We start from the raw sequence: 70,924 nt of genomic DNA on the forward strand, positions 1-70,924 counted from the left end.
GTCGTAAGTCGAGAGCACCTGCCGCAACTCGAGAAAATCCAGGAGGTTTTGCCCTCCAGGAGAGATGAGGCCCATTTCTGCTGAGGCTTCTCGAGGCCAATCACATCTAACCACTGGAACTTCCAAAGGGTCCTTCACACCCTTGCTGCAACTCAAGAAGTTCCCCGACATACCCGTCTCCACTCGAGAGGAAGCACGTGGTGTCCCGCACACATCCAGGGGAGCCCCGTTTCCGCCTCCTAGCTCGAGATGAGGGATCCTTTCCCTGTTTCGTAGGGAAAGAATTCCCGGCGTTCCCGTCGCATCTCAAGAGGAGGCGCTCTCCACAGGAAAGGCGAGAGGAACTCCAGGGTCGTGCCACCATTCCAAGAGTCCACCAGATGTGTCAGTCCATTCCAGAGGAACCTGTTTTCCCTGCACTGCCTTGACGTTCAAGCCGAGGATCGACTCCCACCACGTGTGCACGTGGGAGAGCCCTGTGGGAAAGCCTCGTGGGAAAGCCTCGTGGGAAAGACTCGAGGGAAAACCATAGATCCTTTGATCCACGCGGCGGACTGCGTGACACTGCTGCTACCGCTCTGGAGGAAAGCGCAAGTGCATGCCCGCATTCGAGACGAGGACTGACTCCCCTGGGGAGACTCCAGAAGTACCCCAAGATCCATGTCAGCACTGGAGAGGAATACTCAGGTTCCGGCCCCAACTCCACACAAGGTCGTAGGCCCCGGCATCGACGGGAGAGGAATCCCGAGAGGCCCCCGAGGAACTCGCATGGGGACTGGCCTTTCCTGAGGCCACCAGAGCGGGTCCCTGAGGTCCCCGTCGTAAGTCGAGAGCACCTACCGCAACTCGAGAAAATCCAGGAGGTTTTGCCCTCCAGGCGAAATGAGGCCCATTTCCGCTGAGGCTTCTCGAGGCCAATCACGTCTAACCACTGGAACTTCCAAAGGGTCCTTCACACCCTTGCTGCAACTCAAGAAGTTCCCCGACATACCAGTCTCCACTCGAGAGGAAGCACGTGGGGTCCCGCACACATCCAGGGGAGCCCCGTTTCCGCCTCCTAGCTCGAGATGAGGGATCCTTTCCCTGTTTCGTAGGGAAAGAATTCCCGGCCTTCCCGTCGCATCTCAAGAGGAGGCGCTCTCCACAGGAAAGGCGAGAGGAACTCCAGGGTCATGCCACCATTCCAAGAGTCCCCCAGATGTGTCAGTCCATTCCAGAGGAAACAGTTTTCCCTGCACTGCCTTGACGTTCAAGCCGAGGATCGACTCCCACCACGTGTGCACGTGGGACAGCCCTGTGGGAAAGCCTCGTGGGAAAGCCTCGTGGGAAAGACTCGAGGGAAAACCATAGATCCTTTGATCCACGCGGCGGACTGCGTGACACTGCTGTTACCGCTATGAAGGAAAGCGCAAGTGCATGCCCGCATTCGAGACGAGGACTGACTCCCCTGGGGAGACTCCAGAAGTACCCCAAGATCCATGTCAGCACTGGAGAGGAATCCTCAGGTTCCGGCCCCGACTCCACACAAGGTCTTAGGCCCCTCCATCGACGGGAGAGGAATCCCGAGAGGCCCCCGAGGAACTCGCATGGGGACTGGCCTTTCCTGAGGCCAGCAGAGCGGGTCCCTGAGGTCCCCGTCGTAAGTCGAGAGCACCTGCCGCAACTCGAGAAAATCCAGGAGGTTTTGCCCTCCAGGAGAGATGAGGCCCATTTCTGCTGAGGCTTCTCGAGGCCAATCACATCTAACCACTGGAACTTCCAAAGGGTCCTTCACACCCTTGCTGCAACTCAAGAAGTTCCCCGACATACCCGTCTCCACTCGAGAGGAAGCACGTGGTGTCCCGCACACATCCAGGGGAGCCCCGTTTCCGCCTCCTAGCTCGAGATGAGGGATCCTTTCCCTGTTTCGTAGGGAAAGAATTCCCGGCGTTCCCGTCGCATCTCAAGAGGAGGCGCTCTCCACAGGAAAGGCGAGAGGAACTCCAGGGTCGTGCCACCATTCCAAGAGTCCACCAGATGTGTCAGTCCATTCCAGAGGAACCTGTTTTCCCTGCACTGCCTTGACGTTCAAGCCGAGGATCGACTCCCACCACGTGTGCACGTGGGAGAGCCCTGTGGGAAAGCCTCGTGGGAAAGCCTCGTGGGAAAGACTCGAGGGAAAACCATAGATCCTTTGATCCACGCGGCGGACTGCGTGACACTGCTGCTACCGCTCTGGAGGAAAGCGCAAGTGCATGCCCGCATTCGAGACGAGGACTGACTCCCCTGGGGAGACTCCAGAAGTACCCCAAGATCCATGTCAGCACTGGAGAGGAATACTCATGTTCCGGCCCCAACTCCACACAAGGTCGTAGGCCCCGGCATCGACGGGAGAGGAATGCCGAGAGGCCCCCGAGGAACTCGCATGGGGACTGGCCTTTCCTGAGGCCACCAGAGCGGGTCCCTGAGGTCCCCGTCGTAAGTCGAGAGCACCTACCGCAACTCGAGAAAATCCAGGAGGTTTTGCCCTCCAGGCGAAATGAGGCCCATTTCCGCTGAGGCTTCTCGAGGCCAATCACGTCTAACCACTGGAACTTCCAAAGGGTCCTTCACACCCTTGCTGCAACTCAAGAAGTTCCCCGACATACCAGTCTCCACTCGAGAGGAAGCACGTGGGGTCCCGCACACATCCAGGGGAGCCCCGTTTCCGCCTCCTAGCTCGAGATGAGGGATCCTTTCCCTGTTTCGTAGGGAAAGAATTCCCGGCCTTCCCGTCGCATCTCAAGAGGAGGCGCTCTCCACAGGAAAGGCGAGAGGAACTCCAGGGTCATGCCACCATTCCAAGAGTCCCCCAGATGTGTCAGTCCATTCCAGAGGAAACAGTTTTCCCTGCACTGCCTTGACGTTCAAGCCGAGGATCGACTCCCACCACGTGTGCACGTGGGACAGCCCTGTGGGAAAGCCTCGTGGGAAAGCCTCGTGGGAAAGACTCGAGGGAAAACCATAGATCCTTTGGTCCACGCGGCGGACTGCGTGACACTGCTGCTACCGCTCTGGAGGAAAGCGCAAGTGCATGCCCTCATTCGAGACGAGGACTGACTCCCCTGGGGAGACTCCAGAAGTACCCCAAGATCCATGTCTGCACTGGAGAGGAATCCTCAGGTTCCAGCCCCGACTCCACACAAGGTCTTAGGCCCCGGCATCGACGGGAGAGGAATCCCCAGAGGCCCCCGAGGAACTCGCATGGGGACTGGCCTTTCCTGAGGCCACCAGAGCGGGTCCCTGAGGTCCCCGTCGTTAGTCGAGAGCACCTGCCGCAACTCGAGAAAATCCAGGAGGTTTTGCCCTCCAGGCGAGATGAGGCCCATTTCCGCTGAGGCTTCTCGAGGCCAATCACATCTAACCACTGGAACTTCCAAAGGGTCCTTCACACCCTTGCTGCAACTCAAGAAGTTCCCCGACATACCCGTCTCCACTCGAGAGGAAGCACGTGGGGTCCCGCATACATCCAGGGGAGCCCCGTTTCCGCCTCCTAGCTCGAGATGAGGGATCCTTTCCCTGTTTCGTAGGGAAAGAATTCCCGGCGTTCCCGTCACATCTCAAGACGAGGCGCTCTCCACAGGAAAGGCGAGAGGAACTCCAGGGTCGTGCCACCATTCCAAGAGTCCCCCAGATGTGTCAGTCCATTCCAGAGGAACCTGTTTTCCCTGCACTGCCTTGACGTTCAAGCCGAGGATCGACTCCCACCACGTGTGCACGTGGGACAGCCCTGTGGGAAAGCCTAGTGGGAAAGCCTCGTGTGAAAGACTCGAGGCAAAACCATAGATCCTTTTATCCACGCGGCGGACTGCGTGACACTGCTGCTACCGCTCTGGAGGAAAGCGCAAGTGGATGCCCGCATTCGAGACGAGGACTAACCCCCCTGGGGAGACTCCAGAAGTACCCCAAGATCCATGTCAGAACTGGAGAGGAATCCTCAGGTTCCGGCCCCGACTCCACACAAGGTCTTAGGCCCCGGCATCGACGGGAGAGGAATCCCGAGAGGCCCCCGAGGAACTCGCATGGGGACTGGCCTTTCCTGAGGCCACCAGAGCGTGTCCCTGAGGTCCCCGTCGTAAGTCGAGAGCACCGGCCGCAACTCGATAAAATCCAGGAGGTTTTGCCCTCCAGGCGAGATGAGGCCCATTTCCGCTGAGGCTTCTCGAGGCCAATCACGTCTAACCACTGGAACTTCCAAAGGGTCCTTCACACCCTTGCTGCAACTCAAGAAGTTCCCCGACATACCCGTCTGCACTCGAGAGGAAGTACGTGGTGTCCCGCACACATCCAGGGGAGCCCCGTTTCCCCCTCCAAGCTCGAGATGAGGGATCCTTTCCCTGTTTCGTAGGGAAAGAATTCCCGGCGTTCCCGTCGCATCTCAAGAGGAGGCGCTCTCCACAGGAAAGGCGAGAGGAACTCCAGGGTCATGCCACCATTCCAAGAGTCACCCAGATGTGTCAGTCCATTCCAGAGGAACCTGTTTTCCCTGCACTGCCTTGACGTTCAAGCCGAGGATCGACTCCCACCACGTGTGCACGTGGGACAGCCCTGTGGGAAAGCCTCGTGGGAAAGACTCGAGGGAAAACCATAGATTCTTTGATCCACGCGGCGGACTGCGTGACACTGCTGCTACCGCTCTGGAGGAAAGCGCAAGTGCATGCCCGCATTCGAGACGAGGACTGACTCCCCTGGGGAGACTCCAGAAGTACCCCAAGATCCATGTCAGCACTGGAGAGGATACCTCAGGTTCCGGCCCGACTCCACACAAGGACTTAGGCCCCGGCATCGACGGGAGAAGAATCCCGAGAGGCCCCCGAGGAACTAGCATGGGGACTGGCCTTTCCTGAGGCCACCAGAGCGGTTCCCTGAGGTCCCCGTCGTAAGTCGAGAGCACCTGCCGCAACTCGAGAAAATCCAGGAGGTTTTGCCCTCCAGGCGAGATGAGGCCCATTTCCGCTGAGGCTTCTCGAGGCCAATCACATCTAACCACTGGAACTTCCAAAGGGTCCTTCACACCCTTGCTGCAACTCAAGAAGTTCCCCGACATACCCGTCTCCACTCGAGAGGAAGCACGTGGGGTCCCGCACACACCCAGGGGAGCCCCGTTTCCGCCTCCTAGCTCGAGATGAGGGATCCTTTCCCTGTTTCGTAGGGAAAGAATTCCCGGCGTTCCCGTCACATCTCAAGACGAGGCGCTCTCCACAGGAAAGGCGAGAGGAACTCCAGGGTCGTGCCACCATTCCTAGAGTCCCCCAGATGTGTCAATCCATTCCAGAGGAACCTGTTTTCCCTGCACTGCCTTGACGTTCAAGCCGAGGATCGACTCCCACCACGTGTGCACGTGGGACAGCCCTGTGGGAAAGCCTCGTGGGAAAGCCTCGTGGGAAAGACTCGAGGGAAAACCATAGATCCTTTGATCCACGCGGCGGACTGCGTGACAATGCTGCTACCGCTCTGGAGGAAAGCGCAAGTGCATGCCCGCATTCGAGACGAGGACTGACTCCCCTGGGGAGACTCCAGAAGTACCCCAAGATCCATGTCTGCACTGGAGAGGAATCCTCAGGTTCAGGCCCCGACTCCACACAAGGTCTTAGGCCCCGGCATCGACGGGAGAGGAATCCCCAGAGGCCCCCGAGGAACTCGCATGGGGACTGGCCTTTCCTGAGGCCAGCAGAGCGGGTCCCTGAGGTCCCCGTCGTTAGTCGAGAGCACCTGCCGCAACTCGAAAAAATCCAGGAGGTTTTGCCCTCCAGGCGAGATGAGGCCCATTTCCGCTGAGGCTTCTCAAGGCCAATCACATCTAACCACTGGAACTTCCAAAGGGTCCTTCACACCCTTGCTGCAACTCAAGAAGTTCCCCGACATACCCGTCTCCACTCGAGAGGAAGCACGTGGGGTCCCGAACACATCCAGGGGAGCCCCGTTTCCGCCTCCTAGCTCGAGATGAGGGATCCTTTCCCTGTTTCGTAGGGAAAGAATTCCCGGCGTTCCCGTCGCATCTCAAGAGGAGGCGCTCTCCACAGGAAAGGCGAGAGGAACTCCAGGGTCGTGCCACCATTCCAAGAGTCCCCCAGATGTGTCAGTCCATTCCAGAGGAAACTGATTTCCCTGCACTGCCTTGATGTTCAAGCCGAGGATCGACTCCCACCACGTGTGCACGTGGGACAGCCCTGTGGGAAAGCCTCGTGGGAAAGCCTCGTGGGAAAGACTCGAGGGAAAACCATAGATCCTTTGATCCACGCGGCGGACTGCGTGACACTGCTGTTACCGCTATGAAGGAAAGCGCAAGTGCATGCCCGCATTCGAGACGAGGACTGACTCCCCTGGGGAGACTCCAGAAGTACCCCAAGATCCATGTCAGCACTGGAGAGGAATCCTCAGGTTCCGGCCCCGACTCCACACAAGGTCTTAGGCCCCTCCATCGACGGGAGAGGAATGCCGAGAGGCCCCCGAGGAACTCGCATGGGGACTGGCCTTTCCTGAGGCCACCAGAGCGGGTCCCTGAGGTCCCCGTCGTAAGTCGAGAGCACCTGCCGCAACTCGAGAAAATCCAGGAGGTTTTGCCCTCCAGGCGAAATGAGGCCCATTTCCGCTGAGGCTTCTCGAGGCCAATCACGTCTAACCACTGGAACTTCCAAAGGGTCCTTCACACCCTTGCTGCAACTCAAGAAGTTCCCCGACATACCAGTCTCCACTCGAGAGGAAGCACGTGGGGTCCCGCACACATCCAGGGGAGCCCCGTTTCCGCCTCCTAGCTCGAGATGAGGGATCCTTTCCCTGTTTCGTAGGGAAAGAATTCCCGGCCTTCCCGTCGCATCTCAAGAGGAGGCGCTATCCACAGGAAAGGCGAGAGGAACTCCAGGGTCATGCCACCATTCCAAGAGTCCCCCAGATGTGTCAGTCCATTCCAGAGGAAACAGTTTTCCCTGCACTGCCTTGACGTTCAAGCCGAGGATCGACTCCCACCACGTGTGCACGTGGGACAGCCCTGTGGGAAAGCCTCGTGGGAAAGCCTCGTGGGAAAGACTCGAGGGAAAACCATAGATCCTTTGATCCTCGCGGCGGACTGCGTGACACTGCTGCTACCGCTCTGGAGGAAAGCGCAAGTGCATGCCTGCATTCGAGACGAGGACTGACTCCCCTGGGGAGACTCCAGAAGTACCCCAAGATCCATGTCAGCACTGGAGAGGAATCCTCAGGTTCCGGCCCCGACTCCACACAAGGTCTTAGGCCCCTCCATCGACGGGAGAGGAATCCCGAGAGGCCCCCGAGGAACTCGCATGGGGACTGGCCTTTCCTGAGGCCAGCAGAGCGGGTCCCTGAGGTCCCCGTCGTAAGTCGAGAGCACCTGCCGCAACTCGAGAAAATCCAGGAGGTTTTGCCCTCCAGGCGAGATGAGGCCCATTTCTGCTGAGGCTTCTCGAGGCCAATCACATCTAACCACTGGAACTTCCAAAGGGTCCTTCACAACCTTGCTGCAACTCAAGAAGTTCCCCGACATACCCGTCTCCACTCGAGAGGAAGCACGTGGTGTCCCGCACACATCCAGGGGAGCCCCGTTTCCGCCTCCTAGCTCGAGATGAGGGATCCTTTCCCTGTTTCGTAGGGAAAGAATTCCCGGCGTTCCCGTCGCATCTCAAGAGGAGGCGCTCTCCACAGGAAAGGCGAGAGGAACTCCAGGGTCGTGCCACCATTCCAAGAGTCCACCAGATGTGTCAGTCCATTCCAGAGGAACCTGTTTTCCCTGCACTGCCGTGACGTTCAAGCCGAGGATCGACTCCCACCACGTGTGCACGTGGGACAGCCCTGTGGGAAAGCCTCGTGGGAAAGCCTCGTGGGAAAGACTCGAGGGAAAACCATAGATCCTTTGATCCACGCGGCGGACTGCGTGACACTGCTGCTACCGCTCTGGAGGAAAGCGCAAGTGCATGCCCGCATTCGAGACGAGGACTGACTCCCCTGGGGAGACTCCAGAAGTACCCCAAGATCCATGTCAGCACTGGAGAGGAATCCTCAGGTTCCGGCCCCGACTCCACACAAGGTCGTAGGCCCCGGCATCGACGGGAGAGGAATCCCGAGAGGCCCCCGAGGACCTCGCATGGGGACTGGCCTTTCCTGAGGCCACCAGAGCGGGTCCCTGAGGTCCCCGTCGTAAGTCGAGAGCACCTGCCGCAACTCGAGAAAATCCAGGAGGTTTTGCCCTCCAGGCGAAATGAGGCCCATTTCCGCTGAGGCTTCTCGAGGCCAATCACGTCTAACCACTGGAACTTCCAAAGGGTCCTTCACACCCTTGCTGCAACTCAAGAAGTTCCCCGACATACCAGTCTCCACTCGAGAGGAAGCACGTGGGGTCCCGCACACATCCAGGGGAGCCCCGTTTCCGCCTCCTAGCTCGAGATGAGGGATCCTTTCCCTGTTTCGTAGGGAAAGAATTCCCGGCCTTCCCGTCGCATCTCAAGAGGAGGCGCTCTCCACAGGAAAGGCGAGAGGAACTCCAGGGTCATGCCACCATTCCAAGAGTCCCCCAGATGTGTCAGTCCATTCCAGAGGAAACAGTTTTCCCTGCACTGCCTTGACGTTCAAGCCGAGGATCGACTCCCACCACGTGTGCACGTGGGACAGCCCTGTGGGAAAGCCTCGTGGGAAAGCCTCGTGGGAAAGACTCGAGGGAAAACCATAGATTCTTTGATCCACGCGGCGGACTGCGTGACACTGCTGCTACCGCTCTGGAGGAAAGCGCAAGTGCATGCCCGCATTTGAGACGAGGACTGACTCCCCTGGGGAGACTCCAGAAGTACCCCAAGATCCATGTCAGCACTGGAGAGGAATCCTCAGGTTCCGGCCCGACTCCACACAAGGTCTTAGGCCCCGGCATCGACGGGAGAAGAATCCCGAGAGGCCCCCGAGGAACTCGCATGGGGACTGGCCTTTCCTGAGGCCACCAGAGCGGTTCCCTGAGGTCCCCGTCGTAAGTCGAGAGCACCTGCCGCAACTCGAGAAAATCCAGGAGGTTTTGCCCTCCAGGCGAGATGAGGCCCATTTCCGCTGAGGCTTCTCGAGGCCAATCACATCTAACCACTGGAACTTCCAAAGGGTCCTTCACACCCTTGCTGCAACTCAAGAAGTTCCCCGACATACCCGTCTCCACTCGAGAGGAAGCACGTGGGGTCCCGCATACATCCAGGGGAGCCCCGTTTCCGCCTCCTAGCTCGAGATGAGGGATCCTTTCCCTGTTTCGTAGGGAAAGAATTCCCGGCGTTCCCGTCACATCTCAAGACGAGGCGCTCTCCACAGGAAAGGCGAGAGGAACTCCAGGGTCGTGCCACCATTCCAAGAGTCCCCCAGATGTGTCAGTCCATTCCAGAGGAACCTGTTTTCCCTGCACTGCCTTGACGTTCAAGCCGAGGATCGACTCCCACCACGTGTGCACGTGGGACAGCCCTGTGGGAAAGCCTAGTGGGAAAGCCTCGTGTGAAAGACTCGAGGCAAAACCATAGATCCTTTTATCCACGCGGCGGACTGCGTGACACTGCTGCTACCGCTCTGGAGGAAAGCGCAAGTGGATGCCCGCATTCGAGACGAGGACTAACCCCCCTGGGGAGACTCCAGAAGTACCCCAAGATCCATGTCAGCACTGGAGAGGAATCCTCAGGTTCCGGCCCCGACTCCACACAAGGTCTTAGGCCCCGGCATCGACGGGAGAGGAATCCCGAGAGGCCCCCGAGGAACTCGCATGGGGACTGGCCTTTCCTGAGGCCACCAGAGCGTGTCCCTGAGGTCCCCGTCGTAAGTCGAGAGCACCGGCCGCAACTCGATAAAATCCAGGAGGTTTTGCCCTCCAGGCGAGATGAGGCCCATTTCCGCTGAGGCTTCTCGAGGCCAATCACGTCTAACCACTGGAACTTCCAAAGGGTCCTTCACACCCTTGCTGCAACTCAAGAAGTTCCCCGACATACCCGTCTGCACTCGAGAGGAAGTACGTGGTGTCCCGCACACATCCAGGGGAGCCCCGTTTCCCCCTCCAAGCTCGAGATGAGGGATCCTTTCCCTGTTTCGTAGGGAAAGAATTCCCGGCGTTCCCGTCGCATCTCAAGAGGAGGCGCTCTCCACAGGAAAGGCGAGAGGAACTCCAGGGTCATGCCACCATTCCAAGAGTCACCCAGATGTGTCAGTCCATTCCAGAGGAACCTGTTTTCCCTGCACTGCCTTGACGTTCAAGCCGAGGATCGACTCCCACCACGTGTGCACGTGGGACAGCCCTGTGGGAAAGCCTCGTGGGAAAGACTCGAGGGAAAACCATAGATTCTTTGATCCACGCGGCGGACTGCGTGACACTGCTGCTACCGCTCTGGAGGAAAGCGCAAGTGCATGCCCGCATTCGAGACGAGGACTGACTCCCCTGGGGAGACTCCAGAAGTACCCCAAGATCCATGTCAGCACTGGAGAGGATACCTCAGGTTCCGGCCCGACTCCACACAAGGACTTAGGCCCCGGCATCGACGGGAGAAGAATCCCGAGAGGCCCCCGAGGAACTAGCATGGGGACTGGCCTTTCCTGAGGCCACCAGAGCGGTTCCCTGAGGTCCCCGTCGTAAGTCGAGAGCACCTGCCGCAACTCGAGAAAATCCAGGAGGTTTTGCCCTCCAGGCGAGATGAGGCCCATTTCCGCTGAGGCTTCTCGAGGCCAATCACATCTAACCACTGGAACTTCCAAAGGGTCCTTCACACCCTTGCTGCAACTCAAGAAGTTCCCCGACATACCCGTCTCCACTCGAGAGGAAGCACGTGGGGTCCCGCACACACCCAGGGGAGCCCCGTTTCCGCCTCCTAGCTCGAGATGAGGGATCCTTTCCCTGTTTCGTAGGGAAAGAATTCCCGGCGTTCCCGTCACATCTCAAGACGAGGCGCTCTCCACAGGAAAGGCGAGAGGAACTCCAGGGTCGTGCCACCATTCCTAGAGTCCCCCAGATGTGTCAATCCATTCCAGAGGAACCTGTTTTCCCTGCACTGCCTTGACGTTCAAGCCGAGGATCGACTCCCACCACGTGTGCACGTGGGACAGCCCTGTGGGAAAGCCTCGTGGGAAAGCCTCGTGGGAAAGACTCGAGGGAAAACCATAGATCCTTTGATCCACGCGGCGGACTGCGTGACAATGCTGCTACCGCTCTGGAGGAAAGCGCAAGTGCATGCCCGCATTCGAGACGAGGACTGACTCCCCTGGGGAGACTCCAGAAGTACCCCAAGATCCATGTCTGCACTGGAGAGGAATCCTCAGGTTCCGGCCCCGACTCCACACAAGGTCTTAGGCCCCGGCATCGACGGGAGAGGAATCCCCAGAGGCCCCCGAGGAACTCGCATGGGGACTGGCCTTTCCTGAGGCCACCAGAGCGGGTCCCTGAGGTCCCCGTCGTTAGTCGAGAGCACCTGCCGCAACTCGAAAAAATCCAGGAGGTTTTGCCCTCCAGGCGAGATGAGGCCCATTTCCGCTGAGGCTTCTCGAGGCCAATCACATCTAACCACTGGAACTTCCAAAGGGTCCTTCACACCCTTGCTGCAACTCAAGAAGTTCCCCGACATACCCGTCTCCACTCGAGAGGAAGCACGTGGGGTCCCGAACACATCCAGGGGAGCCCCGTTTCCGCCTCCTAGCTCGAGATGAGGGATCCTTTCCCTGTTTCGTAGGGAAAGAATTCCCGGCGTTCCCGTCGCATCTCAAGAGGAGGCGCTCTCCACAGGAAAGGCGAGAGGAACTCCAGGGTCGTGACACCATTCCAAGAGTCCCCCAGATGTGTCAGTCCATTCCAGAGGAACCTGATTTCCCTGCACTGCCTTGATGTTCAAGCCGAGGATCGACTCCCACCACGTGTGCACGTGGGACAGCCCTGTGGGAAAGCCTCGTGGGAAAGCCTCGTGGGAAAGACTCGAGGGAAAACCATAGATCCTTTGATCCACGCGGCGGACTGCGTGACACTGCTGTTACCGCTATGAAGGAAAGCGCAAGTGCATGCCCGCATTCGAGACGAGGACTGACTCCCCTGGGGAGACTCCAGAAGTACCCCAAGATCCATGTCAGCACTGGAGAGGAATCCTCAGGTTCCGGCCCCGACTCCACACAAGGTCTTAGGCCCCTCCATCGACGGGAGAGGAATCCCGAGAGGCCCCCGAGGAACTCGCATGGGGACTGGCCTTTCCTGAGGCCAGCAGAGCGGGTCCCTGAGGTCCCCGTCGTAAGTCGAGAGCACCTGCCGCAACTCGAGAAAATCCAGGAGGTTTTGCCCTCCAGGCGAGATGAGGCCCATTTCTGCTGAGGCTTCTCGAGGCCAATCACATCTAACCACTGGAACTTCCAAAGGGTCCTTCACACCCTTGCTGCAACTCAAGAAGTTCCCCGACATACCCGTCTCCACTCGAGAGGAAGCACGTGGTGTCCCGCACACATCCAGGGGAGCCCCGTTTCCGCCTCCTAGCTCGAGATGAGGGATCCTTTCCCTGTTTCGTAGGGAAAGAATTCCCGGCGTTCCCGTCGCATCTCAAGAGGAGGCGCTCTCCACAGGAAAGGCGAGAGGAACTCCAGGGTCGTGCCACCATTCCAAGAGTCCACCAGATGTGTCAGTCCATTCCAGAGGAACCTGTTTTCCCTGCACTGCCTTGACGTTCAAGCCGAGGATCGACTCCCACCACGTGTGCACGTGGGACAGCCCTGTGGGAAAGCCTCGTGGGAAAGCCTCGTGGGAAAGACTCGAGTGAAAACCATAGATCCTTTGATCCACGCGGCGGACTGCGTGATACTGCTGCTACCGCTCTGGAGGAAAGCGCAAGTGCATGCCCGCATTCGAGACGAGGACTGACTCCCCTGGGGAGACTCCAGAAGTACCCCAAGATCCATGTCAGCACTGGAGAGGAATACTCAGGTTCCGGCCCCAACTCCACACAAGGTCGTAGGCCCCGGCATCGCCGGGAGAGGAATGCCGAGAGGCCCCCGAGGAACTCGCATGGGGACTGGCCTTTCCTGAGGCCACCAGAGCGGGTCCCTGAGGTCCCCGTCGTAAGTCGAGAGCACCTGCCGCAACTCGAGAAAATCCAGGAGGTTTTGCCCTCCAGGCGAAATGAGGCCCATTTCCGCTGAGGCTTCTCGAGGCCAATCACGTCTAACCACTGGAACTTCCAAAGGATCCTTCACACCCTTGCTGCAACTCAAGAAGTTCCCCGACATACCAGTCTCCACTCGAGAGGAAGCACGTGGGGTCCCGCACACATCCAGGGGAGCCCCGTTTCCGCCTCCTAGCTCGAGATGAGGGATCCTTTCCCTGTTTCGTAGGGAAAGAATTCCCGGCCTTCCCGTCGCATCTCAAGAGGAGGCGCTCTCCACAGGAAAGGCGAGAGGAACTCCAGGGTCATGCCACCATTCCAAGAGTCCCCCAGATGTGTCAGTCCATTCCAGAGGAAACAGTTTTCCCTGCACTGCCTTGACGTTCAAGCCGAGGATCGACTCCCACCACGTGTGCACGTGGGACAGCCCTGTGGGAAAGCCTCGTGGGAAAGCCTCGTGGGAAAGACTCGAGGGAAAACCATAGATCCTTTGATCCACGCGGCGGACTGCGTGACACTGCTGCTACCGCTCTGGAGGAAAGCGCAAGTGCATGCCTGCATTCGAGACGAGGACTGACTCCCCTGGGGAGACTCCAGAAGTACCCCAAGATCCATGTCAGCACTGGAGAGGAATCCTCAGGTTCCGGCCCCGACTCCACACAAGGTCTTAGGCCCCGGCATCGAAGGGAGAGGAATCCCGATAGGCCCCCGAGGAACTCGCATAGGGACTGGCCTTTCCTGAGGCCACCAGAGCGGGTCCCTGAGGTCCCCGTCGTAAGTCGAGAGCACCTGCCGCAACTCGAGAAAATCCAGGAGGTTTTACCCTCCAGGCGAGATGAGGCCCATTTCCGCTGAGGCTTCTCGAGGCCAATCACATCTAACCACTGGAACTTCCAAAGGGTCCTTCACACCATTGCTGCAACTCAAGAAGTTCCCCGACATACCCGTCTCCACTCGAGAGGAAGCACGTGGGGTCCCGCACACATCCAGGGGAGCCCCGTTTCCGCCTCCTAGCTCGAGATGAGGGATCCTTTCCCTGTTTCATAGGGAAAGAATTCCCGGCGTTCCCGTCGCATCTCAAGAGGAGGCGCTCTCCACAGGAAAGGCGAGAGGAACTCCAGGGTCGTGCCACCATTCCAAGAGTCCCCCAGATGTGTCAGTCCATTCCAGAGGAACCTGTTTTCCCTGCACTGCCTTGACGTTCAAGCCGAGGATCGACTCCCACCACGTGTGCACGTGGGACAGCCCTGTGGGAAAGCCTCGTGGGAAAGCCTCGTGGGAAAGACTCGAGGGAATACCATAGATCCTTTGTTCCACGCGGCGGTCTGCGTGACACTGCTGCTACCGCTCTGGAGGAAAGCGCAAGTGCATGCCCGCATTCGAGACGAGGACTGACTCCCCTGGGGAGACTCCAGAAGTACCCCAAGATCCATGTCAGCACTGGAGAGGAATCCTCAGGTTCCGGCCCCGACTCCACACAAGGTCTTAGGCCCCGGCATCGACGGGAGAGGAATCCCCAGAGGCCCCCGAGGAACTCGCATGGGGACTGGCCTTTCCTGAGGCCACCAGAGCGGGTCCCTGAGGTCCCCGTCGTAAGTCGAGAGCACCTGCCGCAACTCGAGAAAATCCAGGAGGTTTTGCCCTCCAGGCGAGATGAGGCCCATTTCCGCTGAGGCTTCTCGACGCTAATCACGTCTAACCACTGGAACTTCCAAAGGGTCCTTCACAACCTTGCTGCAACTCAAGAAGTTCCCCGACATACCCGTCTCCACTCGAGAGGAAGCACGTGGGTCCCGCACACATCCAGGGGAGCCCCGTTTCCGCCTCCTAGCTCGAGATGAGGGATCCTTTCCCTGTTTCGTAGGGAAAGAATTCCCGGCGTTCCCGTCCCATCTCAAGACGAGGCGCTCTCCACAGGAAAGGCGAGAGGAACTCCAGGGTCGTGACACCATTCCAAGAGTCCCCCAGATGTGTCAGTCCATTCCAGAGTAACCTATTTTCCCTGCACTGCCTTGACGTTCAAGCCGAGGATCGACTCCCACCACGTGTGCACGTGGGACAGCCCTGTGGGAAAGCCTCGTGGGAAAGACTCGTGGGAAAGACTCGAGGGAAAACCATAGATCCTTTTATCCACGCGGCGGACTGCGTGACACTGCTGCTACCGCTCTGGAGGAAAGTGCAAGTGCATGCCCGCATTCGAGACGAGGACTGACCCCCCTGGGGAGACTCCAGAAGTACCCCAAGATCCATGTCAGCACTGGAGAGGAATCCTCAGGTTCCGGCCCCGACTCCACACAAGGTCTTAGGCCCCGGCATCGACGGGAGAGGAATCCCGAGAGGCCCCCGAGGAACTCGCATGGGGACTGGCCTTTCCTGAGGCCACCAGAGCGGGTCCCTGAGGTCCCCGTCGTAAGTCGAGAGCACCTGCCGCAACTCGAGAAAATCCAGGAGGTTTTGCCCTCCAGGCGAGATGAGGCCCATTTCCGCTGAGGCTTCTCGAGGCCAATCACGTCTAACCACTGGAACTTCCAAAGGGTCCTTCACACCCTTGCTGCAACTCAAGAAGTTCCCCGACATACCCGTCTGCACTCTAGAGGAAGCACGTGGTGTCCCGCACACATCCAGGGGAGCCCCGTTTCCCCCTCCTAGCTCGAGATGAGGGATCCTTTCCCTGTTTCGTAGGGAAAGAATTCCCGGCGTTCCCGTCGCATCTCAAGAGGAGGCGCTCTCCACAGGAAAGGCGAGAGGAACTCCAGGGTCGTGCCACCATTCCAAGAGTCCCCCAGATGTGTCAGTCCATTCCAGAGGAACCTGTTTTCCCTGCACTGCCTTGTCGTTCAAGCCGAGGATCGACTCCCGCCAAGTGTGCACGTGGGACAGCCCTGTGGGAAAGCCTCGTGGGAAAGACTCGAGGGAAAACCATACATTCTTTGATCCACGCGGCGGACTGCGTGACACTGCTGCTACCGCTCTAGAGGAAAGCGCAAGTGCATGCCCGCATTCGAGACGAGGACTGACTCCCCTGGGGAGACTCCAGAAGTACCCCAAGATCCATGTCAGCACTGGAGAGGAATCCTCAGGTTCCGGCCCCGACTCCACACAAGGTCTTAGGCCCCGGCATCGACGGGAGAGGAATCCCCAGAGGCCCCCGAGGAACTCGCATGGGGACTGGCCTTTCCTGAGGCCACCAGAGCGGTTCCCTGAGGTCCCCGTCGTAAGCCGAGAGCACCTGCCGCAACTCGATAAAATCCAGGAGGTTTTGCCCTCCAGGCGAGATGAGGCCCATTTCCGCTGAGGCTTCTCGAGACCAATCACATCTAACCACTGGACCTTCCAAAGGGTCCTTCACACCCTTGCTGCAACTCAAGAAGTTCCCCGACATACCCGTCTCCACTCGAGAGGAAGCACGTGGGGTCCCGCACACATTCAGGGGAGCCCCGTTTCCGCCTCCTAGCTCGAGATGAGGGATCCTTTCCCTGTTTCGTAGGGAAAGAATTCCCGGCGTTCCCGTCGCATCTCAAGAGGAGGCGCTCTCCACAGGAAAGGCGAGAGGAACTCCAGGGTCGTGCCACCATTCCAATAGTCCCCCAGATGTGTCAGTCCATTCCAGAGGAACCTGTTTTCCCTGCACTGCCTTGACGTTCAAGCCGAGGATCGACTCCCAACACGTGTGCACGTGGGACAGCCCTGTGGGAAAGCCTCGTGGGAAAGCCTCGTGGGAAAGACTCGAGGGAAAACCATAGATCCTTTGGTCCACAAGGCGGACTGCGTGACACTGCTGCTACCGCTCTGGAGGAAAGGGCAAGTGCATGCCCGCATCCGAGACGAGGACTGACTCCCCTGGGGAGACTCCAGAAGTACCCCAAGATCCATGTCAGCACTGGAGAGGAATCCTCAGGTTCCGGCCCCGACTCCACACAAGGTCTTAGGCCCCGGCATCGACGGGAGAGGAATCCGGAGAGGCCCCCGAGGAACACGCATGGGGACTGGCCATTCCTGAGGCCACCAGAGCGGGTCCCTGAGGTCCCCGTCGTAAGTCGAGAGCACCTGCCGCAACTCGAGAAAATCCAGGAGGTTTTGCCCTCCAGGCGAGATGAGGCCCATTTCCGCTGAGGCTTCTCGAGGCCAATCACATCTAACCACTGGAACTTCCAAAGGGTCCTTCACACCCTTGCTGCAACTCAAGAAGTTCCCCGACATACCCGTCTCCACTCGAGAGGAAGCACGTGGTGTCCCGCACACATCCAGGGGAGACCCGTTTCCGCCTCCTAGCTCGAGATGAGGGATCCTTTCCCTGTTTCGTAGGGAAAGAATTCCCGGCGTTCCCGTCGCATCTCAAGAGGAGGCGCTCTCCACAGGAAAGGCGAGAGGAACTCCAGGGTCATGCCACCATTCCAAGAGTCCCCCAGATGTGTCAGTCCATTCCAGAGGAAACAGTTTTCCCTGCACTGCCTTGACGTTCAAGCCGAGGATCGACTCCCACCACGTGTGCACGTGGGACAGCCCTGTGGGAAAGCCTCCTGGGAAAGCCTCGTGGGAAAGACTCGAGGGAAAACCATAGATCCTTTGATCCACGCGCCGGACTGCGTGACACTGCTGCTACCGCTCTGGAGGAAAGCGCAAGTGCATGCCCGCATTCGAGACGAGGACTGACTCCCCTGGGGAGACTCCAGAAGTACCCCAAGATCCATGTCAGCACTGGAGAGGAATCCTCAGGTTCCGGCCCCGACTCTACACAAGGTCTTAGGCCCCGGCATCGACGGGAGAGGAATCCCCAGAGGCCCCCGAGGAACTCGCATGGGGACTGGCCTTTCCTGAGGCCACCAGAGCGTGTCCCTGAGGTCCCCGTCGTAAGTCGAGAGCACCGGCCGCAACTCGATAAAATCCAGGAGGTTTTGCCCTCCAGGCGAGATGAGGCCCATTTCCGCTGAGGCTTCTCGAGGCCAATCACGTCTAACCACTGGAACTTCCAAAGGGTCCTTCACACCCTTGCTGCAACTCAAGAAGTTCCCCGACATACCCGTCTGCACTCGAGAGGAAGTACGTGGTGTCCCGCACACATCCAGGGGAGCCCCGTTTCCCCCTCCAAGCTCGAGATGAGGGATCCTTTCCCTGTTTCGTAGGGAAAGAATTCCCGGCGTTCCCGTCGCATCTCAAGAGGAGGCGCTCTCCACAGGAAAGGCGAGAGGAACTCCAGGGTCATGCCACCATTCCAAGAGTCACCCAGATGTGTCAGTCCATTCCAGAGGAACCTGTTTTCCCTGCACTGCCTTGACGTTCAAGCCGAGGATCGACTCCCACCACGTGTGCACGTGGGACAGCCCTGTGGGAAAGCCTCGTGGGAAAGACTCGAGGGAAAACCATAGATTCTTTGATCCACGCGGCGGACTGCGTGACACTGCTGCTACCGCTCTGGAGGAAAGCGCAAGTGCATGCCCGCATTCGAGACGAGGACTGACTCCCCTGGGGAGACTCCAGAAGTACCCCAAGATCCATGTCAGCACTGGAGAGGATACCTCAGGTTCCGGCCCGACTCCACACAAGGACTTAGGCCCCGGCATCGACGGGAGAAGAATCCCGAGAGGCCCCCGAGGAACTAGCATGGGGACTGGCCTTTCCTGAGGCCACCAGAGCGGTTCCCTGAGGTCCCCGTCGTAAGTCGAGAGCACCTGCCGCAACTCGAGAAAATCCAGGAGGTTTTGCCCTCCAGGCGAGATGAGGCCCATTTCCGCTGAGGCTTCTCGAGGCCAATCACATCTAACCACTGGAACTTCCAAAGGGTCCTTCACACCCTTGCTGCAACTCAAGAAGTTCCCCGACATACCCGTCTCCACTCGAGAGGAAGCACGTGGGGTCCCGAACACATCCAGGGGAGCCCCGTTTCCGCCTCCTAGCTCGAGATGAGGGATCCTTTCCCTGTTTCGTAGGGAAAGAATTCCCGGCGTTCCCGTCGCATCTCAAGAGGAGGTGCTCTCCACAGGAAAGGCGAGAGGAACTCCAGGGTCGTGACACCATTCCAAGAGTCCCCCAGATGTGTCAGTCCATTCCAGAGGAACCTGATTTCCCTGCACTGCCTTGATGTTCAAGCCGAGGATCGACTCCCACCACGTGTGCACGTGGGACAGCCCTGTGGGAAAGCCTCGTGGGAAAGCCTCGTGGGAAAGACTCGAGGGAAAACCATAGATCCTTTGATCCACGCGGCGGACTGCGTGACACTGCTGTTACCGCTATGAAGGAAAGCGCAAGTGCATGCCCGCATTCGAGACGAGGACTGACTCCCCTGGGGAGACTCCAGAAGTACCCCAAGATCCATGTCAGCACTGGAGAGGAATCCTCAGGTTCCGGCCCCGACTCCACACAAGGTCTTAGGCCCCTCCATCGACGGGAGAGGAATCCCGAGAGGCCCCCGAGGAACTCGCATGGGGACTGGCCTTTCCTGAGGCCAGCAGAGCGGGTCCCTGAGGTCCCCGTCGTAAGTCGAGAGCACCTGCCGCAACTCGAGAAAATCCAGGAGGTTTTGCCCTCCAGGCGAGATGAGGCCCATTTCTGCTGAGGCTTCTCGAGGCCAATCACATCTAACCACTGGAACTTCCAAAGGGTCCTTCACACCCTTGCTGCAACTCAAGAAGTTCCCCGACATACCCGTCTCCACTCGAGAGGAAGCACGTGGTGTCCCGCACACATCCAGGGGAGCCCCGTTTCCGCCTCCTAGCTCGAGATGAGGGATCCTTTCCCTGTTTCGTAGGGAAAGAATTCCCGGCGTTCCCGTCGCATCTCAAGAGGAGGCGCTCTCCACAGGAAAGGCGAGAGGAACTCCAGGGTCGTGCCACCATTCCAAGAGTCCACCAGATGTGTCAGTCCATTCCAGAGGAACCTGTTTTCCCTGCACTGCCTTGACGTTCAAGCCGAGGATCGACTCCCACCACGTGTGCACGTGGGACAGCCCTGTGGGAAAGCCTCGTGGGAAAGCCTCGTGGGAAAGACTCGAGGGAAAACCATAGATCCTTTGATCCACGCGGCGGACTGCGTGATACTGCTGCTACCGCTCTGGAGGAAAGCGCAAGTGCATGCCCGCATTCGAGACGAGGACTGACTCCCCTGGGGAGACTCCAGAAGTACCCCAAGATCCATGTCAGCACTGGAGAGGAATACTCAGGTTCCGGCCCCAACTCCACACAAGGTCGTAGGCCCCGGCATCGCCGGGAGAGGAATGCCGAGAGGCCCCCGAGGAACTCGCATGGGGACTGGCCTTTCCTGAGGCCACCAGAGCGGGTCCCTGAGGTCCCCGTCGTAAGTCGAGAGCACCTGCCGCAACTCGAGAAAATCCAGGAGGTTTTGCCCTCCAGGCGAAATGAGGCCCATTTCCGCTGAGGCTTCTCGAGGCCAATCACGTCTAACCACTGGAACTTCCAAAGGATCCTTCACACCCTTGCTGCAACTCAAGAAGTTCCCCGACATACCAGTCTCCACTCGAGAGGAAGCACGTGGGGTCCCGCACACATCCAGGGGAGCCCCGTTTCCGCCTCCTAGCTCGAGATGAGGGATCCTTTCCCTGTTTCGTAGGGAAAGAATTCCCGGCCTTCCCGTCGCATCTCAAGAGGAGGCGCTCTCCACAGGAAAGGCGAGAGGAACTCCAGGGTCATGCCACCATTCCAAGAGTCCCCCAGATGTGTCAGTCCATTCCAGAGGAAACAGTTTTCCCTGCACTGCCTTGACGTTCAAGCCGAGGATCGACTCCCACCACGTGTGCACGTGGGACAGCCCTGTGGGAAAGCCTCGTGGGAAAGCCTCGTGGGAAAGACTCGAGGGAAAACCATAGATCCTTTGATCCACGCGGCGGACTGCGTGACACTGCTGCTACCGCTCTGGAGGAAAGCGCAAGTGCATGCCTGCATTCGAGACGAGGACTGACTCCCCTGGGGAGACTCCAGAAGTACCCCAAGATCCATGTCAGCACTGGAGAGGAATCCTCAGGTTCCGGCCCCGACTCCACACAAGGTCTTAGGCCCCGGCATCGAAGGGAGAGGAATCCCGATAGGCCCCCGAGGATCTCGCATAGGGACTGGCCTTTCCTGAGGCCACCAGAGCGGGTCCCTGAGGTCCCCGTCGTAAGTCGAGAGCACCTGCCGCAACTCGAGAAAATCCAGGAGGTTTTACCCTCCAGGCGAGATGAGGCCCATTTCCGCTGAGGCTTCTCGGGGCCAATCACATCTAACCACTGGAACTTCCAAAGGGTCCTTCACACCATTGCTGCAACTCAAGAAGTTCCCCGACATACCCGTCTCCACTCGAGAGGAAGCACGTGGGGTCCCGCACACATCCAGGGGAGCCCCGTTTCCGCCTCCTAGCTCGAGATGAGGGATCCTTTCCCTGTTTCATAGGGAAAGAATTCCCGGCGTTCCCGTCGCATCTCAAGAGGAGGCGCTCTCCACAGGAAAGGCGAGAGGAACTCCAGGGTCGTGCCACCATTCCAAGAGTCCCCCAGATGTGTCAGTCCATTCCAGAGGAACCTGTTTTCCCTGCACTGCCTTGACGTTCAAGCCGAGGATCGACTCCCACCACGTGTGCACGTGGGACAGCCCTGTGGGAAAGCCTCGTGGGAAAGCCTCGTGGGAAAGACTCGAGGGAATACCATAGATCCTTTGTTCCACGCGGCGGTCTGCGTGACACTGCTGCTACCGCTCTGGAGGAAAGCGCAAGTGCATGCCCGCATTCGAGACGAGGACTGACTCCCCTGGGGAGACTCCAGAAGTACCCCAAGATCCATGTCAGCACTGGAGAGGAATCCTCAGGTTCCGGCCCCGACTCCACACAAGGTCTTAGGCCCCGGCATCGACGGGAGAGGAATCCCGAGAGGCCCCCGAGGAACTCGCATGGGGACTGGCCTTTCCTGAGGCCACCAGAGCGGGTCCCTGAGGTCCCCGTCGTAAGTCGAGAGCACCTGCCGCAACTCGAGAAAATCCAGGAGGTTTTGCCCTCCAGGCGAGATGAGGCCCATTTCCGCTGAGGCTTCTCGACGCTAATCACGTCTAACCACTGGAACTTCCAAAGGGTCCTTCACAACCTTGCTGCAACTCAAGAAGTTCCCCGACATACCCGTCTCCACTCGAGAGGAAGCACGTGGGTCCCGCACACATCCAGGGGAGCCCCGTTTCCGCCTCCTAGCTCGAGATGAGGGATCCTTTCCCTGTTTCTTAGGGAAAGAATTCCCGGCGTTCCCGTCCCATCTCAAGACGAGGCGCTCTCCACAGGAAAGGCGAGAGGAACTCCAGGGTCGTGACACCATTCCAAGAGTCCCCCAGATGTGTCAGTCCATTCCAGAGTAACCTATTTTCCCTGCACTGCCTTGACGTTCAAGCCGAGGATCGACTCCCACCACGTGTGCACGTGGGACAGCCCTGTGGGAAAGCCTCGTGGGAAAGACTCGTGGGAAAGACTCGAGGGAAAACCATAGATCCTTTTATCCACGCGGCGGACTGCGTGACACTGCTGCTACCGCTCTGGAGGAAAGTGCAAGTGCATGCCCGCATTCGAGACGAGGACTGACCCCCCTGGGGAGACTCCAGAAGTACCCCAAGATCCATGTCAGCACTGGAGAGGAATCCTCAGGTTCCGGCCCCGACTCCACACAAGGTCTTAGGCCCCGGCATCGACGGGAGAGGAATCCCGAGAGGCCCCCGAGGAACTCGCATGGGGACTGGCCTTTCCTGAGGCCACCAGAGCGGGTCCCTGAGGTCCCCGTCGTAAGTCGAGAGCACCTGCCGCAACTCGAGAAAATCCAGGAGGTTTTGCCCTCCAGGCGAGATGAGGCCCATTTCCGCTGAGGCTTCTCGAGGCCAATCACGTCTAACCACTGGAACTTCCAAAGGGTCCTTCACACCCTTGCTGCAACTCAAGAAGTTCCCCGACATACCCGTCTGCACTCTAGAGGAAGCACGTGGTGTCCCGCACACATCCAGGGGAGCCCCGTTTCCCCCTCCTAGCTCGAGATGAGGGATCCTTTCCCTGTTTCGTAGGGAAAGAATTCCCGGCGTTCCCGTCGCATCTCAAGAGGAGGCGCTCTCCACAGGAAAGGCGAGAGGAACTCCAGGGTCGTGCCACCATTCCAAGAGTCCCCCAGATGTGTCAGTCCATTCCAGAGGAACCTGTTTTCCCTGCACTGCCTTGTCGTTCAAGCCGAGGATCGACTCCCGCCAAGTGTGCACGTGGGACAGCCCTGTGGGAAAGCCTCGTGGGAAAGACTCGAGGGAAAACCATACATTCTTTGATCCACGCGGCGGACTGCGTGACACTGCTGCTACCGCTCTAGAGGAAAGCGCAAGTGCATGCCCGCATTCGAGACGAGGACTGACTCCCCTGGGGATACTCCAGAAGTACCCCAAGATCCATGTCAGCACTGGAGAGGAATCCTCAGGTTCCGGCCCCGACTCCACACAAGGTCTTAGGCCCCGGCATCGACGGGAGAGGAATCCCCAGAGGCCCCCGAGGAACTCGCATGGGGACTGGCCTTTCCTGAGGCCACCAGAGCGGTTCCCTGAGGTCCCCGTCGTAAGCCGAGAGCACCTGCCGCAACTCGATAAAATCCAGGAGGTTTTGCCCTCCAGGCGAGATGAGGCCCATTTCCGCTGAGGCTTCTCGAGACCAATCACATCTAACCACTGGACCTTCCAAAGGGTCCTTCACACCCTTGCTGCAACTCAAGAAGTTCCCCGACATACCCGTCTCCACTCGAGAGGAAGCACGTGGGGTCCCGCACACATTCAGGGGAGCCCCGTTTCCGCCTCCTAGCTCGAGATGAGGGATCCTTTCCCTGTTTCGTAGGGAAAGAATTCCCGGCGTTCCCGTCGCATCTCAAGAGGAGGCGCTCTCCACAGGAAAGGCGAGAGGAACTCCAGGGTCGTGCCACCATTCCAATAGTCCCCCAGATGTGTCAGTCCATTCCAGAGGAACCTGTTTTCCCTGCACTGCCTTGACGTTCAAGCCGAGGATCGACTCCCAACACGTGTGCACGTGGGACAGCCCTGTGGGAAAGCCTCGTGGGAAAGCCTCGTGGGAAAGACTCGAGGGAAAACCATAGATCCTTTGGTCCACAAGGCGGACTGCGTGACACTGCTGCTACCGCTCTGGAGGAAAGGGCAAGTGCATGCCCGCATCCGAGACGAGGACTGACTCCCCTGGGGAGACTCCAGAAGTACCCCAAGATCCATGTCAGCACTGGAGAGGAATCCTCAGGTTCCGGCCCCGACTCCACACAAGGTCTTAGGCCCCGGCATCGACGGGAGAGGAATCCGGAGAGGCCCCCGAGGAACACGCATGGGGACTGGCCATTCCTGAGGCCACCAGAGCGGGTCCCTGAGGTCCCCGTCGTAAGTCGAGAGCACCTGCCGCAACTCGAGAAAATCCAGGAGGTTTTGCCCTCCAGGCGAGATGAGGCCCATTTCCGCTGAGGCTTCTCGAGGCCAATCACATCTAACCACTGGAACTTCCAAAGGGTCCTTCACACCCTTGCTGCAACTCAAGAAGTTCCCCGACATACCCGTCTCCACTCGAGAGGAAGCACGTGGTGTCCCGCACACATCCAGGGGAGACCCGTTTCCGCCTCCTAGCTCGAGATGAGGGATCCTTTCCCTGTTTCGTAGGGAAAGAATTCCCGGCGTTCCCGTCGCATCTCAAGAGGAGGCGCTCTCCACAGGAAAGGCGAGAGGAACTCCAGGGTCATGCCACCATTCCAAGAGTCCCCCAGATGTGTCAGTCCATTCCAGAGGAAACAGTTTTCCCTGCACTGCCTTGACGTTCAAGCCGAGGATCGACTCCCACCACGTGTGCACGTGGGACAGCCCTGTGGGAAAGCCTCCTGGGAAAGCCTCGTGGGAAAGACTCGAGGGAAAACCATAGATCCTTTGATCCACGAGCCGGACTGCGTGACACTGCTGCTACCGCTCTGGAGGAAAGCGCAAGTGCATGCCCGCATTCGAGACGAGGACTGACTCCCCTGGGGAGACTCCAGAAGTACCCCAAGATCCATGTCAGCACTGGAGAGGAATCCTCAGGTTCCGGCCCCGACTCTACACAAGGTCTTAGGCCCCGGCATCGACGGGAGAGGAATCCCCAGAGGCCCCCGAGGAACTTGCATGGGGAATGGCCTTTCCTGAGGCCACCAGAGCGGGTCCCTGAGGTCCCCGTCGTAAGTCGAGAGCACCTGCCGCAACTCGAGAAAATCCAGGAGGTTTTGCCCTCCAGGCGAGATGAGGCCCATTTCCGCTGAGGCTTCTCGAGGCTAATCACGTATAACCACTGGAACTTCCAAAGGGTCCTTCACACCCTTGCTGCAACTCAAGAAGTTCCCCGACATACCCGTCTCCACTAGAGAGGAAGCACGTGGGTCCCGCACACATCCAGGGGAGCCCCGTTTCCCCCTCCTAGCTCGAGATGAGGGATCCTTTCCCTGTTTCGTAGGGAAAGAATTCCCGGCGTTCCCGTCGCATCTCAAGAGGAGGCGCTCTCCACAGGAAAGGCGAGAGGAACTCCAGGGTCGTACCACCATTCCAAGAGTCCCCCAGATGTGTCAGTCCATTCCAGAGGAACCTGTTTTCCCTGCACTGCCTTGTCGTTCAAGCCGAGGATCGACTCCCACCACGTGTGCACGTGGGACAGCCCTGTGGGAAAGCCTCGTGGGAAAGCCTCGTGGGAAAGACTCGAGGGAAAACCATAGATCCTTTGATCCACGCGGCGGACTGCGTGACACTGCTGCTACCGCTCTGGAGGAAAGCGCAAGTGCATGCCCGCATTCGAGACGAGGACTGACTCCCCTGGGGAGACTCCAGAAGTACCCCAAGATCTATGTCAGCACTGGAGTTGAATCCTCAGGTTCCGGCCCCGACTCCACACAAGGTCTTAGGCCCCGGCATCGACGGGAGAGGAATCCCGATAGGCCCCCGAGGAACTCGCATAGGGACTGGCCTTTCCTGAGGCCACCAGAGCGGGTCCCTGAGGTCCCCGTCGTAAGTCGAGAGCACCTGCCGCAACTCGAGAAAATCCAGGAGGTTTTGCCCTCCAGGCGAGATGAGGCCCATTTCCGCTGAGGCTTCTCGAGGCCAATCACATCTAACCACTGGAACTTCCAAAGGGTCCTTCACACCATTGCTGCAACTCAAGAAGTTCCCCGACATAACCGTCTCCACTCGAGAGGAAGCACGTGGGGTCCCGCACACATCCAGGGGAGCCCCGTTTCCGCCTCCTAGCTCGAGATGAGGGATCCTTTCCCTGTTTCGTAGGGAAAGAATTCCTGGCGTTCCCGTCGCATCTCAAGAGGAGGCGCTCTCCACAGGAAAGGCGAGAGGAACTCCACGGTCGTGCCACCATTCCAAGAGTCCCCCAGATGTGTCAGTCCATTCCAGAGGAACCTGTTTTCCCTGCACTGCCTTGACGTTCAAGCCGAGGATCGACTCCCACCACGTGTGCACGTGGGACAGCCCTGTGGGAAAGCCTCGTGGGAAAGCCTCGTGGGAAAGACTCGAGGGAAAACCATAGATCCTTTGATCCACGCGGCGGACTGCGTGACACTGCTGCTACCGCTCTGGAGGAAAGCGCAAGTGCATGCCCGCATTCGAGACGAGGACTGACTCCCCTGGGGAGACTCCAGAAGTACCCCAAGATCCATGTCAGCACTGGAGAGGAATCCTCAGGTTCCGGCCCCGACTCCACACAAGGTCTTAGGCCCCGGCATCGACGGGAGAGGAATCCCCAGAGGCCCCCGAAGAACTCGCATGGGGACTGGCCTTTCCTGAGGCCACCAGGCGGGTCCCTGAGGTCCCCGTCGTAAGTCGAGAGCACCTGCCGCAACTCGAGAAAATCCAGGAGGTTTTGCCCTCCAGGCGAGATGAGGCCCATTTCCGCTGAGGCTTCTCGAGGCCAATCACGTCTAACCACTGGAACTTCCAAAGGGTCCTTCACACCCTTGCTGCAACTCAAGAAGTTCCCCGACATACCCGTCTGCACTCGAGAGGAAGCACGTGGTGTCCCGCACACATCCAGGGGAGCCCCGTTTCCCCCTCCTAGCTCGAGATGAGGGATCCTTTCCCTGTTTCGTAGGGAAAGAATTCCCGGCGTTCCCGTCGCATCTCAAGAGGAGGCGCTCTCCACAGGAAAGGCGAGAGGAACTCCAGGGTCATGCCACCATTCCAAGAGTCACCCAGATGTGTCAGTCCATTCCAGAGGAACCTGTTTTCCCTGCACTGCCTTGACGTTCAAGCCGAGGATCGACTCCCACCACGTGTGCACGTGGGACAGCCCTGTGGGAAAGCCTCGTGGGAAAGACTCGAGGGAAAACCATAGATTCTTTGATCCACGCGGCGGACTGCGTGACACTGCTGCTACCGCTCTGGAGGAAAGCGCAAGTGCATGCCCGCATTCGAGACGAGGACTGACTCCCCTGGGGAGACACCAGAAGTACCCCAAGATCCATGTCAGCACTGGAGAGGAATCCTCAGGTTCCGGCCCCGACTCCACACAAGGTCTTAGGCCCCGGCATCGACGGGAGAGGAATCCCGAGAGGCCCCCGAAGAACTCGCATGGGGACTGTCCTTTCCTGAGGCCACCAGAACGGGTCCCTGAGGTCCCCGTCGTAAGTCGAGAGCACCTTCCGCAACTCGAGAAAATCCAGGAGGTTTTGCCCTCCAGGCGCGATGAGGCCCATTTCCGCTGAGGCTTCTGGAGGCTAACCACGTCTAACCACTGGAACTTCCAAAGGGTCCTTCACACCCTTGCTGCAACTCAAGAAGTTCCCCGACATACCCGTCTCCACTCGAGAGGAAGCACGTGGGTCCCGCACACATCCAGGGGAGCCCCGTTTCCGCCTCCTAGCTCGAGATGAGGGATCCTTTCCCTGTTTCGTAGGGAAAGAATTCCCGGCGTTCCCGTCGCATCTCAAGAGGAGGCGCTCTCCACAGGAAAGGCGAGAGGAACTCCAGGGTCGTGCCACCATTCCAAGAGTCCCCCAGATGTGTCAGTCCATTCCAGAGGAACCTGTTTTCCCTGCACTGCCTTGATGTTCAAGCCGAGGATCGACTCCCACCACGTGTGCACGTGGGACAGCCCTGTGGGAAAGCCTCCTGGGAAAGCCTCGTGGGAAAGACTCGAGGGAAAACCATAGATCCTATTATCCACGCGGCGGACTGCGTGACACTGCTGCTACCGCTCTGGAGGAAAGTGCAAGTGCATGCCCGCATTCGAGAGGAGGACTGACCCCCCTGGGGAGACTCCAGAAGTACCCCAAGATCCATGTCAGCACTGGAGAGGAATCCTCAGGTTCCGGCCCCGACTCCACACAAGGTCTTAGGCCCCGCCATCGACGGGAGAGGAATCCCGAGAGGCCCCCGAGGAACTCGCATGGGGACTGGCCTTTCCTGAGGCCACCAGAGCGGGTCCCTGAGGTCCCCGTCGTAAGTCGAGAGCACCTGCCGCAACTCGAGAAAATCCAGGAGGTTTTGCCCTCCAGGCGAGATGAGGCCCATTTCCGCTGAGACTTCTCGAGGCTAATCACATCTAACCACTGGAACTTCCAAAGGGTCCTTCACACCCTTGCTGCAACTCAAGCAGTTCCGAGACATACCCGTCTCCACTCGAGAGGAAGCACGTGGGGTCCCGCACACATGCAGGGGAGCCCCGTTTCTGCCTCCTAGCTCGAGATGAGGGATCCTTTCCCTGTTTAGTAGGGAAAGATTTCCCGGCGTTACCGTCACATCTCAAGAGGAGGCGCTCTCCACAGGAAAGGCGAGAGGAACTCCAGGGTCGTGCTACCATTCCACGAGTCCCCCAGATGTGTCAGTCCATTACAGAGGAACCTGTTTCCCTGCACTGCCTTGACGTTCAAGCCGAGAATCTACTCCCACCACGTGTGCACGTGGGACAGCCCTGTGGGAAAGCCTCGTGGGAAAGCCTCGTGGGAAAGACTCGAGGGAAAACCATAGATCTTTTGATCCACGTGGCGGACTGCGTGACACTGCTGCTACCGCTCTGGAGGAAAGCGCAAGTGCATGCCCGCATTCGAGACGAGGACTGACTCCCCTGGGGAGACTCCAGAAGTAGCTCAAGATCCATGTCAGCACTGGAGAGGAATCCTCAGGTTCCGGCCTCGACTACACACAAGGTCTTAGGCCCCGGCATCGACGGGAGAGGAATCCCGAGAGGCCCCCGAGGAACTCGCATTTGACTGGCCTTTCCTGAGGCCACCAGAGCGGGTCCCTGAGGTCCCCGTCGTAAGTCGAGAGCACCTGCTGCAACTGGAGAAAATCCAGGAGGTTTTGCCCTCCAGGCGAGATGAGGCCCATTTCCGCTGAGGCTTCTCGAGGCTAATCACATCTAACCACTGGAACTTCCAAAGGTCCTTCACACCCTAGCTGCAACTCAAGCAGTTTCGCGACATACCCGTCTCCATTCGAGAGGAAGCACGTGGGGTGCCGCACACATCCAGGGGAGCCCCGTATCCGCCTCCTAGTTCGAGGTGAGGGATCCTATCCCTGTTTCGTAGGGAAAGAATTCCCGGCGTTCCCGTCGCATCTCAAGAGGAGGCACTCTCCACAGGAAAGGCGAGAGGAACTCCAGGGTCGTGCCACCATTCCAAGAGACCCCCAGATGTGTCAGTCCATTCCAGAAGCACCTGTTTTCCCTGCACTGCCTTGACGTTCAAGCCGACGATCGACTCCCACCACGTGTGCAAGTGGTACAGCCCTGTGGGAAATCCTCGTGGGAAAGCCTCGTGGGAAAGCCTCGTGGGAAAGACTCGAGGGAAAACCATAGATCCTTTGATCCACGCGGCGGACTGCGTGACACTGCTGCTACCGCTCTGGAGGAAAGCGCAAGTGCATGCCCGCATTCGAGACGAGGACTGACTCCCCTGGGGAGACTCCAGAAGTATCCCAAGATCCATGTCAGCACTGGAGAGGAATCCTCAGGTTCCGGCCCCGACTCCACACAAGGTCTTAGGCCCCGGCATCGACGGGAGAGGAATCCCGAGAGGCGTCCCGAGAAACTCGCATGGGGACTCGCCTTTCCTGAGGCCACCAGAGCGGGTCCCTGAGGTCCCCATCGTGAGTCGAGAGCACCTGCCGCAACTCGAGAAAATCCAGGAGGTTTTGCCCTCCAGGCGAGATGAGGCCCATTTCCGCTGAGGCTTCTCGAGGCTAATCACATCTAACCACTGGAACTTCCAAAGGGTCCTTCACACCCTAGCTGCAACTCAAGCAGTTCCGCGACATACCCGTCTCCACTCGAAAGGTAGCACGTGGGGTGCCGCACACATCCAGGGGAGCCCCGTATCCGCCTCCTAGTTCGAGGTGAGGGATCCTATCCCTGTTTCGTAGGGAAAGAATTCCCGGGGTTCCCATCGCATCTCAAGAGGAGGCGCTCTCCACAGGAAAGGCGAGAGGAACTCCAGGGTCGTGCGACCATTCCAAGCGTCCCCCAGATGTGTCAGTCCATTCCAGAGGAACCTGTTTTCCCTGAACTGCCTTGACGTTCAAGCCGAGGATCGACTTCCACCACGTGTGCACGTGGGACAGCCCTGTGGGAAAACCGCGTGGGACAGCCTCGTGGGAAAGACTCGAGGGAAAACGATAGATCCTTTGATCCACGCGGCGGACTGTGTGACACTGCTTCTACCGCTCTGGAGGAAAGTGAAAGTGCATGCCCACATTCGAGACGAGGACTGACTCCCGTGGGGAGACTCCAGAAGTACCCCAAGATCCATGTCAGCACTGGAGAGGAATCCTCAGGTTCCGGCCCCGACTCCACACAAGGTCTTAGGCCCCGGCATCGACAGGAGAAGAATCCCAAGAGGCCCTCGAGGAACTCGCATGGGGACTGGCCTTGCCTTAGGCCACCAGAGCGGGTCCCTGAGGTCCCCATCGTAAGTCGAGAGCACCTGCCACAACTCGAGAAAATCCAGGAGGTTTTGCCCTCCAGGCGAGATGAGGCCCATTTCCGCTGAGGCTTCTCGAGGCTAATCACGTCTAACCACTGGAACTTCCAAAGGGTCCTTCACACCCTTGCTGCAACTCCAGAAGTTCCCCGACATACCCGTCTCCACTCGAGAGGAAGCCCATGGGGTCCCGCACACATCCAGTGGAGCCCCGTTTCCGCCTCCTAGCTTGAGAAGAGGGATCCTTTCCCTGTTTCGTAGGGAAAGAATTCCCGGCGTTCCCGTCGCATCTCAAGAGGAGGCGCTCTCCACAGGAAAGGCGAGAGGAACCCCACGGTCGTGCCACCATTCCAAGAGTCCCCCAGATGGGTCAGTCCATTCCAGAGGAACCTGTTTTCCCTGCACTGCCTTGACGTTCAAGCCGAGGATCGACTCCCACCACGTGTGCACGTGGGACAGCCCTGTGGGAAAACCTCGTGGGAAAGCCTCGTGGGAAAAACTCGAGGAAAATCCATAGATCCTTTGATCCACGCGGCGGACTGCGTGACACTGCTGCTACCACGCTGGAGGAAAGCGCAAGTGCATGCCCGCATTCGAGACGAGGACTGACTCCCCTGGGGAGACTCCAGAAGTACCCCAAGATCCATGTCAGCACTGGAGAGGAATCCTCAGGTTCCGGCCCGACTCCACAGAAGGTCTTAGGCCCCGACATCGACGGGAGAGGAATCCCGAGAGACCCCGAGGAACTCGCATGGGGACTGGCCTTTCCTGAGGCCTCCCGAGCGGGTCCCTGAGGTCCCCGTCGTAAGTCGAGAGCACCTGCCGCAACTCGAGAAAATCCATGAGGTTTTGCCCTCCAGGCGAGATGAGGCCCATTTCCGCTGAGGCTTCTCGAGGCTAATCACATCTAACCACTGGAACTTCCAAAGGGTCCTTCACACCCTTGCTGCAACTCAAGCAGTTCCGCGACATACCCGTCTCCACTCGAGAGGAAGCCCGTGGGGTGCCGCACACATCCAGGGGAGCCCCGTTTCCGCCTCCTACTTCGAGATGAGCGATCCTATCCCTGTTTCGTAGGGAAAGAATTCCCTGCGTTCCCGTCGCATCTCAAGAGGAGGCGCTCTCCACAGGAAAGGCGAGAGGAACTCCAGGGTCGTGCCACCATTCCAAGAGTCCCCCAGATGTGTCAGTCCATTCCAGAGGAACCTGTTTTCCCTGCACTGCCTTGACGTTCAAGCCGAGGATCGACTCCCACCACGTGTGCACGTGGAACAGCCCTGTGGGAAAGCCTCGTGGGACAGCCTCGTGGGAAAGACTCGAGGGAAAACCATAGATCCTTTGATCCACGCGGCGGAATGTGTGACACTGCTGCTACCGCTCTGGAGGAAAGCGCAAGTGCAGGCCCGCATTCGAGACGAGGACTGACTCCCCCGGGGAGAATCCAGAAGTACCCCAAGATCCATGTCAGCACTGGAGAGGAATCCTCAGGTTCCGGCCCGGACTCCGCACAAGGTCTTAGACCCCGGCATCGACGGGAGAGGAATCCCGAGAGGCCCCCGAGGAACTCCCATGGGGCCTGGCCTTTCCTGAGGCCACCAGAGCGGGTCCCTGAAGTCCCCGTCATAAGTCGAGAGCACCTGCCGCAACTCGAGAAAATCCAGGAGGTTTTGCCCTCCAGGCGAGATGAGGCCCATTTCCCCTGAGGCTTCTCGAGGCTAATCACATCTAAACACTGGAACTTCCAAAGGGTCCTTCACACCCTTGCTGCAACTCAAGAAGTTCCCCGACATACCCGTCTCCACTCGAGAGGAAGCACATGGGGTCCCGCACACATCCAAGGGAGCCCCGTTTCCGCCTCCTAGCTCGAGATGAGGGATCCTTTCCCTGTTTCGTAGGGAAAGAATTCCCGGCGTTCCCGTCGCATCTCAAGAGGAGGCGCTCTCCACAGGAAAGGCGAGAGGAACTCCAGGGTCGTGCCACCATTCCAAGAGTCCCCCAGATGGGTCAGTCCATTCCAGAGGAACCTGTTTTCCCTGCACTGCCTTGACGTTCAAGCCGAGGATCGACTCCCACCACGTGTGCACGTGGAACAGCCCTGTGGGAAAGCCTCGTGGGACAGCCTCGTGGGAAAGCCTCGAGGGAAAACCATAGATCCTTTGATCCACGCGGCGGACTGCGTGACACTGCTGCTACCGCTCTGGAGGAAAGCGCAAGTGCATGCCCGCATTCGAGACGAGGACTGACTCCCCTGGGGAGAATCCAGAAGTACCCCAAGATCCATGTCAGCACTGCAGAGGAATCCTCAGGTTCCGGCCCCGACTCCACACAAGGTCTTAGGCCCCGGCATCGAAGGGAGAGGAATCCCGAGAGGCCCCCGAGGAACTCCCATGTTGACTGGCCTTTCCAGAGGCCTCCAGAGCGGGTCCCTGAGGTCCCCGTCGTAAGTCGAGAGCACCTGCCGCAACTCGAGAAAATCCTGGAGGTTTTGGCTTCCAGGCGAGATGAGGCCCATTTCCGCTGAGGCTTCTCGAGGCTAATCACATCTAACCACTGGAACTTCCAAAGGGTCCTTCACACCCTTGCTGCAACTCAAGCAGTTCCGCGACATACCCGTCTCCACTCGAGAGGAAGCACGTGGGGTCCCGCACACGTCCAGGTGAGCCCCGTTTCCGCCTCCTAGCTCGAGATGAGGGATCCTTTCCCTGTTTCGTAGGGAAAGAATTCCCGGCGTTCCCGTCGCTTCTCAAGAGGAGGCGCTCTCCACAGGAAAGGCGAGAGGAACTCCAGGGTCGTGCCAACATTCCAAGAGACCCCCAGATGTGTCAGTCCATTCCAGAGGAACCTGTTTTCCCTGAACTGCCTTGACGTTCAAGCCGAGGATCGACTCCCACCACGTGTGCACGTGGAATAGCCCTGTGGGAAAGCCTCGTGGGAAAGCCTCGTGGGAAAGACTCGAGGGAAAAACATAGATCCTTTGATCCACGCGGCGGACTGTGTGACACTGCTGCTACCGCTCTGGAGGAAAGCACAAATGCATGCCCGCATTCGAGACGAGGACTGACTCCCCTGGGGAGACTCCAGAAGAACCCCAAGATCCATGTCAGCACTGGAGAGGAATCCTCAGGTTTTGGCCCCGACTCCACACAAGGTCTTAGGCCCCGGCATCGACGGGAGAGGAATCCCGAGAGGCCCCGGAGGAACTCCCACGTTGACTGGCCTTTCCTGAGGCCTCCAGAGCGGGTCCCTGAGGTCCCCGTCGTAAGTCGAGAGCACCTGCCGCAACTCGAGAAAATCCAGGAGGTTTTGCCCTCCAGGCGAGATGAGGCCCATTTCCGCTGAGGCTTCTCGAGGCTAATCACATCTAAACACTGGAACTTCCAAAGGGTCCTTCACACCCTTGCTGCAACTCAAGCAGTTCCGCGATATACCCGTCTCCACTCGAGAGGAAGCACGTGGGGTCCCGCACACATCCAGGGGAGACCCGTTTCCGCCTCCTAGCTCGAGATGAGGGATCCTTTCCCTGTTTCGTAGGGAAAGAATTCCCGGCGTTCCCGTCACATCTCAAGAGGAGGCACTCTCCACAGGAAAGGCAAGAGGAACTCCAGGGTCGTGCCACCATTCCAAGAGACCCCCAGATGTGTCAGTCCATTCCAGAGGAACCTGTTTTCCCTGAACTGCCTTGACGTTCAAGCCGAGGATCGACTCCCACCACGTGTGCACGTGGAACAGCCCTGTGGGAAAGCCTCGTGGGACAGCCGCGTGGGAAAGACTCGAGGGAAAACCATAGATCCTTTGATCCACGCGGCGGACTCTGTGACACTGCTGCTACCGCTATGGAGGAAAGCGCAAGTGCATGCCCGCATTCGAGACGAAGACTGACTACCCTGGGGAGACTCCAGAAGTACCCCAAGATCCATGTCAGCACTGGAGAGGAATCCTCAGGTTCCGGCCCCGACTCCACCCAAGGTCTTAGGCCCTGGCATCGACGGGAGAGGAATCCCGAGAGGCCCCCGAGGAACTCGCATGGGGACTGGCCTTTCCTGAGGCCACCAGAGCGGGTCCCTGAGGTCCCCGTCGTATGTTCAGAGCATCTGCCGCAACTCGAGGAAATCCAGGAGGTTTTGCCCTCCAGGCGAGATGAGGCCCATTTCCGCTGAGGCTTCTCGAGGCTAATCACATCTAACCACTGGAACTTCCAAAGGGTCCTTCACACCCTCGCTGCAACTCAAGCAGTTCCGAGACATACCCGTCTCCACTCGAGAGGAAGCACGTGGGGTCCCGCACACATCCAGGGGAGCCCCGTTTCTACCTCCTAGCTCGAGATGAGGGATCCTTTCCCTGTTTAGTAGGGAAAGATTTCCCGGCGTTACCGTCACATCCCATGAGGAGGCGCTCTCCACAGGAAAGGCGAGAGGAACTCCAGGGTCGTGGCACCATTCCAAGAGACCCCCAGATGTGTCAGTCCATTCCAGAGGAACCTGTTTTCCCTGCACTGCCTTGACGTTCAAGCCGAGGATCGACTCCCACCACGTGTGAACGTGGGACAGCCCTGTGGGAAAGCCTCGTGGGAAAGCCTCGTGGGAAAGACTCGAGGGAAAACCATAGATCCTTTGATCCACGTGGCGGACTGCGTGACACTGCTGCTACCGCTCTGGAGGAAAGCGCAAGTGCATGCCCGCATTCGAGACGAGGACTGAGTCCCCTGGGGAGACTCCAGAAGTACCCCAAGATCCATGTCAGCACTGCAGAGGAATCCTCAGGTTCCGGCCCCGACTCCACACAAGGTCTTAGGCCCCGGCATCGACGGGAGAGGAATCCCGAGAGGCCCCCGAGGAACTCGCATGGGGACTGGCCTTTCCTGAGGCCACCAGAGCGGGTCCCTGAAGTCCCCGTCGTAAGTCGAGAGCACCAGCCGCAACTCGAGAAAATCCATGAGGTTTTGCCCTCCAGGCGAGATGAGGCCCATTTCCGCTGAGACTTCTCGAGGCTAATCACATCTAACCACTGGAACTTCCAAAGGGTCCTTCACACCCTTGCTGCAACTCAAGCAGTTCCGAGACATACCCGTCTCCACTCGAGAGGAAGCACGTGGGGTCCCGCACACATGCAGGGGAGCCCCGTTTCTGCCTCCTAGCTCGAGATGAGGGATCCTTTCCCTGTTTAGTAGGGAAAGATTTCCCGGCGTTACCGTCACATCCCATGAGGAGGCGCTCTCCACAGGAAAGGCGAGAGGAACTCCAGGGTCGTGGCACCATTCCAAGAGACCCCCAGATATGTCAGTCCATTCCAGAGGAACCTGTTTTCCCTGCACTGCCTTGACGTTCAAGCCGAGGATCGACTCCCACCACGTGTGAACGTGGGACAGCCCTGTGGGAAAGCCTCGTGGGAAAGCCTCGTGGGAAAGACTCGTGGGAAAACCATAGATCCTTTGATCCACGTGACGGACTGCGTGACACTGCTGCTACCGCTCTGGAGGAAAGCGCAAGTGCATGCCCGCATTCGAGACGAGGACTGACTCCCCTGGGGAGACTCCAGAAGTACCCCAAGATCTATGTCAGCACTGCAGAGGAATCCTCAGGTTCCGGCCCCGACTCCACACAAGGTCTTAGGCCCCGGCATCGACGGGAGAGGAATCCCGAGAGGCCCCCGAGGAACTCGCATGGGGACTGGCCTTTCCTGAGGCCACCAGAGCGGGTCCCTGAGGTCCCCGTCGTAAGTCGAGAGCACCTGCCGCAACTCGAGAAAATCCAGGAGGTTTTGCCCTCCAGGCGAGATGAGGCCCATTTCCGCTGAGGCTTCTCGAGGCTAATCACATCTAACCACTGGAACTTCCCAAGGGTCGTTCACACCCTTGCTGCAACTCAAGAAGTTCCCCGACATACCCGTCTCCACTCGAGAGGAATCACGAGGGTCCCGCACACATCCAGGGGAGCCCCGTTTCCGCCTCCTAGCTCGAGATGAGGGATCCTTTCCCTGTTTCGTAGGGAAAGAATTCCGGGCGTTCCCGTCGCATCTCAAGAGGAGGCGCTCTCCACAGGAAAGGCGAGAGGAACTCCAGGGTCGTGCTACCATTCCACGAGTCCCCCAGATGTGTCAGTCCATTACAGAGGAACCTGTTTCCCTGCACTGCCTTGACGTTCAAGCCGAGAATCTACTCCCACCACGTGTGCACGTGGGACAGCCCTGTGGGAAAGCCTCGTGGGAAAGCCTCGTGGGAAAGACTCGAGGGAAAACCATAGATCTTTTGATCCACGTGGCGGACTGCGTGACACTGCTGCTACCGCTCTGGAGGACAGCGCAAGTGCATGCCCGCATTCGAGACGAGGACTGACTCCCCTGGGGAGACTCCAGAAGTAGCTCAAGATCCATGTCAGCACTGGAGAGGAATCCTCAGGTTCCGGCCTCGACTCCACACAAGGTCTTAGGCCCCGGCATCGACGGGAGAGGAATCCCGAGAGGCCCCCGAGGAACTCGCATTGGACTGGCCTTTCCTGAGGCCACCAGAGCGGGTCCCTGAGGTCCCCGTCGTAAGTCGAGAGCACCTGCTGCAACTGGAGAAAATCCAGGAGGTTTTGCCCTCCAGGCGAGATGAGGCCCATTTCCGCTGAGGCTTCTCGAGGCTAATCACATCTAACCACTGGAACTTCCAAAGGGTCCTTCACACCCTAGCTGCAACTCAAGCAGTTCCGCGACATACCCGTCTCCAATCGAGAGGAAGCACGTGGGGTGCCGCACACATCCAGGGGAGCCCCGTATCCGCCTCCTAGTTCGAGGTGAGGGATCCTATCCCTGTTTCGTAGGGAAAGAATTCCCGGCGTTCCCGTCGCATCTCAAGAGGAGGCACTCTCCACAGGAAAGGCGAGAGGAACTCCAGGGTCGTGCCACCATTCCAAGAGACCCCCAGATGTGTCAGTCCATTCCAGAGGCAGCTGTTTTCCCTGCACTGCCTTGACGTTCAAGCCGACGATCGACTCCCACCACGTGTGCAAGTGGTACAGCCCTGTGGGAAATCCTCGTGGGAAAGCCTCGTGGGAAAGCCTCGTGGGAAAGACCCGAGGGAAAACCATAGATCCTTTGATCCACGCGGCGGACTGCGTGACACTGCTGCTACCGCTCTGGAGGAAAGCACAAGTGCATGCCCGCATTCGAGACGAGGACTGACTCCCCTGGGGAGACTCCAGAAGTACCCCAAGATCCATGTCAGCACTGGAGAGGAATCCTCAGGTTTCGGCCCGGACTTCACACAAGGTCTTAGTCCCCGGCATCGACGGGAGAGGAATCCTGAGAGGTCCCCGAGGAACTCGCATGGGGACTGGCCTTTCCTGAGGCCACCAGAGCGGGTCCCTGAAGTCCCCGTCGTAAGTCGAGAGCACCAGCCGCAACTCGAGAAAATCCATGAGGTTTTGCCCTCCAGGCGAGATGAGGCCCATTTCCGCTGAGGCTGCTCGAGGCTAATCACATCTAACCACTGGAACTTCCAAAGGGTCCTTCAAACCCTTGCTGCAACTCAAGAAGTTCCCCGACATACCCGTATCCACTCGAGAGGAAGCACGAGGGTCCCGCACACATGCAGGGGAGCCCCGTTTCTGCCTCCTAGCTCGAGATGAGGGATCCTTTCCCTGTTTAGTAGGGAAAGATTTCCCGGCGTTACCGTCACATCCCATGAGGAGGCGCTCTCCACAGGAAAGGCGAGAGGAACTCCAGGGTCGTGGCACCATTCCAAGAGACCCCCAGATGTGTCAGTCCATTCCAGAGGAACCTGTTTTCCCTGCACTGCCTTGACGTTCAAGCCGAGGATCGACTCCCACCACGTGTGAACGTGGGACAGCCCTGTGGGAAAGCCTCGTGGGAAAGCCTCGTGGGAAAGACTCGAGGGAAAACCATAGATCCTTTGATCCACGTGGCGGACTGCGTGACACTGCTGCTACCGCTCTGGAGGAAAGCGCAAGTGCATGCCCGCATTCGAGACGAGGACTGACTCCCCTGGGGAGACTCCAGAAGTACCCCAAGATCTATGTCAGCACTGCAGAGGAATCCTCAGGTTCCGGCCCCGACTCCACACAAGGTCTTAGGCCCCGGCATCGACGGGAGAGGAATCCGGAGAGGCCCCCGAGGAACTCGCATGAGGACTGGCCTTTCCTGAGGCCACCAGAGCGGGTCCCTGAGGTCCAAGTGGTAAGTCGAGAGCACCTGCCGCAACTCGAGGAAATCCAGGAGGTTTTGCCCTCCAGGCGAGATGAGGCCCATTTCCGCTGAGGCTTCTCGAGGCTAATCACATCTAACCACTAGAATTTCCAAAGGGTCCTTCACACCCTTGCTGCAACTCAAGAATTTCCCCGACATACCCGTCTCCCCTTGAGAGGAAGCACGAGGGTCGCGCACACATCCAGGGGAGCCCCGTTTCCGTCGCCTAGCTCGTGATCAGGGATCCTTTCCCTGTTTCGTAGGGAAAGAATTCCCGGCGTTCCCGTCGCATCTCAAGAGGAGGCGCTCTCCACAGGAAAGGCGAGAGGAACTCCAGGGTCGTGCCACCATTCCAAGAGTCCCCCAGATATGTCAGTCCATTCCAGAGGAACCTGTTTTCCCTGCACTGCCTTGACGTTCAAGCCGAGGATTGACTCCCACCACGTGTGCACGTGGGACAGCCTTGTGGGAAAGCCTCGTGGGAAGGACTCGAGGGAAAACCATAGATCCAATGATCCACGCGGAGGACTGCGGTACACTGCTGCTACCGCTCTGGAGGAAAGCGCAAGTGCATGTCCGCATTCGAGACGAGGACTGACTCCCCTGGGGAGACTCCAGAAGTACCCTAGGATCCATGTCAGCACTGGAGAGGAATCCGCAGGTTCCGGCCCCGACTCCACACAAGGTCTTAGGCCCAGGCATCGACGGGAGAGGAATCCCGAGTGGCCCCCGAAGAACTCGCATGGGGACTGGGCTTTCCTGAGGCCACCAGAGCGGATCCCTGAGGTCCACGTCGTAAGTCGAGAACACCTGCCGCAACTCGAGAAAATCCAGGAGGTTTTGACCTCCAGGCGAGATGAGGCCAATTTCCGCTGAGGCTTCTCGAGGCTAATCACATCTAACCACTGGAATTTCCAAAGGGTCCTTCACACCCTCGCTGCAACTCAAGAAGTTCCCCGACATACCCGTCTCCCCTCGAGAGGAAGCACAAGGGTCCCGCACACATCCAGGGGAGCCCCGTTTCGGCCTCCCAGCTCGAGATGAGGGATCCCTTCCCTGTTTCGTAGGGAAAGAATTCCCGGCGTTCCCGTCGCATCTCAAGAGGAGGCGCTCTGCACAAGAAAGGCGAGAGGAATTCCAGGGTCGTGCCACCATTCCAAGAGTCCCCCAGATGTGTCAGTCCAATCCAGAGGAACCTGTTTTCCCTACACTGCCTTGACGTTCAAGCCGAGGATCGACTCCCACCACGTGTGCACGTGGGACAGCCCTGTGGGAAAGCCTCGTGGGAAAGCCTCGTGGGAAAGCCTCGTGGGAAAGACTCGAGGGAAAACCATAGATCCTTTGATCCACGCGGCGGACTGCGTGACACTGCTGCTACCGCTCTGGAGGAAAGCGCAAGTGCATGCCCGCATTCGAGACGAGGACTGACTCCCCTGGGGAGACTCCAGAAGTACCCCAAGATCCATGTAAGCACTGGAGAGGAATACTCAGGTTCCGGCCCCGACTCCACACAAGGTCTTAGGCCCTGGCATCAACGGGAGAGGATTCCCGAGAGGCCCCCGAGGAACTCGCATGGGGACTGGCCTTTCCTGAGGCCACCAGAGCGGGTCCCTGAGGTCCCCGTCGTAAGTCGAGAGCACCTGCCGCAACTCGAGAAAATCCAGGAGGTTTTGCCCTCCAGGCGAGATGAGGCCATTTCCGCTGAGGCTTCTCGAGGCCAATCACATCTAACCCCTGGAACTTCCAAAGGGTCCTTCACACCCTTGCTGCAACTCAAGAAGTTCCGCGACATACCCGTCTCCACTCGAGAGGAAGCACGTGGGGTCCCGCACACATCCAGGGGAGCCCCGTTTCCGCCTCCTACCTCGAGATGAGGGATCCTTTCCCTGTTTCGTAGGGAAAGAATTCCCGGCGTTCCCGTCACATCTCAAGAGGTGGCGCTCTCCACAGGAAAGGCGAGAGGAACTCCAGGGTGGTGGCACCATTCCAAGAGACCCCCAGATGTGTCAGTCCATTCCAGAGGAACCTGTTTTCCCTGCACTGCCTTGACGTTCAAGCCCAGGATCGACTCCCACCACGTGTGCACGTGGGACAACCCTGTGGGAAAGCCTCGTGGGAAAGCCTCGTGGGAAAGACTCGAGGGAAAACCATAGATCCTTTGCTCCACGCGGCGGACTGCGTGACACTGCTGCTACCGCTCTGGAGGAAAGCGCAAGTGCATGCCCGCATTCGAGACGAGGACTGACTCCCCTGGGGAGACTCCAGAAGTACCCCAAGATCCATGTCAGCACTGGAGAGGAATCCTCAGGTTCCGGCCCCGACTCCACACAAGGTCTTAGGCCCCGTCATCGACGGGAGAGGAATCCCGAGAGGCCCCCGAGGAACTCGCATGGGGACTGGCCTTTCCTGAGGCCACCAGAGCGGGTCCCCGAGGTCCCCGTCGTAAGTCGAGAGCAGCTGCCGCAATTCGAGAAAATCCAGGAAGTTTTGCTCTCCGGCGAGATGAGGCCCATTTCCGCTGAGGCTTCTCGAGGCTAATCACATCTAACCACTGGATCTTCCAAAGGGTCCTTCACACCCTTGCTGCAACTCAAGAAGTTCCCTGACATACCCGTCTCCACTAGAGAGGAAGCACGAGGGTCCCGCACACATCCAGGGGAGCCCCGTTTCCGCCTCCTAACTCGAGATGAGGGATCCTTTCCCTGTTTCGTAGGGAAAGAATTCCCGGCATTCCTGTCGCATCTCAAGAGGAGGCGCTCTCCACAGGAAAGGCGAGAGGAACTCCAGGGTCGTGCCACCATTCCAAGAGTCCCCCAGATGTGTCAGTCCATTCCAGAGGAACCTGTTTTCCCTGCACTGCCTTGACGTTCAAGCCGAGGATCGACTCCCACCACGTGTGCACGTGGGACAGCCCTGTGGGAAAGCCTCGTGGGAAGGACTCGAGGGAAAACCATAGATCCAATGATCCACGCGGAGGACTGCGGTACACTGCTGCTACCGCTCTGGAGGAAAGCGCAAGTGCATGTCCGCATTCGAGACGAGGACTGACTCCCCTGAGGAGACTCCAGAAGTACCCCAGGATCCATGTCAGCACTGGAGAGAAATCCGTAGGTTCCGGCCCCGACTCCACACAAGGTCTTAGGCCCAGGCATCGACGGGAGAGGAATCCCGAGTGGCCCCCGAAGAACTCGCATGGGGACTGGGCTTTCCTGAGGCCACCAGAGCGGATCCCTGAGGTCCACGTCGTAAGTCGAGAACACCTGCCGCAACTCGAGAAAATCCAGGAGGTTTTGACCTCCAGGAGAGATGAGGCCAATTTCCGGTGAGGCTTCTCGAGGCTAATCACATCTAACCACTGGAATTTCCAAAGGGTCCTTCACACCCTCGCTGCAACTCAAGAAGTTCCCCGACATACCCGTCTCCCCTCGAGAGGAAGCACAAGGGTCCCGCACACATCCAGGGGAGCCCCGTTTCGGCCTCCCAGCTTGAGATGAGGGATCCCTTCCCTGTTTCGTAGGGAAAGAATTCCCGGCGTTCCCGTCGCATCTCAAGAGGAGGCGCTCTGCACAGAAAAGGCGAGAGGAATTCCAGGGTCGTGCCACCATTCCAAGAGTCCCCCAGATATGTCAGTCCAATCCAGAGTAACCTGTTTTCCCTACACTGCCTTGACGTTCAAGCCGAGGATCGACGCCCACCACGTGTGCACGTGGGACAGCCCTGTGGGAAAGCCTCGTGGGAAAGCCTCGTGGGAAAGTCTCGAGGGAAAACCATAGATCCTTTGATGCACGCGGCGGACTGCGTGACACTGCTGCTACCGCTCTGGAGGAAAGCGCAAGTGCATGCTCGCATTCGAGACGAGGACTGACTCCCCTGGGGAGACTCCAGAAGTACCCCAAGATCCATGTCAGCACTGGAGAGGAATCCTCAGATTCCGGCCCCGACTCCACACAAGGTCTTAGGCCCCGGCATCGACGGGAGAGGAATCCCGAGAGGCCCCCGAGGAACTCGCATGGGGACTGGCCTTTCCTGAACCACCAGAGCGGGTCCCTGAGGTCCCCGTCGTAAGTCGAGAGCACCTGCCGCAACTCGAGAAAATCCAGGAGGTTTTGCCCTCCAGGCGAGATGAGGCCCATTTCCGCTGAGGCTTCTTGAGGCTAATCATATCTAACCACTGGAACTTCCAAAGGGTCCTTCACACCCTTGCTGCAACTCAAGAAGTTCCCCGACATACACGTCTCCACTCGAGAGGAAGCACGAGGGTCCCGCACACATCCAGGGGAGCCCCGTTTCCTCTTCCTAGCTCGAGATGAGGGATCCTTTCCCTGTTTCGTAGGGAAAGAATTCCCGGCGTTCCCGTCGCATCTCAAGAGGAGGCGCTCTCCACAGGAAAGGCGAGAGGAACTCCAGGGTCGGGCCACCATTCCAAGAGTCCCCCAGATGTGTCAGTCCATTCCAGAGGAACCTGTTTTCCCAGCACTGCCTTGACGTTCAAGCCGAGGATCGACTCCCACCACGTGTGCACGTGGGACAGCCCTGTGGGAAAGCCTCGTGGGAAAGCCTGGTGGGAAAGACTCGAGGGAAAACCATAGATCCTTTGCTCCACGCGGCGGACTGCGTGACACTGCTGCTACCGCTCTGGAGGAAAGCGAAAGTGCATGCGCGCATTCGAGACGAGGACTGACCCCATGGGGAGACTACAGAAGTACCCCAAGATCCATGTCAGCACTGGAGAGGAATCCTCAGGTTCGTGCCCCGACTCCACACAAGGTCTTAGGCCCCGGCATCGACCGGAGAGGAATCCCGAGAGGCCCCCGAGGAACTCGCATGGGGACTGGCCTTTCCTGAGGCCACCAGAGCGGGTCCCTGAGGTCCCCGACGTAAGTCCAGAGCACCTGCCGCAACTCGAGAAAATCCAGGAGGTTTTGCCCTCCAGGCGAGATGAGGCCCATTTCCGCTGAGGCTTCTCGAGGCTAATCACGTCTAACCACTGGAACTTCCAAAGGGTCCTTCACACCCTTGCTGCAACTCAAGAAGTTCCGCGACATACCCGTCTCCACTCGAGAGGAATCACGTGGGGTCCCGCACACATCCAGGGGAGCCGCGTTTCCGCCTCCTAGCTCGAGATGAGGGATCCTTTCCCTGTTTTGTAAGGAAAGAATTCCCGGCGTTCCCGTCGCATCTCAAGAGGTGGCGCTCTCCACAGGATAGGCGAGAGGAACTCCAGGGTCGTGCCACCATTCCAAGAGACCCCCAGATGTGTCAGTCCATTCCAGAGCAACCTGTTTTCCCTGTACTGCCTTGACGTTCAAACCGAGGATCGACTCCCACCACGTGTGCACGTGGGACAGCCCTGTGGGAAAGCCTCGTGGGAAAGCCTCGTGGGAAAGACTCGAGGGAAAACCATAGATCCTTTGATCCACGCGGCGGACTGCGTGACACTGCTGCTACTGCTCTGGAGGAAAGCGCAAGTGCATGCCCGCATTCGAGACGAGGACTGACTCCCCTGGGGAGACTCCAGAAGTACCCCAAGATCCATGTCACCACTGGAGAGGAATCCTCAGGTTCCGGCCCCGACTCCACACAAGGTCTTAGGCCCCGGCATTGACGGGAGAGGAATCCCGAGAGGCCCCCGAGGAACTCGCATGGGGACTGGCCTTTCCTGAGGCCACCAGAGCGGGTCCCTGAGGTCCCCGTCGTAAGTCGAGAGCACCTGCCGCAACTCGAGAAAATCCAGGAGGTTTTGCCCTCCAGGCGAGATGAGGCCCATTTCCGCTGAGGCTTCTCGAGGCCAATCACATCTAACCACTGGAACTTCCAAAGGGTCCTTCACACCCTAGCTGCAACTCAAGCAGTTTCGCGACATACCCGTCTCCATTCGAGAGGAAGCACGTGGGGTGCCGCACACATCCAGGGGAGCCCCGTATCCGCCTCCTAGTTCGAGGTGAGGGATCCTATCCCTGTTTCGTAGGGAAAGAATTCCCGGCGTTCCCGTCGCATCTCAAGAGGAGGCACTCTCCACAGGAAAGGCGAGAGGAACTCCAGGGTCGTGCCACCATTCCAAGAGTCCCCCAGATGTGTCAGTCCATTCCAGAGGCACCTGTTTTCCCTGCACTGCCTTGACGTTCAAGCCGACGATCGACTCCCACCACGTGTGCAAGTGGTACAGCCCTGTGGGAAATCCTCGTGGGAAAGCCTCGTGGGAAAGCCTCGTGGGAAAGACTCGAGGGAAAACCATAGATCCTTTGATCCACGCGGCGGACTGCGTGACACTGCTGCTACCGCTCTGGAGGAAAGCGCAAGTGCATGTCCGCATTCGAGACGAGGACTGACTCCCCTGGGGAGACTCCAGAAGTACCCCAAGATCCATGTCAGCACTGGAGAGGAATCCTCAGGTTCCGGCCCCGACTCCACACAAGGTCTTAGGCCCAGGCATCGACGGGAGAGGAATCCCGAGTGGCCCCCGAAGAACTCGCATGGGGACTGGGCTTTCCTGAGGCCACCAGAGCGGATCCCTGAGGTCCACGTCGTAAGTCGAGAACACCTGCCGCAACTCGAGAAAATCCAGGAGGTTTTGACCTCCAGGCGAGATGAGGCCCATTTCCGCTGAGGCTTATCGAGGCTAATCACATCTAACCACTGAAACTTCGAAAAGGTCCTTCACACCCTTGCTGCAACTCAAGAAGTTCCCCGACATACCCGTATCCACACGAGAGGAAGCACGAGGGTCCCGCACACATCCAGGGGAGCCCCGTTTCCGCCTCCTAGCTCGAGATGAGGGATCCTTTCCCTGTTTCATAGGGAAAGAATTCCCGGCGTTCGCGTCGCATCTCAAGAGGAGGCGCTCTCCACAGGAAAGGCGAGAGCATCTCCAGGGTCGTGCCACCATTCCAAGAGTCCCCCAGATGTGTCAGTCCATTCCAGAGGAACCTGTTTTCCCTGCACTGCCTTGACGTTCAAGCCGAGGATCGACTCCCACCACGTGTGCACGTGGGACAGCCCTGTGGGAAAGCCTCGTGGGAAAGCCTCGTGGGAAAGTCTCGAGGGAAAACCATAGATCCTTTGATCCACGCGGCGGACTGCGTGACACTGCTGCTACCGCTCTGGAGGAAAGCGCAAGTGCATGCCCGCATTCGAGACGAGGACTGACTCCCCTGGGGAGACTCCAGAAGTACCCCAAGATCCATGTCAGCACTGGAGAGGAATCCTCAGGTTCCGTCCCCGACTCCACACAAGGTCTTAGGCCCCGGCATCGACGGGAGAGGAATCCCGAGAGGCCCCCGAGGAACTCGCATGGGGACTGGCCTTTCCTGAGGCCACCAGAGCGGGTCCCCGAAGTCCCCTTCGTAAGTCGAGAGCACCTGCCGCAACTCGAGAAAATCCAGGAGGTTTTGCCCTCCAGGCAAGATGAGGCCCATTTCCGCTGAGGCTTCTCGAGGCTAATCACATCTAACCACTGGAACTTCCAAAGGGTCCTTCACACCATTGCTGCAACTCAAGAAGTTCCCCGACATACCCGTCTCCACTCGAGAGGAAGCACGAGGGTCCCGCACTCATCCAGGGGAGGCCCGTTTCCGCCTCCTAGCTCGAGATGAGGGATCCTTTCCCTGTTTTGTAGGGAAAGAATTCCCGGCGTTCCCGTCGCATCTCAAGGGGAGGCGCTCTCCACAGGGAAGGCGAGAGGAACTCCAGGGTCGTGCCACCATTCCAAGAGTCCCCCAGATGTGTCAGTCCATTCCAGAGGAACCTGTTTGCCCTGCACTGCCTTGACGTTCAAACCGAGGATCGACTCCCACCACGTGTGCACGTGAGACAGCCCTGTGGGAAAGCCTCGTGGAAAAACCTCGTGGGAAAGACTCGAGGGAAAACCATAGATCCTTTGATGCATGCGGCGGACTGCGTGACACTGCTGCTACCGCTCTGGAGGAAAGCGCAAGTGCATGCCCGCATTCGAGACGAGGACTGACTCCCCTGGGGAGACTCCAGAAGTACCCCAAGATCCATGTCAGCACTGGAGAGGAATCCTCAGGTTCCAGCCCCGACTCCACACAAGGTCTTAGGCCCCGGCATCGACGGGAGAGGAATCCCGAGAGGCCCCCGAGGAACTCGCATGGGGACTGGACTTTCCTGAGGCCACCAGAGCGGGTCCCCGAGGTCCCCGTCGTAAGTCGAGATCACCTGCCGCAACTCGAGAAAATCCAGGAGGTTTTGCCCTCCAGGCGAGATGAGGCCCATTTCCGCTGAGGCTTCTCGAGGCCAATCACATCTAACCACTGGAACTTCCAAAGGGTCCTTCACACCCTTGCTGCAACTCAAGCAGTTCCGCGACATACCCGTCTCCACTCGAGAGGAAGCACGTGGGGTCCCGCACACATCCAGGGGAGCCCCTTTTCCGCCTCCAAGCTCGAGATGAGGGATCCTTTCCCTGTTTTGTAGGGAAAGAATTCCCGGCGTTCCCGTCGCATCTCAAGAGGAGTCACTCTCCACAGGAAAGGCGAGAGGAACTCCAGGGTCGTGCCACCATTCCAAGAGTCCCCCAGATGTGTCAGTCCATTCCAGAGGAACCTGTTTTCCCTGCACTGCCTTGACGTTCAAGCCGAGGATTGACTCCCACCACGTGTGCACGTGGGACAGCTCTGTGGGAAAGCCTCGTGGGAAGGACTCGGGGGAAAACCATAGATCCGTTGATCCACGCGGAGGACTGCGTGACACTGCTGCTACCGCTCTGGAGGAAAGCGCAAGTGCATGTCCGCATTCGAGACGAGGACTGACTCCCCTGGGGAGATTCCAGAAGTACCCCAAGACCCATGTCAGCACTGGAGAGGAATCCTCAGGTTCCGGCCCCGACTCCACACAAGGTCTTAGGCCCCGGCATCGACCGGAGAGGAATCCCGAGAGGCCCCCGAGGATCTCGCATGGGGACTGGCCTTTCCTGAGGCCACCAGAGCGTGTCCCCGAGGTCCCCTCGTAAGTCGAGAGCACCTGCCGCAACTCGAGAAAATCCAGGAGGTTTTGCCCTCCAGGCGAGATGAGACCCATTTCCGATGAGGCTTCTCGAGGCTAATCACATCTAACACCTGGAACTTCCAAAGGGTCCTTCACACCCTTGCTGCAACTCAAGAAGTTCCCCGACATACCCGTCTCCGCTCGAGAGGAAGCACGAGGGTCCCGCACACATCCAGGGGAGCCCCGTTTCCGCCTCCTAGCTCGAGATGAGGGATCCTTTCCCTGTTTCGTAGGGAAAGAATTCCCGGCGTTCCCGTCGCATCTCAAGAGGAGGCGCTCTCCACAGGAAAGGCGAGAGGAACTCCAGGGTGGTGGCACCATTCCAAGAGACCCCCAGATGTGTCAGTCCATTCCAGAGGAACCTGTTTTCCCTGCACTGCCTTGACGTTCAAGCCGAGGATCGACTCCCAACACGTGTGCACGTGGGACAGCCCTGTGGGAAAGCCTCGTGGGAAAGCCTCGTGGGAAAGACTCGAGGGAAAAACATAGATCCTTTGCTCCACGCGGCGGACTGCGTGACACAGCTGCTACTGCTCTGGATGATAGCGCAAGTGCATGCCCGCATTCCAGACGAGGACTGACTCCCCTGGGGAGACTCCAGAAGTACCCCAAGATCCATGTCAGCACTGGAGAGGAATCCTCAGGTTCCGGCCCCGACTCCACCCAAGGTCTTAGGCCCCGGCATCGACGGGAGAGGAATCCCGAGAGGCCCCCGAGGAACTCGCATGGGGACTGGCCTTTCCTGAGGCCACCAGAGCGGGTCCCCGAGGTCCCCGTCGTAAGTCGAGAGCAGCTGCCGCAATTCGAGAAAATCCAGGAAGTTTTGCTCTCCGGCGAGATGAGGCCCATTTCCGCTGAGGCTTCCCGAGGCTAATCACATCTAACCACTGGAACTTCCAAAGGGTCCTTCACACCCTTGCTGCAACTCAAGAAGTTCCCCGACATACCCGTCTCCAATCGAGAGGAAGCACGTGGGGTCCCGCACACATCCAGGGGAGCCCCGTTTCCGACTCCAAGCTCGAGATGAGGGATCCTTTCCTTGTTTCGTAGGGAAAGAATTCCCGGCGTTCCCGTCGCATCTCAAGAGGAGGCGCTCTCCACAGGAAAGGCGAGAGGAACTCCAGGGTCGGGCCACCATTCCAAGAGTCCCCCAGATGTGTCAGTCCATTCCAGAAGAACCTGTTTTCCCAGCACTGCCTTGACGTTCAAGCCGAGGATCGACTCCCACCACGTGTGCACGTGGGACAGCCCTGTGGGAAAGCCTCGTGGGAAAGCCTCGTGGGAAAGACTCGAGGGAAAACCATAGATACTTTGATCCACGCGGCGGACTGCGTGACACTGCTGCTACCGCTCTGGAGGAAAGCGCAAGTGCATGCTCGCATTCGAGACGAGGACTGACTCCCCTGGGGAGACTCCAGAAGTACCCCAAGATCCATGTCAGCACTGGAAAGGAATCCTCAGGTTCCGGCCCCTACTCCACACAAGGTCTTAGGCCCCGGCATCGACGGGAGAGGAATCCCGAGAGGCCCCCGAGGAACTCGCATGGGGACTGGCCTTTCCTGAGGCCACCAGAGCGGGTCCCCGAGGTCCCCGTCGTAAGTCGAGGGCACCTGCCGCAACTCGAGAAAATCCAGGAGGTTTTGCCATCCAGGCGAGATGAGGCCCATTTCCGCTGGGGCTTCTCGAGGCCAATCACATCTAACCACTGGAACTGCCAAAGGGTCCTTAACACCCTTGCTGCAACTCAAGCAGTTCCGCGACATACCCGTCTCCACTCGAGAGGAAGCAGGTGGGGTCCCGCACACATCCAGGGGAGCCCCGTTTCCGCCTCCTAGCTCGAGATGAGGGAGCCTTTCCCTGTTTCGTAGGGAAAGAATTCCCGGCGTTCCCGTCGCATCTCAAGAGGAGGCGCTCTCCAAAGGAAAGGCGAGAGGAACTCCAGGGTCGTGCCACCATTCCAAGAGTCCCCCTGATGTGTCAGTCCATTCCAGAGGAACCTGTTTTCCCTTCACTGCCTTGACGTTAAAGCCGAGGATCGACTCCCACCACGTGTGCACGTGGGACAGCCCTGTGGGAAAGCCTCGTGGGAAAGCCTCGTGGGAAAGACTCGAGGGAAAACCATAGATCCTTTGATCCACGCGGCGGACTGCGTGACACTGCTGCTACCGCTCTGGAGGAAAGCGCAAGTGCATGCCCGCATTCGAGACGAGGACTGACTCCCCTGGGGAGACTCCAGAAGTACCCCAAGATCCATGTCAGCACTGGAGAGGAATCCTCAGATTCCGGCCCCGACTCCACACAAGGTCTTAGGCCCCAGCATCGACGGGAGAGGAATCCCGAGAGGCCCCCGAGGAACTCGCATGGGGACTGGCCTTTCCTGAACCACCAGAGCGGGTCCCTGAGGTCCCCGTCGTAAGTCGAGAGCACCTGCCGCAACTCGAGAAAATCCAGGAGGTTTTGCCCTCCAGGCGAGATGAGGCCCATTTCCGCTGAGGCTTCTTGAGGCTAATCATATCTAACCACTGGAACTTCCAAAGGGTCCTTCACACCCTTGCTGCAACTCAAGAAGTTCCCCGACATACACGTCTCCACTCGAGAGGAAGCACGAGGGTCCCGCACACATCCAGGGGAGCCCCGTTTCCGCTTCCTAGCTCGAGATGAGGGATCCTTTCCCTGTTTCGTAGGGAAAGAATTCCCGGCGTTCCCGTCGCATCTCAAGAGGAGGCGCTCTCCACAGGAAAGGCGAGAGGAACTCCAGGGTCGGGCCACCATTCCAAGAGTCCCCCAGATGTGTCAGTCCATTCCAGAGGAACCTGTTTTCCCAGCAATGCCTTGACGTTCAAGCCGAGGATCGACTCCCACCACGTGTGCACGTGGGACAGCCCTGTGGGAAAGCCTCGTGGGAAAGCCTCGTGGGAAAGACTCGAGGGAAAACCATAGATCCTTTGATCCACGCGGCGGACTGCGTGACACTGCTGCTACCGCTCTGGAGGAAAGCGCAAGTGCATGCCCGCATTTGAGACGAGGACTGACTCCCCTGGGGAGACTCCAGAAGTACCCCAAGATCCATGTCAGCACTGGAGAGGAATCCTCAGGTTCCGGCCACGACTCCACACAAGGTCTTAGGCCCCGGAATCGACGGGAGAGGAATCCCGAGAGGCCCCCGAGGAACTCGCATGGGGACTGGCCTTTCCTGAGGCCACCAGAGCGGGTCCCTGAGGTCCCCGTCGTAAGTCGAGAGCACCTGCCGCAACTCGAGAAAATCCAGGAGGTTTTGCCCTCCAGGCGAGATGAGGCCCATTTCCGCTGAGGCTTCTCGAGGCCAATCACATCTAACCACTGGAACTTCCAAAGGGTCCTTCACACCCTTGCTGCAACTCAAGAAGTTCCCCGACATACCCGTCTCCACTCGAGAGGAAGCACGAGGGTCCCGCACACATCCAGGGGAGCCCCGTTTCCGCCACCTAGCTCGAGATGAGGGATCCTTTCCCTGTTTCGTAGGGAAAGAATTCCCAGCATTCCCGTCGCATCTCAAGAGGAGGCGCTCTCCACAGGAAAGGCGAGAGGAACTCCAGGGTCGTGCCACCATTCCAAGAGTCCCCCAGATGTGTCAGTCCATTCCAGAGGAACCTGTTTTCCCTGCACTGCCTTGACGTTCAAGCCGAGGATCGACTCCCACCACGTGTGCACGTGGGACAGCCCTGTGGGAAAGCCTCGTGGGAAAGCCTCGTGGGAAAGACTCGAGGGAAAACCATAGATCCTTTGCTCCACGCGGCGGACTGCGTGACACTGCTGCTACCGCTCTGGAGGAAAGCGCAAGTGCATGCGCGCATTCGAGACGAGGACTGACCCCATGGGGAGACTACAGAAGTACCCCAAGATCCATGTCAGCACTGGAGAGGAATCCTCAGGTTCGGGCCCCGACTCCACACAAGGTCTTAGGCCCCGGCATCGACCGGAGAGTAATCCCGAGAGGCCCCCGAGGAACTCGCATGGGGACTGGCCTTTCCTGAGGCCACCAGAGCGGGTCCCTGAGGTCCCCGACGTAAGTCCAGAGCACCTGCCGCAACTCGAGAAAATCCAGGAGGTTTTGCCCTCCAGGCGAGATGAGGCCCATTTCCGCTGAGGCTTCTCGAGGCTAATCACGTCTAACCACAGGAACTTCCAAAGGGTCCTTCACACCCTTGCTGCAACTCAAGAAGTTCCGCGACATACCCGTCTCCACTCGAGAGGAAGCACGTGGGGTCCCGCACACATCCAGGGGAGCCGCGTTTCCGCCTCCTAGCTCGAGATGAGGGATCCTTTCCCTGTTTTGTAAGGAAAGAATTCCCGGCGTTCCCGTCGCATCTCAAGAGGTGGCGCTCTCCACAGGATAGGCGAGAGGAACTCCAGGGTCGTGCCACCATTCCAAGAGACCCCCAGATGTGTCAGTCCATTCCAGAGCAACCTGTTTTCCCTGTACTGCCTTGACGTTCAAACCGAGGATCGACTCCCACCACGTGTGCACGTGGGACAGCCCTGTGGGAAAGCCTCGTGGGAAAGACTCGAGGGAAAACCATAGATCCTTTGATCCACGCGGCGGACTGCGTGACACTGCTGCTACTGCTCTGGAGGAAAGCGCAAGTGCATGCCCGCATTCGAGACGAGGACTGACTCCCCTGGGGAGACTCCAGAAGTACCCCAAGATCCATGTCAGCACTGGAGAGGAATCCTCAGGTTCCGGCCCCGACTCCACACAAGGTCTTAGGCCCCGGCATCGACGGGAGAGGAATCCCGAGAGGCCCCCGAGGAACTCGCATGGGGACTGGCCTTTCCTGAGGCCACCAGAGCGGGTCCCTGAGGTCCCCGTCGTAAGTCGAGAGCACCTGCCGCAACTCGAGGAAATCAAGGAGGTATTGCCCTCCAGGCGAGATGAGGCCCATTTCCGCTGAGGCTTCTCGAGGCTAATCACATCTAACCACTGGAACTTCCAAAGGGTCCTTCACACCATTGCTGCAACTCAAGAAGTTCCCCGACATACCCGTCTCCACTCGAGAGGAAGCACGAGGGTCCCGCACTCATCCAGGGGAGGCCCGTTTCCGCCTCCTAGCTCGAGATGAGGGATCCTTTCCCTGTTTTGTAGGGAAAGAATTCCCGGCGTTCCCGTCGCATCTCAAGGGGAGGCGCTCTCCACAGGGAAGGCGAGAGGAACTCCAGGGTCGTGCCACCATTCCAAGAGTCCCCCATTGTGTCAGTCCATTCCAGAGGAACCTGTTTGCCCTGCACTGCCTTGACGTTCAAACCGAGGATCGACTCCCACCACGTGTGCACGTGAGACAGCCCTGTGGGAAAGCCTCGTGGAAAAGCCTCGTGGGAAAGACTCGAGGGAAAACCATAGATCCTTTGATGCATGCGGCGGACTGCGTGACACTGCTGCTACCGCTCTGGAGGAAAGCGCAAGTGCATGCCCGCATTCGAGACGAGGACTGACTCCCCTGGGGAGACTCCAGAAGTACCCCAAGATCCATGTCAGCACTGGAGAGGAATCCTCAGGTTCCAGCCCCGACTCCACACAAGGTCTTAGGCCCCGGCATCGACGGGAGAGGAATCCCGAGAGGCCCCCGAGGAACTCGCATGGGGACTGGACTTTCCTGAGGCCACCAGAGCGGGTCCCCGAGGTCCCCGTCGTAAGTCGAGAGCACCTGCCGCAACTCGAGAAAATCCAGGAGGTTTTGCCCTACAGGCGAGATGAGGCCCATTTCCGCTGAGGCTTCTCGAGGCCAATCACATCTAACCACTGGAACTTCCAAAGGGTCCTTCACACCCTTGCTGCAACTCAAGCAGTTCCGCGACATACCCGTCTCCACTCGAGAGGAAGCACGTGGGGTCCCGCACACATCCAGGGGAGCCCCTTTTCCGCCTCCAAGCTCGAGATGAGGGATCCTTTCCCTGTTTTGTAGGGAAAGAATTCCCGGCGTTCCCGTCGCATCTCAAGAGGAGTCACTCTCCACAGGAAAGGCGAGAGGAACTCCAGGGTCGTGCCACCATTCCAAGAGTCCCCCAGATGTGTCAGTCCATTCCAGAGGAACCTGTTTTCCCTGCACTGCCTTGACGTTCAAGCCGAGGATTGACTCCCACCACGTGTGCACGTGGGACAGCTCTGTGGGAAAGCCTCGTGGGAAGGACTCGGGGGAAAACCATAGATCCAATGATCCACGCGGAGGACTGCGTGACACTGCTGCTACCGCTCTGGAGGAAAGCGCAAGTGCATGTCCGCATTCGAGACGAGGACTGACTCCCCTGGGGAGATTCCAGAAGTACCCCAAGATCCATGTCAGCACTGGAGAGGAATCCTCAGGTTCCGGCCCCGACTCCACACAAGGTCTTAGGCCCCGGCATCGACCGGAGAGGAATCCCGAGAGGCCCCCGAGGATCTCGCATGGGGACTGGCCTTTCCTGAGGCCACCAGAGCGTGTCCCCGAGGTCCCCTCGTAAGTCGAGAGCACCTGCCGCAACTCGAGAAAATCCAGGAGGTTTTGCCCTCCAGGCGAGATGAGACCCATTTCCGATGAGGCTTCTCGAGGCTAATCACATCTAACACCTGGAACTTCCAAAGGGTCCTTCACACCCTTGCTGCAACTCAAGAAGTTCCCCGACATACCCGTCTCCGCTCGAGAGGAAGCACGAGGGTCCCGCACACATCCAGGGGAGCCCCGTTTCCGCCTCCTAGCTCGAGATGAGGGATCCTTTCCCTGTTTCGTAGGGAAAGAATTCCCGGCGTTCCCGTCGCATCTCAAGAGGAGGCGCTCTCCACAGGAAAGGCGAGAGGAACTCCAGGGTGGTGGCACCATTCCAAGAGACCCCCAGATGTGTCAGTCCATTCCAGAGGAACCTGTTTTCCCTGCACTGCCTTGACGTTCAAGCCGAGGATCGACTCCCAACACGTGTGCACGTGGGACAGCCCTGTGGGAAAGCCTCGTGGGAAAGCCTCGTGGGAAAGACTCGAGGGAAAAACATAGATCCTTTGCTCCACGCGGCGGACTGCGTGACACAGCTGCTACTGCTCTGGATGATAGCGCAAGTGCATGCCCGCATTCGAGACGAGGACTGACTCCCCTGGGGAGACTCCAGAAGTACCCCAAGATCCATGTCAGCACTGGAGAGGAATCCTCAGGTTCCGGCCCCGACTCCACCCAAGGTCTTAGGCCCCGGCATCGACGGGAGAGGAATCCCGAGAGGCCCCCGAGGAACTCGCATGGGGACTGGCCTTTCCTGAGGCCACCAGAGCGGGTCCCCGAGGTCCCCGTCGTAAGTCGAGAGCAGCTGCCGCAATTCGAGAAAATCCAGGAAGTTTTGCTCTCCGGCGAGATGAGGCCCATTTCCGCTGAGGCTTCCCGAGGCTAATCACATCTAACCACTGGAACTTCCAAAGGGTCCTTCACACCCTTGCTGCAACTCAAGAAGTTCCCCGACATACCCGTCTCCAATCGAGAGGAAGCACGTGGGGTCCCGCACACATCCAGGGGAGCCCCGTTTCCGCCTCCAAGCTCGAGATGAGGGATCCTTTCCCTGTTTCGTAGGGAAAGAATTCCCGGCGTTCCCGTCGCATCTCAAGAGGAGGCGCTCTCCACAGGAAAGGCGAGAGGAACTCCAGGGTCGTGCCACCATTCCAAGAGTCCCCCAGATGTGTCAGTCCATTCCAGAGGAAACTTTTTTCCCTGCACTGCCTTGACGTTCAAGCCGAGGATCCACTCCCACCACGTGTGCACGTGGGACAGCCCTGTGGGAAAGACTCGTGGGAAAACCTCGTGGGAAAGACTCGAGGGAAAACCATAGATCCTTTGATCCACGCGGCGGACTGCGTGACACTGCTGCTACCGCTCTGGAGGAAAGCGCAAGAGCATGCCTGCATTCGAGACGAGGACTGACTCCACTGGGGAACTCCAGAAGTACCCCAAGATCCATGTCAGCACTGGAGAGGAATCCTCAGGTTCCGGCCCCGACTCCACACAAGGTCTTAGGCCCCAGCATCGACGGGAGAGGAATCCCGAGAGGCCCCCGAGGAACTCGCATGGGGACTGGCCTTTCCTGAACCACCAGAGCGGGTCCCTGAGGTCCCCGTCGTAAGTCGAGAGCACCTGCCGCAACTCGAGAAAATCCAGGAGGTTTTGCCCTCCAGGCGAGATGAGGCCCATTTCCGCTGAGGCTTCTTGAGGCTAATCATATCTAACCACTGGAACTTCCAAAGGGTCCTTCAAACCCTTGCTGCAACTCAAGAAGTTCCCCGACACACACGTCTCCACTCGAGAGGAAGCACGAGGGTCCCGCACACATCCAGGGGAGCCCCGTTTCCGCTTCCTAGCTCGAGATGAGGGATCCTTTCCCTGTTTCGTAGGGAAAGAATTCCCGGCGTTCCCGTCGCATCTCAAGAGGAGGCGCTCTCCACAGGAAAGGCGAGAGGAACTCCAGGGTCGTGCCACCATTCCAAGAGTCCCCCAGATGTGTCAGTCCATACAGGAGGAACCTGTTTTCCCTTCAATGCCTTGACGTTCAAGCCGAGGATCGACTCCCACCACGTGTGCACGTGGGACAGCCCTGTGGGAAAGCCTCGTGGGAAAGCCTCGTGGGAAAGACTCGAGGGAAAACCATAGATCCTTTGATCCACGCGGCGGACTGCGTGACACTGCTGCTACCGCTCTGGAGGAAAGCGCAAGTGCATGCCCGCATTCGAGAAGAGGACTGACTCCCCTGGGGAGACTCCAGAAGTACCCCAAGATCCATGTCAGGACTGGAGAGGAATCCTCAGGTTCCGGCCCCGACTCCACACAAGGTCTTAGGCCCCGGCATCGACGGGAGAGGAATCCCGAGAGGCCCCCGAGGAACTCGCATGGGGACTGGCCTTTCCTGAGGCCACCAGAGCGGGTCCCCGAGGTCCCCGTCGTAAGTCGAGAGCACCTGCCGCAATTCGAGAAAATCCAGGAGGTTTTGCCCTCCAGGAGAGATGAGGCCCATTTCCGCTGAGGCTTCTCGAGGCTAATCACGTCTAACCACTGGAACTTCCAAAGGGTCCTTCACACCCTTGCTGCAACTCAAGAAGTTCCCCGACATACCCGTCTCCACTCGAGAGGAAGAACGAGGGTCCCGCACACATCCAGGGGAGCCCCGTTTCCGCCTCCTAGCTCGAGATGAGGGATCCTTTCCTTGTTTCGTAGGGAAAGAATTCCCGGCATTCCCGTCGCATCTCAAGAGGAGGCGCTCTCCACAGGAAAGGCAAGAGGAACTCCAGGGTCGTGCCACCATTCCAAGAGTCCCCCAGATGTGTCAGTCCATTCCAGAGGAACCTGTTTTCCCTGCACTGCCTTGACGTTCAAGCCGAGAATCGACTCCCACCACGTGTGCACGTGGGACAGCCCTGTGGGAAAGCCTCGTGGGAAAGCCTCGTGGGAAAGACTCGAGGGAAAACCATAGATCCTTTGCTCCACGCGGCGGACTGCGTGACACTGCTGCTACCGCTCTGGAGGAAAGCGCAAGTGCATGCGCGCATTCGAGACGAGGACTGACCCCCTGGGGAGACTCCAGAAGTACCCCAAGATCCATGTCAGCACTGGAGAGGAATCCTCAGGTTCGGGCCCCGACTCCACACAAGGTCTTAGGCCCCGGCATCGACGGGAGAGGAATCCCGAGAGGCCCCCGAGGAACTCGCATGGGGACTGGCCTTTCCTGAGTCCACCAGAGCGGGACCCTGAGGTCCCCGACGTAAGTCCAGAGCACCTGCCGCAACTCGAGAAAATCCAGGAGGTTTTGCCCTCCAGGCGAGATGAGGCCCATTTCCGCTGAGGCTTCTCGAGGCTAATCACGTCTAACCACTGGAACTTCCAAAGGGTCCTTCACACCCTTGCTGCAACTCAAGAAGTTCCGCGACATACCCGTCTCCACTCGAGAGGAAGCACGTGGGGTCCCGCACACATCCAGGGGAGCCCCGTTTCCGCCTCCTAGCTCGAGATGAGGGATCCTTTCCCTGTTTCGTAGGGAAAGAATTCCCGGCGTTCCCGTCGCATCTCAAGAGGTGGCGCTCTCCACAGGATAGGCGAGAGGAACTCCAGGGTCGTGCCACCATTCCAAGAGACCCCCAGATGTGTCAGTCCATTCCAGAGCAACCTGTTTTCCCTGTACTGCCTTGACGTTCAAGCCGAGGATCGACTCCCACCACGTGTGCACGTGGGACAGCCCTGTGGGAAAGCCTCGTGGGAAAGCCTCGTGGGAAAGACTCGAGGGAAAACCATAGATCCTTTGATCCACGCGGCAGTCTGCGTGACACTGCTGCTACCGCTCTGGAGGAAAGCGCAAGTGCATGCCCGCATTCGAGACGAGGACTGACTCCCCTGGGGAGACTCCAGAAGTACCCCAAGATCCATGTCAGCACTGGAGAGGAATCCTCAGGTTCCGGCCCCGACTCCACACAAGGTCTTAGGCCCCGGCATCGACGGGAGAGGAATCCCGAGAGGCCCCCGAGGAACTCGAATGGGGACTGGCCTTTCCTGAGTCCACCAGAGCGGGACCATGAGGTCCCCGACGTAAGTCCTGAGCACCTGCCGCAACTCGAAAAAATCCAGGAGGTTTTGCCCTCCAGGCGAGATGAGGCCCATTTCCGCTGAGGCTTCTCGAGGCTAATCACGTCTAACCACTGGAACTTCCAAAGGGTCCTTCACACCCTTGCTGCAACTCAAGAAGTTCCGCGACATACCCGTCTCCACTCGAGAGGAAGCACGTGGGGTCCCGCACACATCCAGGGGAGCCCCGTTTCCGCCTCCTAGCTCGAGATGAGGGATCCTTTCCCTGTTTCGTAGGGAAAGAATTCCCGGCGTTCCCGTCGCATCTCAAGAGGTGGCGCTCTCCACAGGATAGGCGAGAGGAACTCCAGGGTCGTGCCACCATTCCAAGAGACCCCCAGATGTGTCAGTCCATTCCAGAGCAACCTGTTTTCCCTGTACTGCCTTGACGTTCAAGCCGAGGATCGACTCCCACCACGTGTGCACGTGGGACAGCCCTGTGGGAAAGCCTCGTGGGAAAGCCTCGTGGGAAAGACTCGAGGGAAAACCATAGATCCTTTGATCCACGCGGCGGACTGCGTGACACTGCTGCTACCGCTCTGGAGGAAAGCGCAAGTGCATGCCCGCATTCGAGACGAGGACTGACTTCCCTGGGGAGACTCCAGAAGTACCCCAAGATCCATGTCAGCACTGGAGAGGAATCCTCAGGTTCCGGCCCCGACTCCACACAAGGTCTTAGGCCCCGGCATCGACGGGAGAGGAATCCCGAGAGGCCCCCGAGGAACTCGCATGGGGACTGGCCTTTCCTGAGGCCACCAGAGCGGGTCCCTGAGGTCCCCGTCGTAAGTCGAGAGCACCTGCCGCAACTCGAGAAAATCCAGGAGGTTTTGCCCTCCTGGCGAGATGAGGCCCATTTCCGCTGAGGCTTCTCGAGGCCAATCACATCTAACCACTGGAACTTCCAAAGGGTCCTTCACACCCTTGCTGCAACTCAATCAGTTCCGCGACATACCCGTCTCCACTCGAGAGGAAGCACGTGGGGTCCCGCACACATCCAGGGGAGCCCCGTTTCCGCCTCCTAGCTCGAGATGAGGGATCCTTTCCCTGTTTCGTAGGGAAAGAATTCCCGGCGTTCCCGTCGCATCTCAAGAGGTGGCGCTCTCCACAGGATAGGCGAGAGGAACTCCAGGGTCGTGCCACCATTCCAAGAGTCCCCCAGATGTGTCAGTCCATTCCAGAGGAACCTGTTTTCCCTGCACTGCCTTGACGTTCAAGCCGAGGATCGACTCCCACCACGTGTGCACGTGGGACAGCCCTGTGGGAAAGCCTCGTGGGAAAGCCTCGTGGGAAAGACTCGAGGGAAAACCATAGATCCTTTGACCCACGCGGCGGACTGCGTGACACTGCTGCTACCGCTCTGGAGGAAAGCGCAAGTGCATGCCCGCATTCGAGACGAGGACTGACTCCCCTGGGGAGACTCCAGAAGTACCCCAAGATCCATGTCAGCACTGGAGAGGAATCCTCAGGTTCCGGCCCCGACTCCACACAAGGTCTTAGGCCCCGGCATCGACGGGAGAGGAATCCCGAGAGGTCCCCGAGGAACTCGCATGGGGACTGGCCTTTCCTGAGGCCACCAGAGCGGGTTCCTGAGGTCCCCGTTGTAAGTCAAGAGCACCTGCCGCAACTCGAGAAAATCCAGGAGGTTTTGCCCTCCAGGCGAGATGAGGCCCATTTCCGCTGAGGCTTCTCGAGGCCAATCACATCTAACCACTGGAACTTCCAAAGGGTCCTGCACACCCTTGCTGCAACTCAAGAAGTTCCCCGACATACCCGTCTCCACTCGAGAGGAAGCACGTGGTGTCCCACACACATCCAGGGGAGCCCCGATTCGCCTCCTAGCTCGAGATGAGGGATCCTTTCCCTGTTTCCTAGGGAAAGAATTCCCGGCATTCCCGTCGCATCTCAAGAGGAGGCGCTCTCCACAGGAAAGTCGAGAGGAACTCCAGGGTCGTGACACCATTCCAAGAGTCCCCCAGATGTGTCAGTCCATTCCAGAGGAACCTGTTTTCCCTGCACTGCCTTGACGTTCAAGCCGAGGATCGACTCCCACCACGTGTGCACGTGGGACAGCCCTGTGGGAAAGCCTCGTGGGAAAGCCTCGTGGGAAAGACTCGAGGGAAAAACATAGATCCTTTGATCCACGCGGCGGACTGCGTGACACTGCTGCTACCGCTCTGGAGGAAAGCGCAAGTGCATGCCCGCATTCGAGACGAGGACTGACTCCCCTGGGGAGACTCCAGAAGTACCCCAAGATCCATGTCAGCACTGGAGAGGAATCCTCAGGTTCCGACCCCGATTCCACACAAGGTCTTAGGCCCCGGCATCGACGGGAGAGGATTCCCGAGACGCCCCCGAGGAACTCGCATGGGGACTGGCCTTTCCTGAGGCCACCAGAGCGGTTCCCTGAGGTCCCCGTCGTAAGTCGAGAGCACCTGCCGCAACTCGAGAAAATCCAGGAGGTTTTGCCCTCCAGGCGAGATGAGGCCCATTTCCGCTGAGGCTTCTCGAGGCCAATCACATCTAACCACTGGAACTTCCAAAGGGTCCTTCACACCATTGCTGCAACTCAAGAAGTTCCCCGACATACCCGTCTCCACTCGAGAGGAAGCACGTGGGTTCCCGCACACATCCAGGGGAGCCCCGTTTCCGCCTCCTAGCTCGAGATGAGGGATCCTTTCCCTGTTTCGTAGGGAAAGAATTCCCGGCGTTCCCGTCGCATCTCAAGAGGAGGCGTTCTCCACAGGAAAGGCGAGAGGAACTCCAGGGTCGTGCCACCATTCCAATAGTCCCCCAGATGTGTCAGTCCATTCGAGAGAAACCTGTTTTCCCTGCACTGCCTTGACGTTCAAGCCGAGGATCGACCCCCACCACGTGTGCACATGGGACAGCCTGTGGGAAAGCCTCGTGGGAAGGCCTCGTGGGAAAGACTCGAGGGAAAACCATAGATCCTTTGATCCACGCGGCGGACTGCGTGACACTGCTACTACCGCTCTGGAGGAAGCGCAAGTGCATGCCCGCATTCGAGACGAGGACTGACTCCCCTGGGTAGACTCCAGAAGTATCCCAAGATCCGTGTCAGCACTGGAGAGGAATCCTCAGGTTCCGGCCCCGACTCCACACAAGGTCTTAGGCCCCGGCATAGACGGGAGAGGAATCCCGAGAGGCCCCCGAGGAACTCGCATGGGGACTGGCCTTTCCTGAGGCCACCAGAGCGGGTCCCTGAGGTCCCCGTCGTATGTCGAGTGCACCTGCCGCAACTCGAGAAAATCCAGGAGGTTTTGCCCTCCAGGCGAGATGAGGCCCATTTCCGCTGAGGCTTCTCGAGGCCAATCACATCTAACCACTGGAACTTCCAAAAGGTCCTTCACACCATTGCTGCAACTCAATAAGTTCCCCGACATACCCGTCTCCACTCGAGAGGAAGCACGTGGGGTCCCGCACACATCCAGGGGAGCCCCGTTTCCGCCTCCTAGCTCGAGATGAGGGATCCTTTCCCTGTTTCGTAGGGAAAGAATTCCCGGCGTTCCCGTCGCATCTCAAGAGAAGGCGCTCTCCACAGGAAAGGCGAGAGGAACTCCAGGGTCGTGACACCATTCCAAGAGTCCCCCAGATGTGTCAGTCCATTCCAGAGGAAACTGTTTTCCCTGCACTGCCGTGACGTTCAAGCCGAGGATCGACTCCCACCACGTGTGCACGTGGGACAGCCCTGTGGGAAAGCCTCGTAGGAAAGCCTCGTGGGAAAGACACGAGGGAAAACCATAGATCCTTTGATCCACGCGGCGGACTGCGTGACACTGCTGCTACCGCTCTGGAGGAAAGCGCAAGTGCATGCCCGCATTCGAGACGAGGACTGACTCCCCTGGGGAGTCTCCAGAAGTACCCCAAGATCCATGTCAGCACTGGAGAGGAATCCTCAGGTTCCGGCCCCGACTCCACACAAGGTCTTCGGCCCCGGGATCGACGGGAGAGGAATCCCGAGAGGCCCCCGAGGAACTCGCATGGGGACTGGCCTTTCCTGAGGCCACCAGAGCGGGTCCCTGAGGTCCCCGTCGTAAGTCGAGAGCACCTGCCGCAACTCCAGAAAATCCAGGAGGTTTTGCCCTCCAGGCGAGATGAGGCCCATTTCCCTTGAGGCTTCTCGAGGCAAATCACGTCTAACCACTGGAACTTCCAAAGGGTCCTTCACACCCTTGCTGCAACTCAAGAAGTTCCCCGACATACCCGTCTCCACTCGAGGGGAAGCACGTGGTGTCCCGCCCACATCCAGGGGAGCTTCGTTTCCGCCTCCTAGCTCGAGATGAGGGATCCTTTCCCTGTTTCGTAGGGAAAGAATTCCCGGCGTTCCCGTCGCATCTCAAGAGGAGGCGCTCTCCACAGGAAAGGCGAGAGGGACTCCAGGGTCGTGCCACCATTCCAAGAGTCCCCCAGATGTGTCAGTCCATTCCAGAGGAACCTGTTTTCCCTGCACTGCCTTGACGTTCAAGCCAAGGATCGACTCCCACCACGTGTGCACGTGGGAGAGCCCTGTGGGAAAGCCTCGTGGGAAAGCCTCGTGGAAAAGACTCGAGGGAAAACCATAGATACTTTGATCCACGCGGCGGACTGCGTGACACTGCTGCTACCGCTCTGGAGGAAAGCGCAAGTGCATGCCCGCATTCGAGACGAAGACTGCCTCCCCTGGGGAGACTCCAGAAATACCCCAAGATCCATGTCAGCACTGGAGAGGAATCCTCAGGTTCCGGCCCCGACTCCACACAAGGACTTAGGCCCCGGCATCGACGGGAGAGGAATCCCGAGAGGCCCCCGAGGAACTCGCATGGGGACTGGCCTTTCCTTAGGCCACCAGAGCGGGTCCCTGAGGTCCCCGTCGTAAGTCGAGAGCTCCTGCCGCAACTCGAGAAAATCCAGGAGGTTTTGCCCTCCAGGCGAGATGAGGCCCATTTCCGCTGAGGCTTCTCGAGGCCAATCACATGTAACCACTGGAACTTCCAAAGGGTCCTTCACACCCTTGCTGCAACTCAAGAAGTTCCCCGACATACCCGTCTCCACTCGAGAGGAAGCACGTGGTGTCCCGCACACATCCAGGGGAGCCCCGTTTCCGCCTCCTAGCTCGAGATGAGGGATCCTTTCCCTGTTTCGTAGGGAAAGAATTCCCGGCGTTCCCGTCGCATCTCAAGAGGAGGTGCTCTCCACAGGAAAGGCGAGAGGAACTCCAGGGTCGTGCCACCATTCCAAGAGTCCCCCAGATGTGTCAGTCCATTCCAGAGGAACCTGTTTTCCCTGCACTGCCTTGACGTTCAAGCCGAGGATCGACTCCCACCACGTGTGCACGTGGGACAGCCCTGTGGGAAAGCCTCGTGGGAAAGCCTCGTGGGAAAGACTCGAGGGAAAAACATAGATCCTTTGATCCACGCGGCGGACTGCGTGACACTGCTGCTACCGCTCTGGAGGAAAGCTCAAGTGCATGCCCTCATTCGAGACGAGCACTGACTCCCCTGGGGAGACTCCAGAAGTACCCCAAGATCCATGTCAGCACTGGAGAGGAATCCTCATTTTCCGGCCCCGACTCAACACAAGGTCTTAGGCCCCGGCATCGACGGGACAGGAATCCCCAGAGGAACTCGCATGGGGACTGGCCTTTCCTGAGGCCACCAGAGCTGGTCCCTGAGGTCCTCGTCGTAAGTCGAGAGCACCTGCCGCAACTCGAGAAAATCCAGGAGGTTTTGCCCTCCAGGCGAGATGAGGCCCATTTCCGCTGAGGCTTCTCGAGGCTAATCACATCTAACCACTGGAACTTCCAAAGGGTCCTTCACACCCTTGCTGCAACTCAAGAAGTTCCGCGACATACCCGTCTGCACTCGAGAGGAAGCACGTGGGGTCCCGCACGCATCCAGGGGAGCCCCGTTTCCGCCTCCTAGCTCGAGATGAGGGATCCTTTCCCTGTTTCGTAGGGAAAGAATTCCCGGCGTTCCCGTCGCATCTCAAGAGGAGGCGCTCTCCACAGGAAAGGCGAGAGGAACTCCAGGGTCGTGCTACCATTCCAAGAGTCCCCCAGATGTGTCAGTCCATTCCAGAGGAACCTGTTTTCCGTGCACTGCCTTGACGTTCAAGCCGAGGATCGACTCCCACCACGTGTGCACGTGGGACAGCCCTGTGGGAAAGCCTCGTGGGAAAGCCTCGTGGGAAAGACTCGAGGGAAAACCATAGATCCTTTGATCCACGCGGCGGACTGTGTGACACTGCTGCTACCGCTCTGGAGGAAAGCGCAAGTGCATGCCCGCATTCGAGACGAGGACTGACTTCCCTGGGGAGACTCAAGAAGTACCCCAAGATCCATGTCAGCACTGGAGAGGAATCCTCAGGTTCCGGCCCCGACTCCACACAAGGTCTTAGGCCCCGGCATCGACGGGAGAGGTATCCCGAGACGCCCCCGAGGAACTCGCATGGGGACTGGCCTTTCATGAGGCCACCAGAGCGGTTCCCTGTGGTCCCCGTCGTAAGTCGAGAGCACCTGCCGCAACTCGAGAAAATCCAGGAGGTTTTGCCCTCCAGGCGAGATGAGGCCCATTTCCGCTGAGGCTTCTCGAGGCCAATCACATCTAACCACTGGAACTTCCAAAGGGTCCTTCACACCATTGCTGCAACTCAAGAAGTTCCCCGACATACCCGTCTCCACTCGAGAGGAAGCACGTGGGGTCCCGCACACATCCAGGGGAGCCCCGTTTCCGCCTCCTAGCTCGAGATGAGGGATCCTTTCCCTGTTTCATAGGGAAAGAATTCCCGGCGTTCCCGTCGCATCTCAAGAGTAGGCGCTCTCCACAGGAAAGGCGAGAGGAACTCCAGGGTCGTGCCACCATTCCAAGAGTCCCCCAGATGTGTCAGTCCATTCCAGAGGAACCTGTTTTCCCTGCACTGCCGTGACGTTCAAGCCGAGGATCGACTCCCACCACGTGTGCACGTGGGACAGCCCTGTGGGAAAGCCTCGTGGGAAAGCCTCGTGGGAAAAACATAGATCCTTTGATCCACGCGGCGGACTGCGTGACACTGCTGCTACCGCTCTGGAGGAAAGCGCAAGTGCATGCCCGCATTCGAGACGAGGACTGACTCCCCTGGGGAGACTCCAGAAGTACCCCAAGATCCATGTCAGCACTGGAGAGGAATCCTCAGGTTCCGGCCCCGACTCCACACAAGGTCTTAGGCCCCGGCATCGACGGGAGAGGAAACCCGAGACGCCCCCGAGGAACTCGCGTGGGGACTGGCCTTTCCTGAGGCCACCAGAGCGGGTCCCTGAGGTCCCCGTCGTAAGTCGAGAGCACCTGCCGCAACTCGAGAAAATCCAGGAGGTTTTGCCCTCCAGGCGAGATGAGGCCCATTTCCGCTGAGGCTTCTCGAGGCCAATCACGTCTAACCACTGGAACTTCCAAAGGGTCCTTCACACCCTTGCTGCAACTCAAGAACTTCCCCGACATACCCGTCTCCACTCGAGAGGAAGCACGTGGGGTCCCGCACACATCCAGGGGAGCCCCGTTTCCGCCTCCTAGCTCGAGATGAGGGATCCTTTCCCTGTTTCGTAGGGAAAGAATTCCCGGCGTTCCCGTCGCATCTCAAGAGGAGGCGCTCTCCACAGGAAAGGCGCTAGGAACTCCAGGGTCGTGACACCATTCCAAGAGTCCCCCAGATGTTTCAGTCCATTCCAGAGGAACCTGTTTTCCCTGCACTGCCTTGACGTTCAAGCCGAGGATCGACTCCCACCACAGGTGCACGTGGGACAGCCCTGTGGGAAAGCCTCGTGGGAAAGCCTCGTGGGAAAGACTCGAGGGAAAACCATAGATCCTTTGATCCACGCGGCGGACTGCGTGACACTGCTGCTACCGCTCTGGAGGAAAGCGCAAGTGCATGCCCGCATTCGAGACGAGGACTGACTCCCCTGGGGAGACTCCAGAAGTACCCCAAGATCCATGTCAGCACTGGAGAGGAATCCTCAGGTTCCGGCCCCGACTCCACACAAGGACTTAGGCCCTGGCATCGATGGGAGAGGAATCCCCAGAGGCCCCCGAGGAACTCCCATGGGGACTGGCCTTTCCTGAGGCCACCAGAGCGGGTCCCTGAGGTCCCGGTCGTAAGTCGAGAGCACCTGCCGCAACTCGAGAAAATCCAGGAGATTTTGCCCTTCAGGCGAGATGAGGCCCATTTCCGCTGAGGCTTCTCGAGGCTAATCACGTCTAACCACTGGAACTTCCAAAGGGTCCTTCACACCCTTGCTGCAACTCAAGAACTTCCCCGACATACCCGTCTCCACTCGAGAGGAAGCACGTGGGGTCCCGCACACATCCAGGGGAGCCCCGTTTCCGCCTCCTAGCTCGAGATGAGGGATCCTTTCCCTGTTTCTTAGGGAAAGAATTCCCGGCGTTCCCGTCGCATCTCAAGAGGAGGCGCTCTCCACAGGAAAGGCGAGAGGAACTCCAGGGTCGTGCCACCATTCCAAGAGTCCCCCAGATGTGTCAGTCCATTCCAGAGGAACCTGTTTTCCCTGCACTGCCTTGACGTTCAAGCCGAGGATCGACTCCCACCACGTGTGCACGTGGGACAGCCCTGTGGGAAAGCCTCGTGGGAAAGCCTCGTGGGAAAACTCGAGGGAAAAACATAGATCCTTTGATCCACGCGGCGGACTGTGTGACACTGCTGCTACCGCTCTGGAGGAAAGCGCAAGTGCATGCCCGCATTCGAGACGAGGACTGACTTCCCTGGGGAGACTCAAGAAGTACCCCAAGATCCATGTCAGCACTGGAGAGGAATCCTCAGGTTCCGGCCCCGACTCCACACAAGGTCTTAGGCCCCGGCATCGACGGGAGAGGTATCCCGAGACGCCCCCGAGGAACTCGCATGGGGACTGGCCTTTCATGAGGCCACCAGAGCGGTTCCCTGTGGTCCCCGTCGTAAGTCGAGAGCACCTGCCGCAACTCGAGAAAATCCAGGAGGTTTTGCCCTCCAGGCGAGATGAGGCCCATTTCCGCTGAGGCTTCTCGAGGCCAATCACATCTAACCACTGGAACTTTTAAAGGGTCCTTCACACCATTGCTGCAACTCAAGAAGTTCCCCGACATACCCGTCTCCACTCGAGAGGAAGCACGTGGGGTCCCGCACACATCCAGGGGAGCCCCGTTTCCGCCTCCTAGCTCGAGATGAGGGATCCTTTCCCTGTTTCATAGGGAAAGAATTCCCGGCGTTCCCGTCGCATCTCAAGAGTAGGCGCTCTCCACAGGAAAGGCGAGAGGAACTCCAGGGTCGTGCCACCATTCCAAGAGTCCCCCAGATGTGTCAGTCCATTCCAGAGGAACCTGTTTTCCCTGCACTGCCGTGACGTTCAAGCCGAGGATCGACTCCCACCACGTGTGCACGTGGGACAGCCCTGTGGGAAAGCCTCGTGGGAAAGCCTCGTGGGAAAAACATAGATCCTTTGATCCACGCGGCGGACTGCGTGACACTGCTGCTACCGCTCTGGAGGAAAGCGCAAGTGCATGCCCGCATTCGAGACGAGGACTGACTCCCCTGGGGAGACTCCAGAAGTACCCCAAGATCCATGTCAGCACTGGAGAGGAATCCTCAGGTTCCGGCCCCGACTCCACACAAGGTCTTAGGCCCCGGCATCGACGGGAGAGGAAACCCGAGACGCCCCCGAGGAACTCGCGTGGGGACTGGCCTTTCCTGAGGCCACCAGAGCGGGTCCCTGAGGTCCCCGTCGTAAGTCGAGAGCACCTGCCGCAACTCGAGAAAATCCAGGAGGTTTTGCCCTCCAGGCGAGATGAGGCCCATTTCCGCTGAGGCTTCTCGAGGCCAATCACGTCTAACCACTGGAACTTCCAAAGGGTCCTTCACACCCTTGCTGCAACTCAAGAAGTTCCCCGACATACCCGTCTCCACTCGAGAGGAAGCACGTGGGGTCCCGCACACATCCAGGGGAGCCCCGTTTCCGCCTCCTAGCTCGAGATGAGGGATCCTTTCCCTGTTTCGTAGGGAAAGAATTCCCGGCGTTCCCGTCGCATCTCAAGAGGAGGCGCTCTCCACAGGAAAGGGAAGAGGAACTCCAGGGTCGTGAAACCATTCCAAGAGTCCCCCAGATGTTTCAGTCCATTCCAGAGGAACCTGTTTTCCCTGCACTGCCTTGACGTTCAAGCCGAGGATCGACTCCCACCACAGGTGCACGTGGGACAGCCCTGTGGGAAAGCCTCGTGGGAAAGCCTCGTGGGAAAGACTCGAGGGAAAACCATAGATCCTTTGATCCACGCGGCGGACTGCGTGACACTGCTGCTACCGCTCTGGAGGAAAGCGCAAGTGCATGCCCGCATTCGAGACGAGGACTGACTCCCCTGGGGAGACTCCAGAAGTACCCCAAGATCCATGTCAGCACTGGAGAGGAATCCTCAGGTTCCGGCCCCGACTCCACACAAGGACTTAGGCCCTGGCATCGATGGGAGAGGAATCCCCAGAGGCCCCCGAGGAACTCCCATGGGGACTGGCCTTTCCTGAGGCCACCAGAGCGGGTCCCTGAGGTCCCGGTCGTAAGTCGAGAGCACCTGCCGCAACTCGAGAAAATCCAGGAGGTTTTGCCCTTCAGGCGAGATGAGGCCCATTTCCGCTGAGGCTTCTCGAGGCTAATCACGTCTAACCACTGGAACTTCCAAAGGGTCCTTCACACCCTTGCTGCAACTCAAGAACTTCCCCGACATACCCGTCTCCACTCGAGAGGAAGCACGTGGGTTCCCGCACACATCCAGGGGAGCCCCGTTTCCGCCTCCTAGCTCGAGATGAGGGATCCTTTCCCTGTTTCTTAGGGAAAGAATTGCCGGCGTTCCCGTCGCATCTCAAGAGGAGGCGCTCTCCACAGGAAAGGCGAGAGGAACTCCAGGGTCGTGCCACCATTCCAAGAGTCCCCCAGATGTGTCAGTCCATTCCAGAGGAACCTGTTTTCCCTGCACTGCCTTGACGTTCAAGCCGAGGATCGACTCCCACCACGTGTGCACGTGGGACAGCCCTGTGGGAAAGCCTCGTGGGAAAGCCTCGTGGGAAAACTCGAGGGAAAAACATAGATCCTTTGATCCATGCGGCGGACTGCGTGACACTGCTGCTACCGCTCTGGAGGAAAGCGCAAGTGCATGCCCGCATTCGAGACGAGGACTGACTCTCCTGGGGAGACTCCAGAAGTACCCCAAGATCCATGTCAGCACTGGAGAGGAATCCTCAGGTTCCGGCCCCGACTCCACACAAGGTCTTAGGCCCCGGCATCGTCGGGAGAGGGATCCCGAGAGGCCCCCGAGGAACTCGCATGGGGACTGGCTTTTCCTGAGGCCACCAGAGCGGGTCCCTGAGGTCCCCGTCGTAAGTCGAGAACACCTGCCGCAACTCGAGAAAATCCAGGAGGTTTTGCCCTCCAGGCGAGATGATGCTCATTTCCGCTGAGGCTTCTCGAGGCTAATCACGTCTAAACACTGGAACTTCGAAAGGGTCCTTCACACCCTTGCTGCAACTCAAGAAGTTCCCCGACATACCCGTCTCCACTCGAGAGGAAGCACGTGGGTCCCGCACACATCCAGGGGAGCCCCAATTCCGCCTCCTAGCTCGAGATGACGGATCCTTTCCCTGTTTCGTAGGGAAAGAATTCCCGGCGTTCCCGTCGCATCTCAAGAGGAGGCGCTCTCCACAGGAAAGGCGAGAGGAACTCCAGGGTCGTGACACCATTCCAAGAATCCCCCAGATGTGTCAGTCCATTCCAGAGGAACCTGTTTTCCCTGCACTGCCTTGACGTTCAATCCGAGGATCGACTCCCACCACGTGTGCACGTGGGACAGCCCTGTGGGAAAGCCTCGTGGGAAAGCCTCGTGGGAAAGACTCGAGGGAAAACTATAGATCCTTTGATCCACCTGGCGGACTGCGTGACACTGCTGCTACCGCTCTGGAGGAAAGCGCAAGTGCATGCCCGCATTCGAGACGAGGACTGACTCCCCTGGGGAGACTCCAGAAGTACCCCAAGATCCATGTCAGCACTGGAGAGGAATCCTCAGGTTCCGGCCCCGACTCCACACAAGGTCTTAGGCCCCGGCATCGACGGGAGAGGAATCCCGAGAGGC

The sequence above is a fragment of the Ovis canadensis genome, chromosome 8 (genome assembly GCF_042477335.2).
Source record: "Ovis canadensis isolate MfBH-ARS-UI-01 breed Bighorn chromosome 8, ARS-UI_OviCan_v2, whole genome shotgun sequence".
In the NCBI taxonomy this organism is placed as follows: domain Eukaryota; kingdom Metazoa; phylum Chordata; class Mammalia; order Artiodactyla; family Bovidae; genus Ovis; species Ovis canadensis.